This window comes from Silene latifolia, chromosome Y, assembly GCF_048544455.1.
Source record: "Silene latifolia isolate original U9 population chromosome Y, ASM4854445v1, whole genome shotgun sequence".
NCBI lineage: Eukaryota > Viridiplantae > Streptophyta > Magnoliopsida > Caryophyllales > Caryophyllaceae > Silene > Silene latifolia.
Window position 1 is genome coordinate 174874288 of NC_133538.1, and position 72089 is coordinate 174946376.

Genomic DNA, 72089 nt, shown 5'->3' on the forward strand with positions numbered 1-72089 from the left:
TCTCTACAATACACTCTTAGCCAAGTTACAACAACTTCTCTCTAAGTTTACTGACTTGAGCGTCGGAGTGAGTACGCTCGGCCAAAGCCGAGCCCTCAGTTTGTTCATCGTTTCAGGAGACCGCAAGGAGGATTCAAGCAAGGACATCATTCTACTAGCTACGAGTGGTAACAAACACCTGCTCTGGAATCACACCCGGAACAAAATTATTTACCAACATAAGAGTAGCATGTGAGAAAAAAGTTAGCTATTTTTTTATTCATTCAATTTATATTATTAAATATAGAGAACTTATTATGTCCTTTAATATCATTTTACCAAAAAACGGCTACCTTTCGGTTAGTTTGCCAAACATTTTTTTTTACTTAATCGATTAAATTATCAGCTCTTAATTTTCAGTTACCTTTTAGCCACTTCTTTTTTAGGTTTCAGTTAACTTTTCAGTTAGTATGACTAATGAAATTTAAGATATAGTATATGAATAATGTTTATGTTATAAATGAACCATAAAATTAGTTACATTGTATATTTTGAGTATCACCTACTTAGATTAGAATAATCTTATTAAAATAAATTTAATCTACTTATATTAGGATAACTTTATTAAAATATTAAGAAATTTACTTTTATTAGGATAACTTTATTAAATTTGTTTCGAAATCTACTCTTGTTAGGAATTGTAAAAAAATCTACTCTTATTATGAATTCTAAAAAAGTTGGACCTCTAATATCGCTCGAAAAGTTTCTCCTTTATATATATACTAGATTTAATGCCTGTGCGATGCACGGGCCTATTTGTAGGATTCTATAGAGTATGTGCCTATCAAAATGTGAAGCGATTTCATTGGCTATTGTTTTTGTTCCGGGTATGAATTCCGAAGCAGGTTTGTTTACCACGCTAGCTTTGTCGAATAATGCCTCTTCTAGCCTTGACTGCTCTCCTCGGCCTCTCCTGCAACAATGAGCAAACTGAGGGCTTGGCTTTGTGCCAAGCGTACTCACTCCGACGATCAAGTCAGTGAACTTATTGTGATTAAGTAGAATGTTGCTTGATGACGTGTATTGTAGAGAGATGAGAGAGATAATACCAATTTAAGTGGTTCTTAGGTTAGATTCTGGATCCCTTCCTCAATGAGGATTGAGGAGTATTTATAGACTTTCACCTTTTGTCACGTAGTGGCCAAGTGGGCCAAGTGGCATAGCAGGTGGAAAGACTGATCTACCCTCGGCCGAGGGACCTATGGCAGGCCGGCGAGCCTGGTTGACTCCATGCCGAGGGTTCTTGGATATGAGTACGCGGGTATGGGCCCCGGCTGGTAGGTTGCCATGCCGAGACCCAGGCTGGCAGGCCGAAAGGCTGCATCGGCTGGGATGTCTAAGTCATTGGCTTGCTGTGGATATCTTTGACCTCGTTCAATATGTTGACTTGGTCAGCGGGCACAGAATATGCCCCATCAATTTGCCCCCAGCGTAGTCTATGCCGTGGTATGGGCTCCGATGTATCTTTGACGTATATTCTGTGCAAGTGAAAATTTTACGCCCGGCCTTTTCTCCCTCGGCTTACTTACATGTACGGGTCGTCGTATCCCCCTCCACATGGATGTGCAATGGACATCAAAATGTGGAAGAGAAGGTGCCGCTGGCCGGCGGACCCAAGGTTGAGAGTGCCGGTGTATTTTTGATTGCCCCCGGCCGGTGCTGCCTAGCTTGGTTAGTCGTGTTGCCGGCGGAGAATAGATACTTTAGGAGTTTTGCTGAGGAAGATGAATAGGCAAAGGGATATGAAGGGGCGTGTTGAAGACGCTTGGTTACTGTTGCTTTGATTGACATTCAACTGTTGCGTCGATTGACATTCCGTGTACGCATGCCTGACATGTGTCTCTTCGTTGATTGGCTGACGCTTCATGGGCTGCGTTTTGATTGGTCCTCCTTTATGGGCCTTTGCCTATAAATACGGATCTACGAAGTGAAATTGGTTACTAATTTCATTCATTCTAAAAAATTTTCTTCTTTCCAAAATTCCAAGTCTTTCCCTCTCTTCCGATCTTCAGAATTTTTACGTCGGCGTAGCACTTTTCTTCAAGGTAAACCGAAAAACCTTTTCAACTTTTTGTTTTGTTTAAGTAATTGTTGTGAACCATGTCTTCTACGATGCTGGGTCCCGATGCCGTGCGCCGGGGTTCCCGTCGCGTTTTGATGAGGAGGAGGCGGTAGCCGCAATTCCGTTAAGGTCGAGGGCCCTAGGTCTCCTTCCCCCGAAGTTGACCGCGAGTTACGGGAGCAGTGGGAAGATGATGTTGATGATGAGGAAAGGAATCCTTCCGGTGCGGAGAGGGCGACAGTCTTGCATCATTACGATGTCTGTACCATCGGCCCCAATCGTGCTTGGACCGATGGGCTCGCCCATTTGCTCGGCTCTGAATTTTTCGAAGAGCACTTCTTTTTTGGCAAAGGGGTACAACATTGTCATCCCTGGAGAGGGTCGGGCCGTCTTTGCCCTCCCCGGGTCACATCGGCGTATATATGAGGCACTTGGAGTATGGTCTCCGGTTTCCTCTCAATGTGTACGTCTCTACCATAATTCAGGCGATGAACGTTGCAGCGGCGCAGCTTCACCCTTTGGCCGTTAGGACTATAGTCGGCTTCGTGTGGTGTGTCGCTTGGGGGGGTGATCCCAACGGTAAACTTATTCCGCCGAATTCATTTTCTTCGAATGAATGTTCAAGGTGGCGGGGTGGTATAGCGTCCAGGACCGAGCCGGGCTATCTCACCGTGCCTAAGCTCACCTCTTGCAAGGGCTGGAAGGAACGGTGGGTGTATGTCGAGGTCCCAGATGATTATCCGTTGCCTCGTTTTTTTCAGCACCACGTTAACTTGCGGTGCGAGAGCAAAGGGGAGCGTGAGAAGATGATCCCCAAGGGCAAGAATAAGATGGACGCCGCGAATGTCTATCTTAATGAGGACGAGAAGCGAGCACGAAGCTTTTCGAGGTCGATGATGATGGGGCGCCGAAGGTTTGGTTGCCCCCGACGCAAGTCATCTTGATGGACGAGCCGCTTTGCTATGTCGGCCTCATACCGGCCCTAGCACAGGGTGAGTGGGGTCGGTGTGAGGCCCATTTCTGCTTTAATGTTTTTCGTTGTTTGTTTCTTGACATGTCCCTTTGTCTAAGTTTTACTTTGTTTCTTTTACGAGCACTTTGGTCCCGTTAAATCGAGCAACTCCTCGAGAAGATGGGGCTGGACAAAGACGGAAACGTTAAGGAGAAGAATCAGAAGGTCGATGTGCATGACCGCCGTCCGTCGCCTCGACCTCTTGAAGGGCTTGGACGAGACGGCGGCCCCGGGCCAAGGTAGGCTTTGCCTTGCCTCGCCGGGTCCGAAAAGCCAAGTCTACGGCGGCGACGGTGTCAACCTCGGTTCCGCCTCCACCGAGGGTGGAGGTCGTTGACATTGTCGATGGAGAGGATTCCGATCTTGAGGATCTCCGCTTAGGCGTAAGAGGAAAAGATCTACCCATGCCACCGATGCTTCGCTTCCGCGCTCATGTTAATGCCGGCGCCGAGGAAACGGGTCAACCGGCCAAGAAGAGCAAGCCCTCCGTGCAGGGTCTAACTTGCGGCTCAGATTTAGCCGGCTCATTAGATATACCCGATGACCGGCTCTCTGGTATGTCCATGAACGTTGACGTGGACTCTTTGGTTGAATTTTTGTAGATCAACCGCGCGATCATCCCAATTGCGAGCGGCGAGTTGAGAAGAGGCCTATGCGGACGGCGGGAAAAATGCCGACTCCGTACTCGCGTCGATATCCAACGACCAGCTCACAGCGGAGGGTACAAGGCTGAGCAAGAGGATTGGGATTTGGTCCGATCTGGCCGGCTCTCGTATTAGGGAGCAAGAAAAGGCCTTGGCCGAGACGGGACCGTTGATAGAGCGGTGAGGCTCGATGTTGTTGCCGAAAGGGTGGCGGGAAGGCTAAGCTTGACCTCCTTGCCGCACAAGCGCGGGTCGAGGAAATTGAGAAGCTGCTGTCGGCCGAGAAGGCCAAGGTAGAGGCTGCGATTCTGCCGCCGCCAAGTTGAAGGAGGAACGGGACCGGTACAAGGGCGGCTACGACGTTGTTGTCGCCCAAAGGGAGGAGTCGAAAAAGGCGTATCGGCTCCAAGCGGAGTCGCATAGGGAGACTAGTGCTATCCTTGCCCAAAGGGAGAAGGATATTGAGACACTTCAAAGCACGATTCTCCCTCGCATGTGTGCTCGATATAGGGACCGACCGAAGAAGCTTTCAGGGAGGTGATAGATGAGGTCTATCCGGATGGCTCCTTTCTGTGGACAAAATTTGACGAGCTGTTCGACGATAGGCTCGAGGCTAAAGAGAAGGCTGCGGCGGATAAGGCTGCCGAGGATGCGAGGGCCAAGAAGGAGGAGGAGGCGACCGCTGCAAAGGCGGCCCTTGCAGAGAAGACGAGGGCGGCCAAGGAGGAGTCCGCTAGGCGAAGCGGTGAGGATGCTAAGGCTGCTAAGAAAGCTGCGGCGGATAAGGCAGCTGAGGATGCTAAGGCTGCCAAGAAAGCTGAGGATGCTAAGGCTGCCCAGATTGCATCTAAGTCGCTCACCGAGGGTAACGCTGCTGATGGCGGTAAGGGCAAGCGACAACGAGGCATAGGGAGACGGCGGTCGTCACCGAGCTCACCCGGCGTCTCGGATAGCTTCGCTATTCGGGGCCAACTATTAAGCCTTTTCTCCCTGCCATCCTTTTGGCGCTTCAAAGAACCAGTCCGAAACCTTTTGCTTTACTTTTCCTTGTATTTTTGTAAGACCTTGGTAGGTAGAGTCTTGGCTTATCCCAAAGGGGACGGCCGTCGTCTGTGTTTCTCCTTCTTGTAACTCGTTATCTTTTTCTTAATGAGAATTTTGCTTGCTTTGCCTACGGGGGGCCGAGGCATTTGGTCTATCCCTTCACTTGTCTTCCGGCGTTAATTAATTGAGCGCTTTTCGTTTTTACCTTTGGCTTCAGTAGAAGCGATTTAGAATGCGTATCTCAACTTGTGTTTAACGTCTTTAAACTCGGTCTTAATTTGCGAGGCGATTCGTTAATTAATTGAGCGCTTTTTCGTTTTTACCTTCGGCTTGGCGAGCGGTTAGAATGCGTATCTCAACGGTGTTTAACGTCTTTAAGCTCGGTCTTAATTTGCCGAGGCGATTGCGTTAATTAATTGAGCGCTTTTCGTTTTTACCTTCGGCTTGGCCGAGGCGGTTAGAATGCGTATCTCAACTGTGTTTAACGTCTTTAAGCTCGGTCTTAATTTGCCGAGAAGCGATCGCGTTTCACTCGTCTCTTCCCGACCGATTCGGGAACAACGGAGTTTACGTTTTGACCGCCGTTGAACATATGTTAGCATATCGGCTCGTCCCCCCGTCACTCCGTTAAAGGCCGGATGATCGAGGTTTTGGCTCTGTCTGCTGTGTACATATGTTAGTACGCCTTCTGATTGGGGTGGATTAACACTTTGATGAAAAACTTGGATGACTCCTCATTAGATATGAACATGCATTGGGGTGCCAACAATTGTTTTGGGCAACTCCGCTGTTATACAAAGTATTTTCTGAGATTGTCGGTGTTCCAATGGCTCATCAAAGGTACATCTCCCATGTCCGTCGGCCGGTATGTACCCGCCTCATTTCTTCAACTACCTTGTAGGGACCCTCCCGATTGGCGTCAACTTGCCATGGATGTTTCCTTTGTTGGTGGCAGCTGACTTCCTTAGGACCAGATCTCCTACTTTTAAGTCCCTTTTGTGGACTCTTCGGTTGTAGGCCCTTTTCATTCGGCTCGATATCTTTGCTAAGTTGAGGCGTGCCGTATCTCGGCTTTCTTCGACCAGGTCCGGGGAGGTTCTTAGGCCTTCCTCGTTTTCATCCGGTTAAAAGTGGCCGTTACGAATGTTGGCACCGTTGCTTCAATCGGCGGGACTCGCCGGACCCGTAGACTAGGTGAAAAGGACTGTACCCCGTTGCTTCTTTCTCCGTGGTCCGGAGGGACCATAGAAACGCCGGGTAGCTCATCGGCCCATCTTCCCTTGAGGTCTTCAACTGTCTTCTTCAAGCCGTTGAGGATCGTTTTATTGGCTGCCTCCGCCTGTCCGTTGCTCTGGGGGTGGCAGACGGAGGAGTATGCAAATTTGATGCCGAGTTCTTCCAACCAGCTCATTATTGTGTCACTCCAAAATTCTCGGCCATGGTCGAACACCATGACTTGGGGTAACCCAAAACGAGTTATGACATTTTCCCATATCACCTTTCTTACGGCCGCAGCGATTTTGCAGACCGCCACGGCCTCAACCCATTTGGTGAAGTAGTCGACGGCGACGATTAGGAACTTTCTTCCTCCGGATGCCGTTGGAAATGGCCCTAGTAGATCCATTCCCCACGTGCAAAGGGAAGGGGATTAAGCAGTTGCGAGTCTCGGGAAGGTGCGTGTATCACCGGAGCGTGCATCTGACAGTTGTTGCATTTTCTGGTTTTGTTTCTGGAATCTTCAAGCATGGTGGGCCAGAAGTAGCCGGCTCGGAGAGCTTTGTGGGCTAGTGTTCTTGCCCCCATGTGATGACCACGAGATGCCTTCGTGTATTTACGTCGGTATTAGCTCTGCATCGGTGGACCGACACACTTCGAGTGGCCTTGTCACGGACCTCTGTATAACTCTCCTTCGAATACCAAGTACCTTCTTTGCGATCCTCTTTATCTTTTGTGAGAGGTTGCGGTCCTCTGGTAATTCATTTGACAGTTTATACCCCTTTATCGGAGTCATCCATGTCGTCTCGGTTTCCACGTCGCACACCATGCCGATGGTTTCGTCAATGCTTTTAGCGTTCCTGATGTCCACCAAAGCACGGTTGGTGATATTCTTTATGGTTGAACCGCGGCTTTGAGAGAGCGTCGGCCGGTTGTTCTCGGACACTGGGATGTGTCGCATTTTGAATGACTTCAATTTTGAGGTCTCGGCTTTTACCTTTTCCAAGTATCTTACCATCCCATCGTCCCGAGCTTCGTACTCTCCTTCGTATTGGTTAGTCACCAAGAGAGAGTCTGTTTTCAAAATGATGTGTTACGCCGGCGGCTCGCTAACTCAACTCCGGTTATCACTGCCTCATATTCGGATTCGTTGTTTGAGGTCGAGAAGGTAAATTTCAAAGCGTACTCGAACTCGTCCCCGTTTGGGCTGATGATAAGGATGCCGGCTCCTGAGCCGTTCGTTGTGGAGGATCCATCGGTATATACCTCCCACATGCCGGGACACGATTCTTCCCGATACGTGCACTCGGCCAAGAAGTCTGCGCGCCGCCGCCCTTTTATCGAAGGCCTCGGTTTGTCTTGAATCGAAGCGGATAGCTCCACCGCCCATTTGATAAGTCTGCTGATTGTTCGAATTTTTCCAATGCTTTTTCCAATGGCTGGTCGGTTAAGACCGTCATGGGATGTGCGTCGAAGTAGGGTTTCAACTTCCTTGCGGCAACAACCACGGCAAAGGCTGCTTTTTCAATCGGGGTAGTTTCTCTCGGCGAACAACGATGTATGGTGATAAAGTATATTGGTGCTTTGCTTTGCTTGTTTTCTTCTCGACGATTACGATCGACCGTGGCCGAGGTTCTTGCTAAATATAGATATAGCGTTTCCCCAGGCGTCGGTGCAGACGGGGTCGGGAGAGTTTGCGATGGTCCTTCGATTGTTTGAAAGCCGTGCTCTGTTCCTCCCCAGGAAGTCTTTATTCCCTTTTAGCACTTTGAAGAATGGGGTGCTCTTGTCGGCTGACCGAGAGATAAAACGGGCAAGGGCCGCCATCCTCCCGGTCGATATCATAACCTCTTTGCGATTCCTCGCTCCGCAGTCTAGAATTGCTTGGACTTTCTCTGGATTGGCATCAATTCCCCTGGCGCTAACAAGAACGCCGAGGAATTTGCCGGCCCGGACACCGAAGTTGCACTTTGTAGGGTTAAGCTTCATCTTGTATTTCCTTAGTGAACAAAATGTCTCGTGTAAATCGGCTAGGTGCTCGCCGTCGGACTTGCTCTTGACAATAGCATCGTCGACGTAAGCCTCAATGTTTCGCCCTTTTTGATTTTGGAACACTTTGTCCACCAGTCTTGTGTAAGTCGCGCCGGCGTTTTTCAAACCAAACGGCATCATCTTGTACATGTAGGTGCCGTGTATGGTGATGAATGCGCATTTAGGCATGTCTTCCTCTGCCATGAATACCGATGGTATCCCGAAAAGGCGTCGGCGGCTCGGCATTGTGTAGCCTGCCGTTGCGTCTATTAAGCTATCTATCCGAGGCAAAGGGTAGCAATCTTTCGGGCATGCTTTATTAAGTTGCGTAAAATCAACACACATCCTCCACCCCCCCGATGACTTTTTAACCATTACAACATTAGCTAGCCATTCGGGGTATGTACAAGGGATGATAAAGCCTGCATCTAACAACTTATCAACCTCGGCCTTGATGGCATCTTCCTTTTCGGCCGAGGAGTTTCTCACCCTCTCGCTTCACGGGGCGGCGCGGGGAGTACGTTCAACTTGTGAACGATGACTTCTCGGCTTACACTGGCATCTCGGCGGTGAGTACGCAAAGATGTCTTTGTTCCTTCTCGGCAGTCTAGGAGATCGGCCCTGAATTTTGGTTCCAGGCCGACACCGAGCGATCACGGTGCGTCCCCGGATCAATCTCTATCTGTTCGGTCTCAGCCCCTTCGACCATGGCGACGTGGTTGGTGCTCATCGGTTCGTCCTCCTGTCTTAAGGATGGGTTCTTCCCTTTTTCCTCTTTCTTTGCCACTTTGAAGGATTGCATGTTGCATCCTCGGCCGATATTTGGACGTTGACCACCTCGTCTTTTCGTTCTTTGAGACGAGTTTATGAACCTCCCGCGGTCCGAGACATACATCGGTGTCGGGGCCGGATGGACATTACAACATCGACCTCACTCAGGGTGACACGACCGATGAGAACGTTGTATGCGGATGAGCCGTCGATGACCACGAACTCGGACATCACATTCTTGGCCGCGTCGGACCGGCCGAACATCACCGGTAACTTGATAGACCCCGGGGGACCAAGCCTGCCCCGGAGAAGGCGTCAATGGATTGGTGCATGGGCTAAGGTCCGCAATTTTCAAAGCCGAGCCCCGAAAGCACTCCCGAACATGATGTTCGTGTAAGCACCCGTGTCAATCAGGCGTCTCATGACCAGGTGGTTAGCTATGTCTAAGTGGACTACGAGTGGGTCGCTATGCGGGGCGATGACTCCTTCGTAGTCCTTCTTCCCAATAGTTATGTTCGGGATGTTGGAAGCGCGGGCGCGGCGGTGGGCACGAAGTTGACGACCCGATCTGATTCGTTCGGGTGCCTTTTGTGCCCGTGAGCGGATCCGCCGTTCTCGTTTCCCCCGATGACAACATGAATTGTTCCTATCCGTTGGAAGACGGATTTTTATCCGAGCCACCGGTGTTAGTCTTTTGCCTCCGAATATACTTGCCGAGGCTCCCTTTTCGGATCGGCTCTTCAATGGCATTCTTCAAATGCCTAGCGTTGGTTAAGTGACCGGTGTGGCCGTGGTACTCACGATGGGCTCGTGTCACCGTCCCCCTAGGTTTGGGGGCCTTTCCCACTTCTCGCCCCTCGTTTCGCTCGGGGAGAAGACCTCGGCGGCCGATACGACCGGGGGGTGTGATCCTTGTACTTCTTATGGTAGTACGGACTGAACTCCCCGGCGTCCGCCGGGTTCTCGCTTTCTGGCGGGTCTGTCGGTCCGCGACCTATTATTGTCACGGCGCCCTTCATCCGCTTGTCCTCCCGGTGGCTCTTTCTTTCGAGTGCCGGCCTCGCCGTGGCCTATCCATATTTTGTGATAGTCTTCGACCTTAATGGCCTGGTCGGCCAATTTCTGCGGACTCAAGGCTCGAGCCACCGCACTTGATGAGCTCGTTTTCAAGTCCCCTGGGGAGGCCTTTCATCGGTGCGAAGGCCGCTAGTTCGTGTTCGCTCCCTAATCCCGCCGAACCCCCGGCATCGAACCTCTTCACATAGCTTCGGAGTGACTCGCCTCCCTCCTGCCTGATGGTCAGGAGATCCGACGTCTCGACGGCTCTCCTTTTATTGGTAGAGTACTGGGCCAAAAACGCGTCTCTTAGGTCGGAATAGGAGTATACCGACCCATCGGGTAGCCCCTTGTACCGGCTTTGCGCCATTCCAACCAAGGTCGTTGGGAAAATTCGGCACCAGACCTCGTCAGGTTGCTCCCACACCGACATGTGAGACTCGAAAGCCTCGGCATGATCGGTTGGGTCGCCCTCTCCTTTGTATGATATAGACGGTAGCTTTAGCTTTGGCGGCACCTGGGTCTCTAGGACGTAGGCACTGAGGGGCTGTCTGACCACGTGTCTAATGACACGCGGCGATCGGCTCCTCGCATCCCTAGTCCGGCCCCTCTCCCCGTGGCGGGAAGGGCTTCTTCTCCGACTCTGGTGAGTCGGACTCCTTCTTCGACTCTGGTGAGTCGGACTCCTTCTCCGACTCTGGTGAGTCGGACTCCTTTCGCTCGTCTGGGGCATGCCTCGTGGGCGTCGCGGCGACATCGTCCTTCCGCGAGTGCGGGAAGGGCTTAGTTCTACCACCGACACTCGGGCTCCCCGCGTCTTGGTAGGCTCGGCCTCTCTTAGTGCTTCGTTCGGGTTTCTCGGAGTCACCTTTTGGGCCCTAGCTTCTGGACGGGTCCCGCCGCTCTTGTCGGTGTGACGGTGGCCGCGCGCGGCGACAATCGAGTCCGGGAGCTCGCCCGGCTTTCTTTGCATCAACCACACGCCCATGACGGTGACACAGTCGGCGGGCGTGGCGTATCTGGCATTATTGGCATCCCGAACTCCGGTTGAATTATCCGGCTGGTGGAGGGCGCACAACCTCGAGCACTGTGGACGGTATCCTCCGGGTGGAGGGGCTCTTGATTCGAACACCTCTTGTTCTTTTGACATCTTCTTAGCTTTTTGGGTGGTTTTTTTTTTTTTTTTTTTTTTTTTGTGTTTGGGAATGACTAGCTTCTAGTATCTCTGTTTCCCCACGTACGGCGCCAATTGTTCCGGTATGAATTCGAAGGTTTGTTTACCGCGCTAGCTTTGTCGAATAATGCCTCTTCTAGCCTTGATCGCTCTCCTCGGCCTCTCCTGCAACAATGAGCAAACTGAGGGCTTGGCTTTGTGCCAAGCGTACTCACTCCGACGATCAAGTCAGTGAACTTATTGTGATTAAGTAGAATGTTGCTTGATGACGTGTATTGTAGAGAGATGAGAGAGATAATACCAATTTAAGTGGTTCTTAGGTTAGATTCTGGATCCCTTCCTCAATGAGGATTGAGGAGTATTTATGACTTTCACCTTTTGTCACGTGGTGCCAAGTGGGCCAAGTGGCATAGCGGTGGAAAGATCGATCTACCCTCGAGGGACCTATGGCAGTAGCGAGCCTGGTTGACTCCATGCCGAGGGTTCTTGGATATGAGTGCGCGGGTATGGGCCCCGGTGGTAGGTTGCCATCCGAGACCAGTGGCGGGCAGCCGAAAAGGCCGCATCGGCTGGTATGTCTAAGTCATTGGCTTGCTGTGGATATCTTTGACCTCGTTCAATATGTTGACTTGGTCAGCGGGCACAGAATATGCCCCATCAGTTTTGTTTTAATTTCATTGGCTATTGTTTTGGCTTAATCAATAAATAAAAAAGATATTTAAAAAACAATTTTAATTTACGTATAAAAAAAATATACATTGAAATAATGTAGAAGTCTCCTAATACATAATGGTACGACAACTACAGAACAACAACAAATCAAAAGATCATATGGTAAATAATTGTTCTAGCATGTTCTAGCGTTGTATACTTCTCTAGTCCTCCGTCTCAATTATTTTTTTACATGCTTGTGTTGCAATGCACATGCCATTTAATAGAGACTCTTTATAGTATCTTGAGCTAAGTAAAAACTTTGTTACATTCTACGTCTACAAAGACACTTAAAACGGTTCACTAAGAATTAATTGTCAATCATCAATGTTTTGTTTATGAAATTATGGATTTGTGCATGGATACGATCTCATAACATATGATTCTTCGCCAATTAAGTACAGACTAGTCCACAAAGTGCTGCTAGTCTTTCTTTCCAATCTTATATGGCAAACCATCCAATATTTTTAGGTACATGTGACTATGTGAGTCACGCTATGTATATATTATAGCCTTTTAAACACAAAAAAAAAAAAAATAGTACCAGTATGATTTAACATTATAAGAATCGTTGAGCAATTCGTTAGTGTACCATACTTTCAGGTAAAAAAAAAATACCCTTATTATGTCTTTAATTTCACATAACATTTTCATATTTATATAGCTTAGTAGTCATCTTGTCAACTTTGTTTATTTTGTAACATTTGATTGGACACATCAGATAGATTAATCATCTCATATAAAATTTCAACTTTGTAAGATAAATATTAAGGAAGAATTGAGGGTAGAAATCAAGCGAAAAGTATACTATGGTGCCAATATATTTGGAAGCATGAGCTATAATATGACTGAGTATACATAGCAATTAGAACATTGAAATTTGATTGAAAGTGTGATTTCAATGGTACACGAAATTTGAGTGGAAGTATGATTCTAATGGTACACAATTTCTTTTTAGTGTTTTATTTATGAGAAATGTAGAGATTAAAATTGACTCGATTTCTACGTAAAATAAGATTCTCACTGAAAGATTTTATATTGTTTGCTTGTCATTAGTTTATCTTTTTGTTATGTAATTATCGAAAGCATTTTACAAAAGTTGGAGTCTCTTTAACTTTTTTTGAGCGATTTACAGGGAATTCATGTTTTACGAAATACTTTACTCTAACTATAAAAAATTATCTACGTAAACTTAATCTAAATATTTATGATGGTTTAATAATAATAATAATAATAATAATAAAGAAGTTCTTTTTTTTGGCAAGCTCCATAAAGTTCTTGTTCATCAATTATTAATGTGAATAGTAGGAATTTTTTTAAAATACCTTACATGATATATCTGGAAATTTTTACCAACTTTTAAAATCTCAACATATACAACCTGCAAGAAAAAAAAAAAGATTTTCAGCCAAAATCAGGATCATAACTCAAATTAGTTATAGGGGGTGTTTGGTAAACGGCGGATTGGAAAATTTTCAGCATATTCAAGGCTTTTAGCATGTTTGACTTACCAATCTACTATTTTGAATATTTGGTAAATGGCATATTGACAGAGTAGATTGAAGCTCAATCTACTGTTTTCCAATATGCTGCTCTACCTAGCATATTCACATTAGTAGATTGTGAAATATGAATCCGTCAACAATTTACACATAAATACAACAATCAATTAACCAAAATCTGCTAATTACCAAACACTTCTACTAAATCTGCTAATTGAAATATACTAGTCAAACCTGTTAATCCAATCTATCATTTATAATCTGCTTGACCAACCTGCTTCTGCTAATATCAATCTACCGATTACCAAACAGGGCCATAGATTCTTTTAAATGGCAAAACATAAAAACCGAAGTTGAAGTTCATATTACACCGACCATCCTTTAATTATCTGCACCCATCTGAAAGAATTAAAGATTAAACATGATCTCAATTGAAAAAACAAAACATACGTATGTACTAAAATACAAAGACCGAAGAGACTGTATCATGAAGGCTAAAGAACCCGATCTCGGTTCTCCACGGCAGTCGACACTCCCAAAATTGAACTCCATATTTAAATCTTCGTGTATATAATCCTGCCGCACAGACAAAGATTATTTAGTAAACATACATATTATAAGCAAACAAATTTTTAGTAAACATACATATTATAAGCAAATAAATAAAGGAATATATTTTTTTTTTTGGGATGAGAAACAGTATATATTGATGCAATATATATAGAGTAGTATAGACGTTGAAGCTAAAAGATACAACAATACAGATCTGACAGCGGATAGTCTTTGTTCCGTTTTAGAATTCATGTCATACCATGAGTCAATAATAAACCCCTAGCAAATTTGACCTTTAATATATATTCAAATTTTTAAAAAATATTTGTATGTTATTTAAGTAGTTCAAAATTATTGGACTCTCTATAATCGCTCGAAAAAAGCTTCCTTTAATAATATAGATAGATAGATAGATATATATATGTATATGTATATGTATGTATTGATTGATTGATTGATTTGTTAATTTCGAGATTTAATTACTGTTAATTATTATTTTAAATGCAAATGGGCTTATGTAGTGTGTTTTGGTATAACAGATTACAAGATAGAAGAGAATGGGCTGAATGACACACTTAATGGATCAAAAGTATGACGCGAGTATATGTAAAACGGACCAAGTAACAAAATAAGAACGAAGCATAGGAAATAAAGAAGCACGTAAGCAAGCACGTACGTAATTATTAATTAATCACCCGTTTCGCGATTTAACGTGGACTTGGACTCAGAGACCAAACAAGTCCGCAAAAGTTATAATGAAGAGAAGAATTTGGGGAAAGAGGCAGACGAAGGCCCTGAGCGGAAGGTTATCCATGGAAACGACTCTATCTCAAATTTGATTTTTATCTCTTACTTTAATTCAATCACAAACTCTATCCTATTGCTGCGTAAATTTATTCCCAAATCTGTTACAAAGACCGACTTTGATCGAGTATAAATACCCGATTCCTTAACCCTAATTCGAAAGAATTACCCACATATTTTCCATTGAGCGATAAAGTGAGACGATCTTCTACCTAAACCAGGAGACGAGAGTAGAAGGAGAAGCTACTCCGACGTAGTGTTAGTACACGACGGCCTAAGGGCGGATTCTAGTTCAATTGGAGGTGCGATATCCGAAGATTGTGCGAGGGATTCCGGGCTACAAAATAAGTTCTCTTTACTACCCTAGTTTATGGTTTGGAAATCCGTTATATAATCTTAGTTCTTTATACTGCTATTTGATATACCATTGATTTTGAGTAATTGGTATTTAAGTTTTACTCTTTTAATGTCAAAGATTCAATCTTTCTCATAATTTGTTATCTTATTGTGGTTTTGATTGTCTCGTATGCTAATTATGTAAGTTAGGCTTACTTCGACTTGCTTACTGCGAATTGGGATTAGTTTAAGTTAAGAGTAAAAATACTTAGACTATTGATCTCTAGGTAGTGACGCCACTTAGAGACTAAGGGGGTGTTTGGTTCACGCGTGGGTATGGGTTTGGAATCGGGAATCATACCTGGGTGGTATCGGGTTGGAACTTGATACCTCATACCTTGTGTTTGATTCAATTTTGGGGTATAGGGTTAGAAATCAATCAAAGCTAAAAAAATCTTCAAAATACAATTTTTTTAATAATAATTTTTATACTATTAAATCATGTAGATAAAATTTAATTAAATAAAAATATAAAAAGTTTTTTTTTACAATTTTTTTATCACTTTTTAATATTTCTAATTTGATACCATAGGTATCAATCTCATACCCACCCCCCTCCATGGGTATGAGAAACCCATACCTCATGGGTTTGAGGTATGGGTATGAAACCTTCATTTCCTCCAAACAAACACATGGTATGGGTTTGGTTCATTCCAAACCCATACCTCATACCTATATTGGGTGAACCAAACACCCCCAGGGTTAATAAAATATTCTTGGTTCAATAATGAGACTAAACCAGTCTTTAGTAGGGCGCGACAAACTTACATTGGTCGGTTAGTTAAGAATCGGTCTAGGCTTAGTTCAGGTCGGTTGTAATCTAAGAGAATATAGGGAATTTTGTTACCTTAAATTCCGCAGTACAGTATTTACTAAATTGGAATTGTGTGGAGTATTTTCTATCAGGTCTAAATATTAGCTTCTTATTATTTAGTTTAATTTCCATTAGTTTATTAGTTCGAAACTTCAAAACAAACCCCCCTTGATCGTACATATCAGTAAATAAGCTAGCAGTTAACTTACATGCGTAAATATGTAATTGTTCTTATTAACTAATAGTTGACTTTAACTTTGAATAGCCTAATCTCTCCGTGGGATCGACCCTTACTTGTTCTATACTAAATTAATTTAAAGAATAGTTGTGATAAAGGTAAGGTGAATAAATAATTAATTTGTTGCCGGGGAGATTATATTATTTTTCGTTCAATATTGTCAACTATTATTGGTGTATGATAAAATTCTGCGCAAGTCGTAAATTTCTTGTTCTTTAACTTTGTATTTTGATCAAACTTTTTAGTATATTAAAATTTTAGATAGCTAATAAAATCTTATGCTACTGAGAAGGCCTACTTGTTAAGAAGCTTAAATTGCTATACTAAGGATAGTGCAGTGATAAAAAAAAAAGTGCTGTAACCTTTTTGCTTTTATTGAGAATTAGGTTTTGCTATACACGACTGGTCTTCTAAGTTAAATCATTTTAGCATGGCGTCCTGATTTACTATGCTTAGTAATTATTGATTTACTGCTGCCTATGTTTAACGTATGTGTTGCCAGTCACTTAATTTTGCTTCAAGCTTGAATTGGAATGAACTTATGATCCGTTTACATATCTCACATGTTTAGAATGGGAGTGCATCAGGAATAATAGATTATGTGAAATTGAAACTTGGGAATAATTGTGCTTTATCTAATCTACATTTGAACCTGTCCAGACTGCCATGGATGAACCAATTGCTGACATTAACTTATACTCACTCTTATAGGTGTATGCACAACACTCTCAAAGGGACCAGTGACTTTTGATCCAGAGATCGAGCGAACAGCAAGGAGGCTGAGGAAAGAGTTCTTGGAAAAGAAAGCGGAAGAAGCCTTATACTTGGACAAGTTCTTTTGCGAAGAAGAAAATCAAATGGCTGAGAAGACATTGAAGCAGCTGGCCACGCCTGATGTGACCACAACTCCACTGAGTATCGTATTTCCTACTCTTCAAAAGCCTTTAAAATTAAATTCTAGTTTTCTTAATTTACTCCCTAAATTTTATGGTCGGTCAAATGAGTTGCCTAACATGCATTTAGTAGCATTTGACCTGGCATGTTAGGGAGAGTGAGGGAGTAAAACCTGAGGATATTAAATTACGTTCTTTCCAATTCTCATTAGAGGAGTCTGCTAAAGAATGGCTGTTTTACATGCCACCTGGTTCAATCACTAGCTGGGATAAACTTAAAATTGCTTTTCTAGAAAAATTTCAACCAGCTAGTAGAGTCGCGTCAATAAGAAAAGAGATAAGTGGTATAAAACAGGGCCGGGATGAGTCCTTATGCGAATATTGGGAACGATTTAACCGTTTATGTGCGTCTTGTCCCCAACATCAAATCAGTGAACAGCTCCTCCTGTTTTATTTCTATGAAGGTCTTTTAACTAAAGATCGCGGTTACATTGATGCTGCTAGTGGTGGGTCTTTAGCTGAAAAAACACCCATAGAAGCTAGAAATTTGATAAATAATATGGCATTAAACACCCAACAATTTGGTACTAGGAGAGATGTTGGAGAAGCTAGTGGGGTAAATAATGTTGACATTACGTCTATTAAGGATCAAATGCAAGAAAATGGCCAACAAATTGCTACTCTTACTACATTAGTTTCGAAACTTGTATCTGATCAGTCTAAACCAACTGTCTGTTCAATGAATTCTGATATTGTGTACACTGACACTGCTGGTCAGCCGTTTATTATTGCTAATCCTGAACAGGTTAATGCTTTGGGTGGGTTTAATAATTAACAAAGAAAATATGACCCTCTCTCAAACACTTATAATGAGGGTTGGAAGGATCACCCCAATTTAAGGTATGGTTCGGGACCTAGACCACAACAAAATTTTCAAAATAATTTTCAAAATAATTTTAGGCAACAGGGTTCCCAAACACCATCTTTAGAAGAGATGATGAAACAGTTAACCTCTACTGTGAGTCAAGTTCATAGTCAGGGTGTGTCTTACCAACAGAAATCTGATGCTCACCTACAGCAATTAGACACACAAATGGGTAAAATCTGCACTACTCTGAGTAATATCCAAAGTACCTTGGGGGGCAAATTACCAGCTCAACCAATTCCTAACCCTAAAGAAAGTGCTCAAGCTGTAACACTTAGGAGCGGTAAGGTCTTAAGTGAACCTGGAATAAATAAGAATGAAATTGAGAAAGAATTTGAGGTTCAACCGTTAGAAAAACCAGGGGTAGAAAAAGGTCAAGGAACTCATAAGGATAAGAGTCAAAAATCTGATTTGAATGTTCCTAACTTTAAAGATCCTCCCCCTTTCCCGACAAGGTTTGCTAAAACAAAGAAAATTGAACTTGAAAATGAAATCCTGGAAACTTTTAAGAAAGTGGAAGTGAATATACCCTTGCTTTATGCCATTAAACAAATTCCTAAGTATGCAAAATTTTTAAAGGAGCTTTGTACTAATAAGAGGAATATTAAAAGGATAAATTATCGATTACTCCCTTTTATATACCACTTTTTCAAATTTACTCCCTTTTATAAATTTCTTTCAAATTTACTACCTTAACATATCAAAACTTTAAATATTGATACCAATGCTCTTTTCCTGTAAAAAAAGAACTTAATAGACCGTTTTGTCCTTAAATTGATAATAACTCCCTTTTTTACCAAGTGATTGTAACATATCATTCATGTTTACCTCTTTCTTTTATCTAAACCTCTTAATCCCCTTTAAATTTCTGGGTTTCTTCCGTCCTCAAATCCTTAATCAATCATCCATTTTGCATTTTTACTTCAAATCCCCAATTGCTTCTTTAATCATGTTAGTTTGTCTTGTATATTAACGTATTTCTATTTATGTATCCTAAATGCATAGTTCTTTAATTTTTAGGGTTTATTTTCTTAAAATTAGGATTTACTTGATGATTGCATGTCTTAATTAACATTAATTTTTCATTATTTTTGCTTAGTTAAGTCAATGGCTGGGTTAGTTTAGTTCAATTTCTAAATCATCTAATTTATATTCCTAAATAGTTAAAAATTGATTAACTTCGAGCAGATTGTTTGCATTTTAATGCAGAGACATGGCATTCACTTCTTTTTTTAGTGTTAATTATCATGTGCAATTTTGAATTCCAGAAAGAGGAATTGAATTTGTAATTTCTGAAAAGAGTGAGGTTCAATTGGGTGTAAAGAACAATATCAATTTTACAATTAAGGATATAAATTTCAGAATACTACTTACCACATATTTATGTTTTTTAGATGCTTGATTACAATCTTCATAAAAGAATAGCACATTAAAGTGGATATGAGCAAAAGAAAAAGATATAAAGAGGGAAAATGAAAATTATGAACAAGTAAAAATGTAGAAGATGAAGATTGAATAATTGAATATAGGAGAATGTGTATAAGGGTATTTTGGTCATAAAAAACACACTTTAGGGGGAGAAATTTAAAATTGCCGGAAAATAACACTTGTAGTTGCCTGGGTTGCATTTTGTATCAAATTCTAAAGTTTTAAAATGTTAAGGTAGTAATTTTGAAAAAAATTTATAAAAGGGAGTAAGTTTGAAAAAGTGGTATATAAAAGGGAGTAATTGATAATTTACCCATATTAAAAATAAGAATGCTGAAAAAGTAAGTATGGGGGAAAATGTGTCTGCTCTCATTCAAAGAAAAGTTCCTCCGAAATGTAATGATCCAGGGATGTTCTCTATTCCCTGCACTATTGGTTCGTCTAAATTTGAAAGATGCATGCTAGACTTAGGGGCTTCCATTAATGTCATGCCTAAATCTGTATATGAGTCTTTGCATGGTGGTAAATTGGTCGGAACTGATGTCATGATTCAACTAGCTGATAGATCATATGCATACCCATTAGGTGTTCTAGAAGATGTTCTTGTTCAAGTGGGTGACTTAATTTTTCCCGCTGATTTTTATATTCTTGATATGGGTGTTTCTCGTGATTCGACTAATGTACCGTTGCTGCTAGGCAGACCTTTTCTTAAAACTTCACGAGCTAAAATTGATGTGCATAATGGTATTTTAACAATGGAATTTGATGGTGAAGTTATCACATTTAACATTTTTGATGCTATGAAGTATTCTGACACAATTGGCAGTGTGTGTGCTGTCAATTACATTGATGTTATAGATTGGATTGCACAACAAGTGTTTGACGATGACCATGCTACTAATCTCTGATATAGTGAACCTTAGCTTCGTTGACTCTGGTAAGGATTCTACTAAACTTTCCCTACCCCCATCGAGTAAAAAACTCGTTCCATCTATTATTAAAGCACCTGAACTTGAACTTAAACCTCACCTGAACTTGAACTTAAACCTCTTCCTGCTAATTTAAAATATGCTTTTCTTGGTGAAAATGAAACATTGCCTGTGATTATTTCTAGTTCATTATCAGTGCAGCAGGAAGAAAAATTGTTAAATGTGCTTAGAAAATATAAAGAAGCTATAGGATGGACTTTAGCTGACATAAAAGGAATCAGTCCCACTCTTTGTATGCATAGAATATTTTTAGAAAAGGATGCTAAACCTTCTCAAGAACCACAACGTAGATTAAATCCTTCAATGTTAGAGGTCGTTAAGAATGAAATGGTAAAATGGAGGGATGCTGGAGTTATATACCCTATTTCTGATTCTGAGTGGGTCAACCCTATTCATGTCGTCCCGAAGAAGTCAGGTATAACTGTAGTAGAAAATGATAAGGGTGAACTTGTACCTACAAGAGTATCTAACGGGTGGAGGGTTTGTATAGATTATAGGAAACTTAATAAGGCCACTAGAAAGGACCATTTCCCACTGCCTTTCATTGATCAGATGCTAGAAAAATTGGCTGGAAAATCTTATTTTTGTTTTCTAGATGATTATTCAGGTTATACCCAAGTACCCATAGCACCCGAAGACCAAGAAAAGACCACTTTCACAGGCCCCTTTGGTACTTATGCCTTTAGAAGAATGCCGTTTAACCTATGCAATGCACCTGGAACTTAACTTTTCAGAGGTGTATGATGAGTATATTTTCTGACTTAATTGATAATTGTTTGGAAGTATTTATGGATGACTTTACTGTTTTTGGCGACTCTTTTGATTTTTGTCTACATAATTTAACGCTTGTGCTGAAAAGATGCATTGAAACGAACCTTGTTTTAAACTTTGAAAAGTGTCATTTTATGGTCCAACAAGAAGTTGTCTTGGGTCATATTGTGAGTTCTAAAGGTTTAGAGTAGACAAGGCAAAAATTGATGTCATAAGTTCTCTGCCATACCCGACCTGTGTGCGAGAGATTAGATCTTTCTTAGGTCACGCGATTAGATCTTTCTTAGGTCACGCGGGGTTTTACAGACGTTTCATTAAAGATTTTTCGAAAATTTTATCCCCGTTGTGTTCTTTACTTGCTAAAGATGTTGCCTTTGTGTTTGATGATGCATGTAAAGAAGCCTTTGACACTCTAAAAGCCAAACTGACTTCTGCCCCTGTTATGCGCCCACCTGACTGGAATCTACCTTTTGAAATTATGTGTGATGCTAGCGATAAAGCAGTAGGAGCTGTCCTTGGTCAAAAATCTGATAAAGAGTCATATGCTATTCTCTATGCTTCAAAATTACTAGACCCTGCCCAATGTAACTATACAGTTACTGAGAAAGAAATGTATGCGGTAATTTATGCGCTTGAAAAGTTTAGACCATACTTGCTAGGTACTCACGTGATAGTCTATTCTGACCATTCGGCATTAAAATATCTCTTGAAAAAGAAAGAGTCTAAACCATGATTGCTACGCTGGATGCTTTTATTACAAGAGTTTGACCTAGAAATTAGAGATAAAAAGGGAGCTGAAAACCTAGTTGCTGATCATTTGAGTAGAATAGTCCCTCAACAGGACTGACCTATGGTGACTGAGTTCTTCCCTGATGAACAATTGTATTCCTTGCGTCAGGAAGCAATTCCATGGTATGCTGATATGGTAAATTACTTGGTAACTACTTCTTTTCCTTCTACATTGTCTAGAGCACAGAGAGATAAAATAAGGACTGAATCAAAACATTATATTTGGGAATTGGGATGATCCGTACCTATGGAAATGCTGTAGCGATAATAATATTAGGCGTTGTGTGAGTGATTCTGAAGTGCATTCTATTTTAACATTCTGTCACAACTTAGAAACAGGAGGGCACTTTGGTCCACAGCGCACAGCTCACAAGGTGTTGGAGTATGGTTTGTACTGGCCAACCTTGCATAAAGACGCTTACGAGTTCTGCAAATCCTGTGAGCGGTGTCAGAAAACTGGTAATTTGTCTAAAAGAGCTGAAATGCCTCAGGTTAGTATTCTGATCTGTGAGATTTTTGACATTTGGGGTATTGATTTTATGGGTCCTTTTCCACCTTCTTATGGATACCAGTACATATTACTTGCGGTGGATTATGTTTCGAAGTGGGTTGAGGTTAAAGCTACTAAGAAAGATGATAGTAAAACTGTTGTTGAATTTGTTAAGAGTCGTATCTTTAATCGATTTGGAATGCCTAAGGCACTGATCAGTGACTGTGGTACCCACTTCTGCAATAAGACTTTAGGTGCTTTACTGAGCATCATGTTATTCATAGGGTAGCCACAGCATATCACCCCCAGACCAATGGTCAGGCTGAAGTCTCCAACCGAGAGATAAAATCAATATTAGAGAAAATGGTTAAACCTGATAAGAAAGACTGGAGTTTAAGGATTGATGATGCTGTTTGGGCCTATAGAACTGCTTATAAAACACCAATTGGAATGTCTCCTTATAGACTAGTTTTTGGTAAAGCGTGTCACTTACCTGTGGAACCCTGAACACAAGTCTTTTTGGGCTGTTAATCAGTGTAATTTAGACTATGAGAAAGCTGGAACAGAGCGTAAATTGCAGTTGCTAGAGTTAGAGGAACTCAGACTAGAATCTTATGAAAATGCTAGAATATATAAAGAAAAGACCAAAGCTTTTCATGATAAGCATAGTTCTCGTAAATCTTTTCATATTGGTCAGAAAGTATTGTTGTTTAATTCTCGTTTCAAGTTGTTTCCAGGTAAGCTGCAAACTAGGTGGCTTGGTCCTTTTGTTGTGACTAACATTTCTCCTTATGGTGCTATAGAAATAAAAGATTTGCATACTGATAAAGCTTTCAAAGTTAATGGCCACAGATTGAAGCCATTTTATGAGAACGTTGAGCTCATGGGCGTGGAGGATATCATTCTGGAAGTTCCTAAGTACTAAGTTCAACCTATGTCGAGCCACGACGTAAACCAAGGCGCTTCTTGTGAGGCAACCCAAGTTTACTTATTTATTGTTTTCATGTGTGTTTATTTTATATGCTTTCATTGAGTCGGCTTACGTGCCTCCCCGAGTTTCGCTACCTTTGTAGGGGGATGTTAATAGTGTCGGTAGCAACAAAAAAATTAGAAAATATAAAAATACAAAAAGAACTATTATTACTACTGTTGGATTTTCTGGGTAATTTGCTTGTTTTCTGTTTCACTTGTCTTGGTCAAGTGCTTTATTTTGCAGGAATCGGGATACATGTATTGCTATTAGGACGCTGCGAGTTGCTGATGTGATAAAGCAGGCGCTGCTGCCTTGCTAAACGCCATGGATAGAAGTTGATCAGCCATACTTGGAGGCTAGAGGCTGACACAAACTATGGGGCGCCTTCCGTACTAGTTCGTACTTATACTGCTACTGCTGCTACTGAGAGCTTAGTTGGCCGGGACAGAACATTATCATAACCAAACCTGGAGCATATTGCCGTGAACTTCACATGAATCCGCTAAGTTCCTTCTTCCCTCTTATTTTTATATATGCTGAACATCAAGGACGATGTCGAGTTCAAGTGTGGGGGAGAGGCAAGGCCTAAAAACTGGGTTTACTTTAAAAAAAAAATTGCCGGAGTTATGATCTTGTGTGCTGAAATTGGAGTCTGGCGGATTGCCATATAAATTTTTATTGCATTTATAGGTTTTAAATTTTTTTGGATATGACCATTTTTAGGGGAGGTGGTGTCAAAATTTGGTCAGAAATAAAAAATAACCATGTTTATAAGACTAACTAGGATTAAGGGAGTCAGAATGGTTGTGCAACTATGATATAACTGCTTTTTATGCTTTTGAATTCTCACTTTAGCCTTGTATTTTCAACACCTATCTTTTGTATACTCATTTGCATATCTACGAGTGTGTGACCGATACTACTGAACGAATAAACTTGACTTAAATGTTGGAAAACTACTAAAATTTCTGAGATTTAGAGCCTTCAAAACCGATGACATTCATGATCGGTTTCCATTTATAGGATGAGATTAGTACTCCTTATGTGGCATGTAACATCAAATTGCATAAGCATGAAATTTGTCTCTTAACCTGTATGCATTCGGGTTTGTAGCGGTGACACACGTGGAGAGGCAACCTTTCCCTTTTGTTTTACCATTGAACTTCACTTAGCCAAATTGACTTGTTCTGACCCATTCGATCAACTACATTCCTAAATAGCCTACCCTAGTCAAGCTAGTCTAGTTGATGTGTTTGGCACGCTCTTTGTGGTCATTTTTGGTATCGTGCTATTTATCTTGAAAAGGGAGTTGGACAAAAAATGGAAGGAAAAAGAAAAAGGAAAAAAATTGTTGGAGGAAAACAAGAAAAAAAAAAGAAAAAAATCCCTTATAATTAAACTCCTATTCTTGAGAGTATATCCTACATATGAGGAGTTATCTTTGTTGTGCGCGAGTTTAGTCATGTATGGCAACGTTTATCACTTTGTAAGTTGAGTTGCTAAGCGGAATACGTGTAATCTTGGTTACGGTCGATACTAGCTTGACTTTTACCTCCACAGATCCAAAAATACTTGCCCCTTTTCACCCAATTACCTTATCTCGCACCTCTTGTAAGTCCTCGGCATGTGTCTCGGCCCTCGTTTGGTTGCAATGCGTATGTATGGTTGTAGAGATTGATTTCATGTTAGATTGCATGCATGTTCTTATAAGTTGAGTTAGGTGAGTGACTTATATTTTCTCTCTTTCACATTATACTCACCTATTCTTATAACGACTGATGAGCGAACCGTGAGAGTCCAACATGTATAAGTCTGGCAAGGTCGACGGTTCAGTAGTAGTGTCATTGTCCTATTCGTTTGCATCTGAGTTCGTATTTTTCCCGCTCTGGAATTTGTTTCCTTAGCATTGGTGTTGATTTGTTGCATAAATGCTATTTAAGTGAGTCAATAGTATGGATAGCTATGAGTTGTATACCATGCCATTTATCCCTATATTCTATCTTATGTCTAGAATCTTCGAGGTGGATAATTTACTTATAGCTTATGATTTGTTATTGTCGAGGGAGACAATAAGCTAAGTGTGGGGGAATTTGATAAGCCCATAATTATAAATATTTTTATCCCATATCCGTACATTGTTAGTGTCGTCATTCGCATTATTTGAGCTAAATTATTATATATTTGTTAATTTCGAGATTTAATTACTGTTAATTATTATTTTAAATGCAAATGGGCTTATGTAGTGTGTTTTGGTATAACAGATTACAAGACAGAAGAGAATGGGCTGAATGACGCGCTTAATGGATCAAAAGTATGACGCGAGTATGTCTAAAACGGACCAATCAAAATAAGAACGAAGCATAGGAAATAAAGAAGCACGTAAGCAAGCACGTACGTACTTATTAATTAATCACCCGTTTCGCGATTTCACGTGGACTTGGACTCAAAAGACCAAACAAGTCCGCAAAAGTTATAATGAAGAGAAGAATTTGGGGAAAGAGGCAGACGAAGGCCCTGAGCGGAAGGTTATCCATGGAAATGACTCTATCTCAAATTTGATTTTTTTCTCTTACTTTAATTCAATCACAAACTCTATCCTATTGCTGCGTAAATTTATTCCCAAATCTGTTACAAAGACCGAATTTGATGGAGTATAAATACCCGATTCCTTAACCCTAATTCGAAAGAATTACCCACATATATTCCAGAAATTGAGCGATAAAGTGAGATGATCTTCTACCTAAACCAGGAGACGAGAGTAGGAGAAGCTACTCCGACGTAGTGTTAGTACACGACGGCCTAAGGGCGGATTCTAGTTCAATTGGAGGTGCGATATCCGAAGATTGTGCGAGGGATTCCGGGCTACAAAATAAGTTCTCTTTACTACCCTAGTTTATGGTTTGGAAATCCGTTATATAATCTTAGTTCTTTATACTGCTATTTGATATAAGATTGATTTTGAGTAATTGGTATTTAAGTTTTACTGTTTTAATGTCAAGATTCAATCTTTCTCATAATTTGTTATCTTATTGTGGTTTTGATTGTCTCGTATGCTAATTATGTAAGTTAGGCTTAGTTCGACTTGCTTAATACCATTAGCGACTAACTTGAATTAGTCCGTGCGAATTGGGATTAGTTTAAGTTAAGAGTAAAAATTGGGATTAGTTTTAAGTTAAGAGTAAAAACTTAGACTATTGCTAAAAGATAGGTTAATCCTACTAACTTGAATTAGTGACGCCACTTAGAGACTAATAGGGTTAATAAAATATTCTTGGTTCAATAATGCGACTAAACCGGTCTTTAGTAGGGCGCGACAAACTTACATTGGTCGGTTAGTTAAGAATCGGTCTAGGCTTAGTTCAGGTCGGTTGTAATCTAAGAGAATATAGGGAATTTTGTTACCTTAAATTCCGCAGTTAACCTATTAATTATCAAGATTATACGATAAAGTAGATTTGGACTAGATTTACTAAATTTGAATTGTGTGGAGTATTTTCTATCACGTCTAAATATTACCTTCTTATTATTTAGTTTAATTTCCATTAGTTTATTAGTTCGAAACTTCAAAACAAACCTCTCCTTATCGTACATATCAGTAAATAAGCTAGCAGTTAGCTTACATGCGTAAATATGTAATTGTTCTTACTAACTAATAGTTGACTTTAACTTTGAATAGCTAATCTCTCCGTGGGATCGACCCTTGTTCTATACTAAATTAATTTAAAGAATAATTGTGATAAAGGTAAGGTGAATAAATAATTAATTTGTATGCGCAAACGACACGTATCACAATGCCGGGACTCACTTAACCATGTAAACATATTGAAACTGAGTAGGATTAACCTATCTTTTAGCAAATCCGCATAAGCAATGCGTCACACAAGCTAGGTCCGTCTTGTAAAACCGTCTCATAAAACACATTTCCTAAAATACGATAGTAATACAAATACGTATAAATTTACTCATCCAATCATACAACCGCATAAATAAACTAATCCAATACCTATTCAAATACGTATAATTATACGAATCCAAGTATACCAATACGTATAATTATACGAATTAATACGTATACGACTAATTAAAATAAATAAAATCAGTCTTAATTATACAAAAACTCGACTTAACCCAAAACCCCCACGACCACCGCTGCCACCATGGACCACCACCACTGGCCACGGTCAGCCGCATCACCCACGGCCACCACCAAAGGCAGACACCACCAACACAACAACAAACACCAACAACACTAACAACACCACCCTCCACACGCACAACTCAGCACCACCATGGCGCCGCCCTGACCACGGTGGGTCCAAGGGTGGCCACCATGTCGGCAGCCACCATCCACCACGACCGCAACAAACAACAACAACAACCGCAACAAAACAACAACCGCAACAAAACAACAACCAACACCCCGTCCGTACACCCTCCTTCTACCCCATATTCCGGCCACCCATCCACCCTCACGGCCACCCACCACCACCACTCGACACCTCTCACCACCCTCGACCTAGATCTGCCCATACCCATACCCAGGCCCAAACCAACCCGCAACCCCTTCAAAATGCACGCCCTAACCCGCGACACACAAGCCCCCAAAACCCATATTTCAACTTGGTCAAACGTCCATATACACGGTCAACGGTGGTCAAGACACGGGTCAAAGATGGGGTCAAGGCGGGTCAATGGTCTTAATTAAATAATATAAAGGTTAGTATAAGACGGTTTACCTTAAGATCTTGAGGCGAGGTAACGGAATCTCCTTTTCCTCTCTTTCTCTCTTCTCTCTTTAGTTTGTGGATTTTGTTGAGATTTTGTGTGGATAAGGGTAGGGTGGATAAGAGGAGGTAGTTTATGTATAATGGTTGGAGTAAGTATATACATATACATACATGTATCGTATTATTATTATTATATTATTATTATTCCGTCTCAAGCCTAACTCGCTAAATATAATAAAATATTATTACTATATAATTATTAAATACGGAGTATTACAAACTTCCCCCCTTAAAAAGAACTTCGTCCCCGAAATTCACCTCACTTTCTCGTTTCCTCAAATCTCATGCATTCTCTCGCACCTCACATGTTTATCAACCGTATACGCTCTTTCTAAACATTACACTTATCCCAAAGTTCTTCACTCAATTCTCACTACTTTCTGGCATTCTGTACTTTCTCTTTCCTAAATTTCCGAATTGTTACATTCACTCCCCCTAAAAGAGAACTTCGTTCCGAAGTTCAACTATCATGCTCAAAAATATACACTCGTTCCTAAGTTCCACAAATGACTATGTTCCAGGTTCCACATTCTTTCCTATTTATTGCAATTCAATAAATAAATCAGATATGGTCCCAATGCCTTTGATGTAACCAGACGGTACGAGCCTCCCAAACGTCAAGGTATAAGGTCCCGCCCACGGTTCGAAACCGTAATCCCATAACAACTCCCAACTCAATTGGTTCTAAGTCTACGCATAAGTCTCGCGGTATAACTCGATTATTACTACACATATATAACACGTTTAATCTCATGCATGCACACGTATGCAAATCAATCACGAACATACAAACTCTAAGAAACAAAAAAATGATGCAATGTCACTCATCATGTGACTCAATCATGCTCAGCATTCCCATTTTCCGGATACCATGCCACGCATATTCTGCGTCAAATCCACCACATGATCACACATGTGTTTTCAACATCCATTCCCATCTATCACCAACATCTCCGCTCATACGGAGGACCATGATATACAAGTACGCAAATGACCACTATGTCATACACAATTTGTAACCACAACAATTAACATGCATCACACAAGATTATTACATCATTAATGTCGTAAATCCACCCATGCCGAATCAACAATTTCCAATACTTGCAAAATTTTACACCATACGATCAAGCGTAAACTGACAGACTAGTCGTGTACCTACCAAAAATAACCAACTGCCACTAAATAATATAGCTAGGGAAGTCGGGTCGATCTCCACAGGGAGGCAAGATATCTGTTAAAGGTCCGTGAATTTGGTCACAAATGGGGGTTTGAATTTGATTTTCTAAACTAAAAAGGCTTAAGGGAAAGTTTAGTAAAGAAAGAGCAGTAAAAGCAAGAAAATATGAATAAGAGTGATCAATAAAGAGGGAACATGTAATACTACGGTTTTATGAGTCTCTGGGTACTCTATCGAGTAGGCCTTACTCTGTCGAGTAAGGGTGTGTTGCGTTTTAAAATAGTTTCTGACCTGTTGGGTACTCGATCGAGTATCTACATAGCTACTCGCTCGAGTAGCCGGTTTACGGGGAATGATTTGAAGGGTTTTGCTAATAACGCGAGTTTGATATAAAAGGTTTCCGTCAGTTTATTTAATCACTTTTAACCTTTATAAACCCTTCAAAAGAAAAAGGAGTTACGTAGTTCTCTCTCATCGCGTTGTTGGCAAATCCCCAAGGCTAGGAGTGTCGGATCATCTTGTTCTTTGCATCATAGTGTTCCTTGCGTCAAGGGTAAGATCTACATACCAATTTTATACTGTTTCTTTGAGTTTGTTTAAAACCCTAATTGGGTAGATTTGGGGGTTTTGGGAGGGTTATGTTGATTAGGTGATAATTGTATGATTATGTGTATAAGAGAAGGTTTCGTAGAGGAAAGGTTTTGAGACAGCTGCTAGATCGTCTGATGTTTGTGTTGCATTCCAGGTAGGGTTTCCCTACTCAGTATTAATTACATAAGGTGTGGTGATTGTGCTGTAATTAGTGCTTGTTGATTGGTTTCGTGACGGTTGTTGATTGATTGTTGTTGATGGATGTGATTGTTTGTCTCTGGTTCTCGAGATGCGTTCTCGGCTGAGTGGAGTCACTTGCGGGAGTGGCTTCACGTCCTAGTTTCGCCCTTCGTGGAACCCGCCACGGAAGGGGATGTGCACATTAATGGGACAGGGTTATCGCTCGGTATGATGAGCGGGGCTTAGGTGGGAACGGCTGCGGTCCCCCACTGGTAGGGCTGGTCCAGTGGACAGTCGGTGACGGAGATTGGTTGGAGTGGGTGTGATTGTGTGTGTGACTGTTTGAGCTATGTTGTTTGTTGTGTTGTTGGATCATATAAATTGTGTGATTAGTACTGACCCCGTTTCAATGTTTTAAACACTGTGGTGATCCATTCGGGGGTGGTGAGCAGTTATTGAGCAGGTATGAGACGATGCGTATGGGATAACTGGGATGAGTCACCACGTTGCGGTTTAGAAGTCTTCATTGCGTCCGACGCTTGATAGTATTTTGAAAGTAGATAGTTTTGAGAACTTGTATTTCCTTTTATCAGTTTTGGTTTTGAACATGTAATCACTTAAACTATAATTACTTTTAAAGTACGTTTCTTTATTGTCTTATGATATTCATTGCCTCGGGCAACCGAGATGGTAGCATCCTTATAACTGAGTGGTCCTGGTAAGGCACTTGGAGTATGGGGGTGTTACAAATGGTATCAGAGCGACGATCCTGAAACCCGTAACCAATGAACCCAATAAACATAGGGAGTCAAATAAAATGAACCCGGGGTAAAAGTTATAGGAGCTAATGCAAAGACTTGGGAGACGTCCTAAAGTCGCGAACTCGCCCTACAATTTTGAACCGGTCACTATGGGATATGTGTCGGGATCGCTATGTGTTTACCTTGTGTATTGTGTACCTATGTAGTGATGTGTGGCATGAATCAGTGGATGTATGTATGTTGAGAATGGGGAATGTGTAGAAAAGATGGTGATGATGTGATTTCGTAAGTTATTGATTGAAAGCATGATAGTTGTTTTACGATATGGGATTATAGAAATACGGAAAGAAAATTTGTTTGATTTGAGTTATACATAGAGTTATGTATACATTTATGTTGTTGGTAGTGTTGTACGAGTTTATATAGCTGAAAGTTTGAGTAAGAGCATGAATAATTGGTGGAAAAGATGATAATTGTTGCATGATAATATGATATTTTTTTTATAACGCATGTTGTATGATGGAAGAGATTTTATAAGGTTGTTATGCTAGTAACATGTGAATATGATACTTGATGTCATATAATTGTGATTTTGTTTACGTAAAGTTATATAATAAAAATATGTGGGTAATATGTGATTGGTAAGTTGAATGATATATGTGCATCGAGTTATTTGTTGCTTGGCTTTTGAAGTTAGTAACATGTGGTTAGGGATACTGGTTTTATGAGCATCGAGTTGTTTTTGTTTACCATGTTGTCGTTTAAGTTGTTGGGAAGTAAAATCAAGTAGTTGTGTTTTCGATTATAGGGAGGTTGTATTTAAACTGTTATAACTTGAGATTCATAAATGATTTTAATGTTATTCCAATTGGAGGTGATAGCTTGTCCTTTTACGATTCTAACGATAAGTCGAACGCCCAAAACGACCAAGAAATGAGTGAGTTATGACTGTTTTATGAAAACTGGACAGTGCTGAGAAATGCGTAGGTACTCGATCGAGTAGCCTTGGTACTCGATCGAGTAGGGGGGACTCGATCGAGTACGTCAGTTACTCGATCGAGTGGCCCTGGTAATTTGTTTTACGTGCTTCTGATCTTCACCTACTCGATCGAGTAAGTCACTTACTCGATCGAGTGGCCTGTACTCGATCTAGTGACCCCTGTTTTGGGTCATATGCTTATCTTTTGAATTCATTGCATATTATGTCTAATTCAAAGATGTTATTTTACTTCTTTATGCATTGTTTTACATGTATGTTGGTCTTGATACGTAAGTTACCCAATCTTATGGTGAAGTGAGTGGCACCTGTGGTGAGTAGGAGTTCGGTGGGAGGACATGAGTTATATGTGTTGTGATAGATAGTGGAAAAAGAAAAGACAGATTGGTATGGTTTATTGAGACATAGAGCATGTTTTGTGAGATGAGATGAGCGATATGTTTGTATGTTGAGTAATGCAAGAGTAATTGAAGGTGGGCAAGGGATGATGTGAGTTTATGGAACGTGAGAATGAAAAGATTGAAATGAGGGACGCAAATGGTGGCAGCTTGAGATGTGTAAAGAATCATGGAGGGGGATGGTTAGGAGTCGTGTGGGTTAAGAATATACATAGTGAAAGTTCGTTTTAAAGGGGTTGAGAAGAGTAGTATATAGTGAACTTTGTGGAGACATGTCGCGAGGTGGATTTGTAGACAGTGAGTGAGTTTGGGAGATTTGGTTTACTAAGAGATGAAACTACTGTGTGATTTCCTTGGGCAATTAGCGGTATGATAGGTGGGAGATGCAATTGTTGAACAGTAAACGTTGATTCTATGGATGGATTAGTGGCAAGGGTGATTGATGACATAATAAGAGAATATTTGTGGTAAGAAAGAGTGAGATGATATCGATATGAAATAATTAGATATGAGTTTTGGAGCCGTGAGAAAGTAACCGAAACACTAAAGAGTTAGGTAGAAGTGATAAGGAGTTGAATGGTTAATTGATTTTGTAGAGTGTAAAAGAAAAGAATGAGGGGAATAAAACTAAGAAAATGTTGACCGGAGTTATGTGATATAGAGGTAAGGAGTCGTCGAGATGTGTGCTACCAACCATGAGGATGTTAGTCAATGGTTATAGAGGAGTTTCGGGACAACATGATTAGTCTTGAGTTTTGAGGAATTCAGGAAAGTAAGAAATTGGTAGAATATCTGCATGATATGAGATTTTGGTGGAGATTTAGATGATGATACAGTTAAGAATGGTATTGGGAAGAATGTTGAAGTAATTTTGTTGATGGATTTGATGTTCATTATTTGGGATGTTAACCAAAGATAGGAAAGAAATCGTGATATTTAGAGATGAGTGTAAGAGGTTTGATGCCCGGACAGCGGTAATGTTATGGTTTGTGACTAGTGGTTAAGGGTAATGATATATTAGAAAGGTAACAATTCTGAAGCGGTTGATTTTGCAGAGACCAGGTTGATATGTATGGTTGTGAGAGAGTGTAAGATGTGGTTATATGAGACGGTTGTTAGTAGTTGAGTATTAATAGTATGGTTACATTTGGCAGGGGGTGATGGATATGCGAATGGGAGAATATGTTATGAGGGACATATGAGTTAAGCTCGGGCGACAGGTAACCTTTGTTGAGTGGTAACTTACGTGATCAGGATTGACTAGGTGGATGTGATTACGGGTATATGATGTGTATAAATGTTTGTGTGAGGTTCTGACCTCACGGGAAGTGGTACGGTGTGATAGTTATAAAGTCATGATCTCAATGTTACGTAATATATGTTAGACACGGTAATTTAATTGAATGATATTCAAGAAGGTAATAATTTGATGGATCTGCATGACCGGTTATACTTGTATGTATTCATGATATACGTTATTCCGTGATATGGTAAGGGGATGATATTCATGAGGTCATTATCTGTTTAATTCATAAAATATGTTGAGTTGTGATTTAGTAAAGTGGATTTGAGTAAGTTTTTCTTGTCTAAGAAGTTATTCTGAGTCAGTGTGTATGGGGATTGTATGTAGTTGTGATGTCTATCGATGTGGTTGTTGTGCCTCGGGTGGTGATCCGGGCACGGTACATAGTGTTGTGATGCGGGTATTTTCGCACTGCGGTGTGGCTGTTGGTGGCGGTGTTGCGATGCCGTCATCGGTTGTGGTGGAGTAGGCGGGATGATTATGATTCGAGTTTTCAAAAGTACATACCAGTCATACATAGATTGTTGTTTTGTTTATTTGTTGCCTCCTGTGAGTTTCGGTTTGTACGGATAGACGATTGTTTTGTTTATTGATGTTTCTTACCAATTAAGTTTTGGTATGAGGGTAGAGTATGATATGAAAGAGAGTTGTATATGTTTTCGTTGTTGTCATGGTATAGTGAGATTTTGTTGATGGGACACACGGTGTGAGAAGTTATTCTGATAATTTTGATCTTGTTTTAAGTTGAGGCATCAGTAGTCATAGTCATGATCTGATATATGCAGGTGGTTCATAATCCTTTGTTGAGACAGTGAGTGTAGGGTGTTGAGTAATTAGTGTCGTGTTAAGTTATGTATGACTCTGGCGGTAATGAAAGAAAGGAACTTGAGGATCTAGTGTGAGTGTACGTAACAAGTGTGGATCGTGAGTTATGCTTTTGGCGATAAGAGTTGTATGTAGTTTATATAGAGAGGTGTGTCATGTGGCGGTAATAGGGAACAAGTGAAGTTTTGGGTTAAGTTAAGGATTTTGTGGTATAGGTTAGGTGGTGTGACGAGTGAAGTGAAGTATGAGAATTGGTTAAGTAAGAGAGCCTTGGATATGTGCACGGCGAGTGTTTAGGTTCTAGGTGGTTATCTTTGACATGCGGTGGTGATGAGGATAATGAAAAGATATATCTAGGATTTAGTATTAGTGAGTTACAAGGACGTAACATTTATCTTAAGAGGAGTAGGATGCGATAAAAGAGATTTTGATGGTTGTACATATGGTAGTATATTTGGAAGTAGAGTGTTGGTGTAGCATAAGGTATGGATTTGTATATGTTGTGGTTGATAGTGTTAAAAGGTCATGGACGTGCTTGTAGTAGTTCGATGTTAGGAATGCGAGAATACTTCGATAGTGTTGACAGTTGGATGATGAGGTTATGAGTGTGAGTAAACTTCGAGGACGAAGTTCCTTTTAAGGGTGGTAGAATGTAACATTCCGTTTGATGTTTATGTAGTTGGTTATGTATGGAGTTAGTATCGGGAGAGTTTATGATGTAGTTGATACGACATCGTGAGCGAGGTGTGGAGGTAGGAATAGTTGGTAGAGTTGGTGTTAAGAGTTCATGGTTTCATGTTTTGTAAGTTGGGGTTTTGTTTTGAGTTCTTAGTAGCTTTGTTGCGTCTTGACCGAGTTAGTATGTTTGTTTTTATGTATGGGTTGAACTTCGGGGACGAAGTTCTTTTTAAGGAGGGAAGACTGTAATACTACGGTTTTATGAGTCTCTGGGTACTCTATCGAGTAGGCCTTACTCTGTCGAGTAAGGGTGTGTTGCGTTTTAAAATAGTTTCGACTGTTGGGTACTCGATCGAGTAACGTAGATACTCGATCGAGTAAGGGGGCACTCGATCGAGTACCTTAGCTACTCGATCGAGTAGCTATTTACTGGGAATGATTTGACGGGTTTTGCTAATAACGCGAGTTTGATATAAAAGGTTTCCGTCAGTTTATTTAATCACTTTTAACCTTTCTAAACCCTTCAAAAGAAAAAAGGAGTTACGTAGTTCTCTCTCGTCGCGTTGTTGGCAAATCCCCAAGGCTAGGAGTGTCGGATCATCTTGTTCTTCGCATCATAGTGTTCCTTGCGTCAAGGGTAAGATCTACATACCAATTTTATACTGTTTCTTTGAGTTTGTTTAAAACCCTAATTGGGTAGATTTGAGGGTTTTTGGAGGGTTATGTTGATTAGGTGATAATTGTATGATTATGTGTATAGGAGAAGGGTTCGTAGAGGAAAGGTTTTGAGACAGCTGCTAGATCGTCTGATGTTTGTGTTGCATTCCAGGCAGGGTTTCCCTACTCAGTATTAATTACATAATGTGTGGTGATTGTGCTGTAATTAGTGCTTGTTGATTGGTTTTGTGACGGTTGTTGATTGATTGTAGTTGATGGATGTGATTGTTTGTCTCTGGTTCTCGAGATGCGTTCTCGGCTGAGTGGAGTCACTTGCGGGAGTGGCTTCACGTCCTAGTTTCGCCCTTCGTGGAACCCGCCACGGAAGGGGATGCGCACATTAATGGGACAGGGTTATCGCTCGGTATGATGAGCGGGGCTTAGGTGGGAACGGCTGCGGTCCCCCACTGGCGGGCGATCCGGTGGACGATCGGTGACGGAGATTGGTTGGAGTGGGTGTGATTGTGTGTGTGATTGTTTGAGCTATGTTGTTTGTTGTGTTGTTGGATCATATAAATTGTGTGATTAGTAATCGACCCGTTTCAATGTTTTAAACACTGTGGTGATCCATTCGGGGGTGGTGAGCAGTTATTGAGCAGGTATGAGACGATGCGTATGGGATAGCTGGGATGAGTCACCACGTTGCAGTTTAGAAGTCTTCCGCTGTGTCTGACGCTTGATAGTATTTTGAAAGTAGATAGTTTTGAGAACTTGTATTTCCTTTTATCAGTTTTGGTTTTGAACATGTAATCACTTAAACTATAATTACTTTTAAAGTACGTTTTTTTATTGTCTTATGATATTCATTGCCTCGGGCAACCGAGATGGTAGCATCCTTATAACTGAGTGGTCCTGGTAAGGCACTTGGAGTATGTGGGTGTTACAGAACATGTCGGGATTTTGGTTCACTATGGTAGTCTAATGACTCAACTTCAAAAAGTCTAGATAATTTACTGTGAGACGGATGTTGAAAGGTCTTTCCGTCCCACTTTCTATCATAGATTTCCACTAACTTAACTTCCGTCCTCATTAGGGTAGTCTACTGTTCATAGCAGGTCTATTAGTCCAATCTTCCTATCCAGGAATAAATTTAACCAGATTAATGGGTAACTTAGAAGCATGCACTCAACTAAGTTGGTATTATAATTATATTGCCATGGGTACAGATTCTCACAAACAAGTCATCTAGCCTATTCGCTACATCGTCACATTTCTACCATAGATCCCCTAATCCCAACATAAATGAATTTAGCTACTCATGCTATTAATGTTGTCAAGATTAATAATAATGAAATAACTAATAGTAAATATGATGAAATAATAATGAAATTGCATAAATAAAACTTGGGGCAGAAATTAAGAGAATAAAACAAGAGAATTAAAGCAAACAAAGGAAAGATTAAGATTAAAAGGAGGAAAAGATTACAATAGCAAGAATTCCGGCGTAAAGAACAACAAGATCCGAGCAAAAATAATCCCAAAAGCAAAGTTACAGTGAAGAGTTTAAGGGAAAGATTAAGAGAAGAGATAGTGGCGTAATACCAATGTTAAGCAGTGTAAAACGTAATTAAAACTTAATTATTGAAAGCTTAAATAGAAAAACTAAGTCCATTAACTAAATAAGCAACACGGACTAATTAAAGCCCGTAAAGACTCAAAACCTCTCGATCGAGTGGTATGAGACAACTCGATCGAGGATTTCAGCAAGTATAACCACTCGATCGACCAAAAATGTTACTTGATCGAGTAAACCTGATTTCCAGCATTTCGATCGAGTAAAATAAATTACTCGATCGACCTCCTCAGCATGTGAAACCACTCGATTGACCAAGACAAGCATTCGATCGAGTGTTCTTCCTCCAAAACAGCTTCAACTCGTTGCCGACGGCTTTGTTGACCATTCCTTCACGCATCCCATGCAGTGCTCTCGCTCTAAAGTTTCCGTCTCCTCAAAATGCATGCAAAACAGGACGAAAGGGGTACGATTCCACTACTTTCAGGTTCATTCCTACAAAACGGACGAAAAAAACCAAAGTAGGCATTTCGGGGCAAAATGCAATATAAAACAGTACAAAAGTACATGGAAATACGTGCAAAAATAGGCTAAAAAGACTATATAAAATGCACGTATCAAATCTCCCCAAACCGAACCTTTACTCGTCCTCGAATAAATTAAATGCAAACTAATGGAACGGAAATGAAAACTCAGAGCTAGATATAACTTGTCTACTTGAACCAATTTAAGTCAACATAAATCAACAGTTACAGCTACAACAGTCATTACGCAAACGAGTTATAAGATGTCCAGAAGTAAAGCTGACCTATCGACCTTGCAAGACCAACAAAATCGGACTCTCACGTGGTCACTCTTCTCTCATGAAGCAAAGGGTGAATTATTATGTAAAAGAGAGAAAGAGAAACAGTCACTCACCTAAACTGCGACCTACATAGCATGCATGCAACAAAAATGAAAGACGATTCGAGTACTAATGCACACATTCCAACCGACAATGTCCGTCAGAGCCGAGGGCTTACAAATAGTATAGGAAAGTGATGTTCAGGTGAGAAAAGGAAAAACAGATTATGGAAATGTGGAGGTAAAAGCGCCAAGCTAGTTCCTAAACAGGACCATATAAGACCGTCTGAATCTCAACTGACTGAAAAAGTACAAGCGCCCTTCATTTGACACACAACTCACCATCCAAATACACTATCTCCTCAAAAATATATGAATAAGAACAAGGAGTGAGACGGTCATAAACTTCCCTTTTTTAAAACCGTCTTAATTAAACAAACAATATAAATCAAATAAATTCTCCAAACTTTTTCTTTCTTTTTCTCTGATCACACGTGAATCACTACTCTTTCTTTTTTTCATTTTTTTTCTTTCTTCACGTTTTTCTTTCTTTTTCTTTTCAATTTTTTTTCTCCCTTCCTTCATTTTCACCAACTCCAATCAATATATACGGGCCAAAATCGCAGACGAAAAAACATACCACAAAAGACATACTAAACTAGTTTGACTAGGAAGGCTCAGTTTTGGATGTAGCTAATGGGTCAAAAAGGCTAAATTTGGCTTAAGTGGAGCTAAATGGGTGAAAAAAGGTAAGAAAAGGGAAAATTTGCAAGCACCTCCCTGCATGTGACACCGACCACAAACCCGAATGTATGCATTTGACAAGAAATCGAATGTCATAAAAGTGCAAAAATGATGAACATGTTATGCAAGGAGTACTACTCTCAATTTCTATCTAAACCGGTCATGAATGTCACCAGTTATAAGGCTCTAAATCTCAGAAATTGTAAGTAGGTTGCCAATTTATCAGCTCAAGTCTAAACAGTCAGCTATATTTGAACAAAACTCGTAGATTATGCGTAAGACTCAGCTAATAACCGTCAATGAAAGTGCAAGGCTCAAGTAAAATGACAAGTTAAAGTGCAGTGTCATCACGAAAATCAACCGTTCCGACTCAACCTATATGCAAAAATAAACGTGAATATTTTATTAATTTTTCTGAAATTTCCTATTTTTTTGGATTTTATGATTTTATGATTTAAATAAATGCAATGCAAGCTGAAATAGAAACGTGAATGCAAAACAAATGCAGACTCAAAGGATGCATTACCCTCCCCAAACCAAAACGGACAACGCCCTCGTTGTCCTCCAGCATACACCAGCAGATATATACAGGGGAATGAGGATATACAACCAATAAATGAATGAAAGCAATAAAATAAAAAGGAGACAAAAGAAAATAAAAGAGCAAGAATATACATACAAAGCACGAACTTCCCCAAACCAGCCTGAAAACTGGGTAAGTGAGTAGACTAGTAGCTACTCGTCAGCCTCCTCTGTCACGTCCTCCACCGTCACCATGAAGTCCGAGTCCTCCTCCTCCTCTGCTCACCCTGAGCTCTCGCTGCCGCCGCTGCTACGTCCTCCTCCTCCTCCTCACTAGCTGACTCAAGGTACCCCTCAGCTGGGTACCGGTAGAAGGACGGGTGTGGCCAACCCTATGGAATGGGACGGTGTCGCCTCATGTGATACTCGTACAAAGGGAACAAAGTAAGAGCTATGTCCCTATGCATACGAGCCTGTCTCTCTGCAATCTCAAGCAACAAACCGTCACGGTGCCCTTGGTCCATGACCGCAGACGCCTCAAAGGATGGAGGAGAAACAAAATTATCCGGAAGAACCGGCTGTGCCTGGTCGGGCGCAGGAGTAGGAGTAGGAGTAGGGATCGAGCTAGGAGTGGCCATGGAAGTCTGGCCACCCGTAGGAGGTGTGAATCCCTCTCCGGTCTCAGGTCGACGCCGCTTCCTAGAAGCGGGCAAGGTAGTAGGTGGTCAGAGTGATATATGGTACATGGGTAACGGTGGTGGTAAAATGCCCCGTGCGACAGTGGGCAAGGGGACGAGACGAGGAAGGGTGGTGCAAGGAAGGTCGACGGACAAGGAATCACTAATATTCCAAGTCCGGTAGTCAGAAGTCAGCCAAGTCATGGACAACATAGATGCTCGGTCCAGGAACCTATCTCCCGGTATATACGGTAATTCACGAGGTAAAGCAGGGAGGAGAGAACGAGCAAGGAAGGTGGCTATGCCACCACAGACAATGGTGCCCGTGGTCTTCTCCCCCAGAGACTGGAAGTACTAGGCGGTCAGGTAAGCAATGTTGAGGGCAAAGGGACCCTCGCTGTCAATGTTCAAGTACCCGCCCAGAATAGAAAGCTCGGTGTTAGTCACGTTGTTTGGCTCCTTACGGCCAAAAATAGTACTTCCCATCAGTCGCAGGAAGTAACGGGCAAGGGGAAGGTGGACCCGAGCGAGCCGTCGCTCCTCGTAGGTAGTCTGTGCCAAAGTCCGCCAAAGCTGACGGGTGACCTTCCTAGGGGCAGCAGTGGCTCCCGTAAAGGAAAGGTCAAGTCTAGTACCAAACTCCTCCAAAGTCAAAGAAAAAGTCCGGTTTTACAACCGGAAAGACACAGAAGCACAAGTAGGGGCAGCGTCGTGTACCCCGGAGGAGAAGGTAAAGGAGCTGAAAAACTCAAGGGTCAGCTCCCTGAAGGTGTAGGCACTCATGGTCACAAGTGCAGCCATCCCCGTACCCCTCAAAATCTCACACACCGGTTCGTATATACCAAGCCTTTCAAGTGACGAACGGCACAAAAAGCGAGTTGGGAGAAAGTCACAGTCTACTAAAGCATAAAATCTAGTGCGATGAATACCGTTAACAAAAATTACCTTGGGGTAGTCGGGGTGCGAGTCGAGAGAGTCGTCCCCTCGGATGGTAACACGACCAGCAGAACGGCCAGCAGCAGGTGTGGCTCGTGCACGACCCCGACGTCTAGAACCTCAAGTTGAAGCCCGTCCTCCAACGGGACGAGGAACTAGAGCCGCCGTGCAGCACATGACTGCGGGTGACCACGCACTGGGTTGTCATCGTACTGGCACTAGGCCCTAGTAGCCAATGAAGAAAAGCAGAGACCGACAGAGGAAGAAGAGCTAGCAAGCGGTGCTAAAAAAGGCAGAGGGCTGTGACAGAGGTGGAAGGCGAGAGGCTAACAGCGAGCTAGCAAAGAATAACAACGATACCAAATGCCACGTAACAAGGAACACAGGGAGAAGCGTGGCAAGTGGTACTAACGGAAGTGGAGACGGTGGTGACAAAGAGGACCACCGTCTCGATCAAGGACAGACTAATGCATTTAACCGGAATAGGGCATAGAGCTACTGTCCATCCTAATCAAGTAAGTAAGGGGAAACAATAATCAATTAACAATAAACAGCAGTAATTCCCCAAATCAGTCGAAATTGTCGACTGAACAAACCCTAATTCCCAATTTTTACCCCAAAAATTCGAAGCACACATGTAAACAACAATGAGGTAAAGGGAAAACAATCATCAAATGAAGCAATTTAAACAGAAAACCCCAATTTCAGTCGAAAATTTCGACTAGCATAAACCCTAATTCATCATTACCCTAATTGATTAAAGCAATTAAACAACAAGAGGGTAGAAGGGATGCTTACTTGATGATTGAAACCTACAATAGAAGCACTTAATCGACAAAAACGATGCAAAGAAGGCGATTTTTCGAACCCAAAAACCGCAAACCCTAACTCCTCAATTGACCGCAAAAATGAACAATAATCAAAGGGAAAATAAGGGGGAAATGTCGAGTAATCAGCAAAGAACAAATTATAGGTGATTGATTTGGCAGTGGTCAAGAAATTAGAGAGGATTTGGGGGATTTGATATGAGAAAGACAAAAAATGAAGAAATAAGGAATAAAGGATGAAAATAGGGAGTTTAAGAGTGCTCCCTGCGCGGGATTTTCAATTTCACTCGATCGAGTGATTTAAAATCAGTCGATCGAGGAGTTTCAACATCAGTTCGCTCGATCGAGTAAAAAGTTACTCGATCAAGAACTCCCTCTTTTTGCCTTTTCGATCGAACATCTGTAAAGTCCTCGATCGAACCTTTCCCTGCAAATTCCTCTTGATCGAGTACAAAAAGTACTCGATCGAGTGCTTTTCCTCGTATAAGTCCTTAAGATGCGTTAAAACTTCCCCAAACCTGCATAAAAACAATCGCAAACATATCCTAATATACCAAATCACAAAAATAATAGTCTATAGTCTTTCTAACTATACTAAAAATGTCTAAATTCTAATTGTCCTAAAAAACGCAATAAAGAAATTCAACGGAAATTTAAAATTAGTTTTTACAAATTGTTACACGGCGAATTTCCCCGCTCATTTCTCAAGACAATTCAGTAGCCCCACGGAGGGTTTCTAACTGGAGGACGTCCCTTCGGCATCATTAACCGTCCTCTTCACTCTCCATGAGCTTGAATTTGAACCAGTAGGAGGAGAATAGTTGACGTCTACGTACGCACGAACCTTTCTCATCCCTTTTTTGTTCTCACCAGCCTTGACGTTGTCATCCCCAATTTGATTGATTTTAATTGTACAATGACCCTTGACAGCTCCTACATCTTTTTCATCTGTACCTGCACCAAGGAAAACAGACGAATTCTCCTCCTTTTTGCTCTCAATCTGAGGCGGAGGGGTCACAATAGCAGCACACAATTCCAAATTTTCATCTGGAGTGTCAATATGAGGGTCAGTAGAGGAAAGGGCATTGCAAGGTTGGACTTGCATGGGAGCCCTGCGAGACTTAGACTGATGGAAAATTAATTCCTCGTCTCCTATCTGAAATTTTAGTGTCTTTCCCCTGACATCTATCACTGCACGAGCAGTGAATAAAAATGGTCTCCCTAAAATAATAGGGGTGTGAGTGTCCTCGAGTATGTCAAGCACTACAAAGTCAACGGGAATAAAGAATCTCCCGATTTTAACAGGTATGTCCTCAATGACACCTAACGGCCGTGATATACTACGGTCGGCCATCTGTACAGTCATGTTCATGCAATTAAATTTAGTCAAACCAAGTTTCTTAGCAAGAGACAAAGGTAAGACGCTCACGCTAGCACCAAGATCGCATAGCGCGTTATCTATCAAATAGGTACCTATGTGACATGGAAATGAGAAACTACTCGGGTCTGACTGTTTAGGAGGTAACTTATTTTGAACTAGGGTAGTCCCTACCTCGGTCAAAGCTACCGTCTCATGATCATTAATATGCCTCTTACGTGATAAAATTTCTTTCATAAATTTTAAATAAGAGGGTACCTGTGTCAGCAATTCGGCGAATGGAACAGTCACCTGCAAGCTTTTCAGGAGCTCGGCAAATTTACCGAATTGTTGATTGGCCTTCGTGTCCTGTAATCGCCTCAGGAAGGGCACGGTAATAGGTATCTCGAGCCCTTTGTTTCTTTCTTCCAACGTATCAGCTGGATCAAGCTCCTTATCACTCGATCGAGACTTTTTACCTCTCGATCGAGTCCTTCCTGGTGAAATATCACTCGATCGAGCACTAGCAGGCTCTCGATCGAGGACTCCAATATCAGCAGTGTTCGATCGAGCAAAATTACCACTCGATCGAACAGTTTCCTCAGCAATATCACTCGATTGAGTGGTTTGCACCTCTCGATCGACCTCTTCTTTATCCTGTTCACTCGATCGAGTAAGAATTCCCTTCGATCGAGTCCTTTCGTCATCAATTTTACTCGATCGACCTCCAGAAACCAGTCGATCGAGTATCTTCTTCGTGGCCAGCTCGTTTTCAGCAACAAATGACTTTATATCGTCATTTACTTCCTTCCTCGGGTCTGAAATATCCCTGTCATCAGATAATTTTGGTCCTTCATAGGAACGACCGATCCTCAAATTAATCAAATTCACCGTCTCATGTGGATTCTTCTCAGATTGAGACGGCAAGTGACCCTGTTTCCTCGTGGACTGGTTCGCGGCTAACTAAGCAACTTGAGTTTCAAGTGACTTGATGGATGCTTCTTTCTGTTGGTCACTTAGTTGCCATTGCTTTGTCAACAACTGCAACATCGACTTAAGCTCACCTAGCTCACTTACCCCACCTGAAGATAATGCACCTTGATTTGGAGGAGGAAAGGAAGGAGGCTTTTGAAAGCCTTGTTGAGCCTTATGAGGGGGGACATATGGTTGCTGCTGTTGTGGTGGAGGAGTGGGATTGAGCACATTTTGACTTGTCCACCTCAAATTGGGATGGACTGCCCCTTGATTGTTGTAATAAGAACCCCCTCCTTGCCTGTATTGTTGGAAAGCAAGGACATGTTCTTTCTCAGTAAGACAGTCAATAGCAGTATGACCGTCATCTCCTCCACATCTCTCACAAATGACAGTTTTCTGTCTAGTCAGCAAATGAACTGTCTGTGGCTCCCCAGCATTTTGCAGCTCAAATCTATCAAACCTAGCATTCATGGCTTCCAGCTGGGCCACAACTGCCTTGTCAACTGAATGGACTGTTCGAATACCGTCCCGTGGGTTCCCATATTCAGCATAATGGGTCGCCATTTCCTCAATAATGGCCTATCCCTTATCATCATCAGTATTCTTTTGAAATCTTCCGTTGGATGAGGCGTCAAGTATAGCTCTGTGGTCATCGTACAACCCATTATAGAACTGATTGGACAGAAACCACGGATCAAAACCATGGTGAGGAAGAGACCTCACCAACCTCTTGAACTGACACCAAGCTTCATAGAAAGTCTCATCAGGTGTCTGCTTGAAACTGGTAATCTTTGCCCTCAGCTGATTAGTGCGCTGTGGAGGGAAGTATCTTTTGTAGAAGGCAAGTGCGAGAGTTTCCCAGTTGGTGATACCAGCAGCTTCACGATCCAAATCGGTCAACGACTCACGGGCTGAGTGTAATACTCCGTATTTATAAGTCTTGGGGTACTCTATCGAGTAGGCCTTACTCTGTCGAGTAAGGGTAAGTTGCGTTTTAGAAAAGTTTCTGACCTGTAGGGTACTCTATCAAGTAGCCTTAGGTACTCGATAGAGTAAGGGGGTACTCTATCAAGTAGCCTTAGGTACTCGATAGAGTAAGGGGGTACTCGATCAAGTAGTGTTGGGTACTCGATCGAGTAAGGGGGTACTCGATCGAGTACCTTGGGTACTCGATCGAGTGTCCGGTTTTACGGGGAGTTTTTTCGAGTTTTGTTAATTATGCGATTAAGGTATTTAAACATAGCCGTCATTGTTTTAAATCACTTTTACAAAACCTAAAACCCTGTTTAAGAGAGAAAGCAACAAGTCCATCTTCTTAATCGCATTCTTAGCAATTCCCGGAGTTCAGACGGTCAGTTCTTGTCGTTGTTCGTACCGTTGAGTTCCTTACGTCGAGGGTAAGATCTATGTACCCTTTTTATTGTATTTCCTTTGATTTGGTTAAACCCTAATTTAGGGATTTGGGGGTTTTTGTGTAGATTGTGATTCGGTAGTGTTTGTATGTTTGTATGATAGGAGGAGGTTTTGTAGAAGAGCCTTTTTGATACAGCTGTAGATACCGTCTGCTTGTTGTGCTTTCCAGGTAGGATTTCCTACTCAGTATTAGTCCCATAATGGGATATTGGTGATGTGCTGTAGTTAGTTGTTTGATATGATGATTGTATTGTGTTTGTGGTTGTGATTCTTTGTTGATGGTTCTCGAGATGCGTTCTCGCTGAGTGGGGTCACTTGCGGGAGTGACTTCACGCCTAGTTTCGCCCTTCGTGGAACCCGCCACGGAAGGGGATGTGCACATTAATGGGACAGGGTTATCGCTCGGTATGATGAGCGGGGCTTAGGTGGGAACGGGCATGCGGTCCCCTCGCGCGGTGGTCCAAAGGATGGACGGTCGATATTGAGATGATGGGGATTGGTTGGTGGTGTGTGTGTGTGTGTGTGACACGGTTCAATTTGTCTGTTTGTCTTACTGTTGATATATATATATAAGTTGTGTGATTAGTATTGACCCCGTTTAAATGTTTTAAAAACTGTGGTGATCCATTCGGGGTGGTGAGCAGTTGATTGCTTAGGGTATATCTTGGATACGCGTGGGATCTAGTCGGGATGGAGTCATCACATATCGAGTCTTTAGTCTTCCATTTGTGTTTATTAGAACAGTTCCTTTCGGTTGGTTTATAGTTTGAGAAAAGTTGTATTTTGCTTACGCTTGGTTTTGTAATGTAATCACTTAAACTTATTTAATAAAGTATGTTTCTTCATTGTCATATGATTATCATGCCTCGGGTAACCGAGATGGTAGCATCCTTATACCCGAGTGGTCCTGGTAAGGCACTTGGAGTATGGGGTGTTACAAATGGTATCGAGAGCGACGATCCTGAAACTCAGTAACCAATGAATCTAATGAATCTAGGGAGTCAATTAAAATGAAACCGGGGTAAAGGTTGTAGGAGCTAATGCAAAGACTTGGGAGACGTCCTAAAGTCGCGAACTCGCCCTACAATTTTGAACCGGTCACCATGGGATATGTGTCGGGATCGTTATGTGCTTATTGTGTCTTTGTGTGTATTTATGTAGTAGTATGTTGTATGAATTGATGGATGAAAGATGATAATAACGTGAATTGTATGTTGGTTGATTGTAAAGCATGAAAGTATAATTATTGATACATGTAATTTGACATGTTATAATTACGCAAGGAAAAGTGTTTTGTCTATATATATATATAAAGCGATGTGTAAGTATACATGTTGTTGTTGTCGTGTTGAGTAAAAGTACGAAGGTTAGGAGTATGAATTGAACATGTCTTTGGGTGAATATGTTGAACGTATATGGTGGATAAATATGTGGTATGATGGATGAATTAGTGGAAAAGATGAATCATCGTGGTAGTAACATTTGAATAGGGGACTTGATGTCATGTATTTGTGATTTTGTTTACTTAAAAGTGATAGAATAAAAACATGTGGGTAAGTCATAATTGGCAAGTTAGATAAGCTAAGTGCATGATGAATGTTGTTGTTTGGCTTTTGAAAATAGTAACATATGATTATGAATACTGGTTTTATGAGTTTTGGGTTGTTTTCGTTTAACTTGGTTGTTGTTTGGAAGTAAAAATCAAATAATTATGTCGTCCGATTACAAAAAGTTGTTTTTAAACTGTTATAACTTGAGATGCGTAAATGATTTTAATGTGATTCCAATTGGAGGTGATAGCTTGTTCTTTTACGATTCTAACGATAGGTCACACGTCCAAAACGACCAAGAAATGAGTGAGTTATGACTTTTTCTTCTGACTGGACAGTGCTGAGAATTGGGGTACTCGATCGAGTAACTAGGATACTCGATCGAGTAAGGGGGCACTCGATCGAGTACCTTAGCTACTCGATCGAGTAGCCCTGGTGATTTGTTTTACGTGCTTCTGATCTTCACCTACTCGATCGAGTAAGTCCCTTACTCGATCGAGTGGCCTGTACTCGATCTAGTGACCCCTATTTTGGGTCATATGTTTATCTTTTGACTTCGTTGCATATTATGTTTAATTCAAAGGCGTTATTTTGCTTCTTTATGCATTGTTTTACATGTATGTTGGTCTTGACGCGTAAGTTACCCAATTTTGTGGTGTAAAGAGTGGCACCTATGATGAGTATGAGTTCGGTGGGGAGGACATGATTTATATGTGTTGGGATTAGTAAGACTTAATTGAGGCATAGAGCATGTTGTGTGAGACGATATGAGTGACATGATTGTATGTTGAGTAATGAAAATGTAAGTGAATGTGGGCAAGGCATGATGTAAGTTTAAGGAACGTGAGAATGAAAAGATTGAAAGAAAGGATGTGGATAGTAGCAACCTGAGATGTATAATAAATTATGGAGGGAGATGGTTAGAAATAGTGTTGAGTAAGAACATATGTAATGAAAGGTCGTTTGGAAATAGTGGTATATAGCGAACTTAATGGGACATGTCGTGACGTGGATTTGCAGGTAGTGACTGAGTTTGGAAATTTGTGTTATCGAGAGACGAAATTACTGTGTGATTTCCTTGGGTAATTAACGGTATTAAATGAATTATGATTTCTAGAGATGTAAAAAGGGAGATGCAATTGTTTGAACATTAAACGTTGATTCTATGGATAGATTAGTGGCAAGTGTGAGTGATAGCATAATAAGAAAAGATCCATGGTAAGAAAGAGTGGGATGATGTCGATAGAAAATAATGGAATTTGAGTTTTGGAGCAACGAAAGGGTAACTGGATTTCTAAAGAGTTAGCTAGAAAGAATAAGGAGTTGAACTATTAATTGGTATTATTGAGTGTAAAGAGAAAAGAAGGATAAAAGTAAGTCGAGGAAAATATTCACCTGGAGTTATGTGATATAAAGGTAAGGAATCATCGAAATGTGTGATATTATCATGAGGATGTTAGCTAATGGTTATATGGGAGCTTCAGGACAACATGTTTAATAATGAGTTTCGAGAAATTAAGGAAAGTAAGAAGTTAGTAGAATATCTGCATGATATGAGATTTTGGTGGAAAAATGGATGATGATTCAATTAAGGAAAATATTGGAAAGAATGTTGAGGTAATTTTGTTCATGGATTCGATGTTCGTTGTTTGGGATGTTAACCAAAGATAGAAAAGAAATCATGATGTTTAGAGATGAGTGAAGAGGTTTGATGTCCTGGACAAAGGTAGTGTTATGGTCTTTGACTAGTGGTTAAGGTTAAGGGTATATTAGAAAAGTGGCAATTCTAAAGAGGTCGATTTTGTAAAGACCGAATTGATAAAAGTATGGTTGTCAGGAAGTATAAGACATAGTCTTAGGAGGTGCTTTCTCATAATGAGTGTTAGTTGTATGGTTATGTATGGCGAAGAAGGTCTTTGGTGATGCGAATGGAAGAATGTGATGAGGGCCATGCGAGTTAAGCTCGGACAACAGGTAACCTTTGTTGAGTGGTAACTTACGTGGTCAGGATTGACTAGTTGGTTGTTATTACGGGTCTATGATATGTGTAAATGTTTGTGTGAGGTTCTGACCTCACAAGAAGTGGTATGGTGTGATAATTATAAAGTCATTTTTATGAATGTTACGAATATATATGTTGGACACGGTAGTTTAATTGAATGATATCCAAAAAGATAATAATTTGATTAATTTGACATGGCTAGTTATAATTTTATGTGTATTAATAACACATGTGTATTCCGTGAAATGGTAGAGATGATGTTCATGAGATGCTTATCTGTTTATTCAAATAATATGTTGCGTTGTGATTGAGTAAAGTGGATTTGAGTAAGTTTTCTTGTCCGAAAGGTTATTTCCGAGTCAGTATTTATGGAATTGTATGTAGTTGTGATGTCTATCGATGTGGTTGGGGTGCCTCGGGTGGTGATCCGGGCTCGATATTTAGTGATGTGATGCGGGTATTTTCACACTACGGTGTGGCTGTTGGTGACGGTGTTGTGATGCCGTCACCAGTTGTGGTGGAGTAGGCGGGATGATTATGATACGAGTTTTCGAAAGTGCATACCAGTTATACATAGATTGTTGTTTTGTTTGCTGTTGTTCTTTGTGAGTTTTGGTTGAACATGTAGACAGTTGTCTTGCTTATTGATGTTTTCTTTACCAGGTTAAGTTAAGAATGAGGTAGAGTATGATATGAAATAGAGTTGAATATGTTTTCGTTGTTGTCATGGTACAGTGATGTTCTATTGATGGGACACGGTTGTGAGAGGTTATTCTGATAATTTTGATCTTGTTCTAGATAAGGCTTTAGTAGACATGGTAATGGAAAATGATTCGTGGAACATTAGTTGTAATGATCTGAAAGCGGCAGGTAGTTCATACTCTTTTGTTGGGACAGTGAGTGTAGGGTGTTGGGGGAGTTAGTGTCATATTAAGTTATGTATGAGTTTTGCGGTAATGAAGGAAAGAACTTGAGGATCTAGTGTGAGTATAAGTAACGAGTGTGGATCGGGAGTTATGCTTCTGGAAGATAAGTGCTTTACATAGCGAGGTATGTTGGTTTGCAGTGATAATGGAGAGTTAGTATGGTGATTTTGCTACGAGCCTTATGGTATAGGTTAGGGGTGTGCAGATTGATTTGAAGTATGAGAACTGTTGAAGTAAGAGAGCCTTGAGAAATAGGAGTGATTATGGAAATGAAGTTATAGGCAGTTATCTTTGACATATGGTGGTGATGAGGATAATGAGATAATATAGCTAAGGGTTTAGTATTAGTGAGTTACGAGGACGTAACATTTGTCTTAAGAGGAGTAGGATGCAATAAAAGAGAGTTTCATGGTGGTGCATGCGGTAATATAATTGGAAGTAGAGTGTTAGTGTAGCGTAAAGGAGGGATTTGTTTTGTGGACAATACTTATAAAAGGCCATGGTCGTGCTTGTAGTAGTGTGATGCTTCAGAGTGTGGGAATATTTTATATAATGTTGACAGTTGGAGGATGATGTTATGAGTCTGAGTAAACTTCGAGGACGAAGTTCCTTTTAAGGGTGGTAGAATGTAACATTCCGTTTGATGTCTAGGAGTGTCTTGATTTTGGATTTGATAGTGGATGATATTATGGAGCTAGCAGTGTTAGTGGATGGTGGTTGGTTATGTATGAAGTTGGTGTCGTGAGAGATATATATGTGGTGGATACGATATCGTGAGTCATGTTAAGGAAGTAAACATAGTTGGTGGAGTGGGTGTTAAGAGTTCATGTTTTATGTTTGGTCGAGTTGTTGAGTTCTTAGTTATGTTGTTGTGTCTGGGTCGAGTTAGTATGGTTGTTTTTAGAGTATGGGTTGAACTTCGGGGGACGAAGTTCTTTTAAGGAGGAAGACCGTAATACTCCGTATTTATAAGTCTTGGGGTACTCTATCGAGTAGGCCTTACTCTGTCGAGTAAGGGTAAGTTGCGTTTTAGAAAAGTTTCTGACCTGTAGGGTACTCTATCAAGTAGCCTTAGGTACTCGATAGAGTAAGGGGGTACTCTATCAAGTAGCCTTAGGTACTCGATAGAGTAAGGGGGTACTCTATCAAGTAGCCTTGGGTACTCGATCGAGTAAGGGGGTACTCGATCGAGTACCTTGGGTACTGATCGAGTGTCCTGCTTTTACGGGGAGTTTTCTCGAGTTTTGTTAATTATGCGATTAAGGTATTTAAACATAGCCGTCATTGTTTTAAATCACTTTTACAAAACCTAAAACCCTGTTTAAGAGAGAAAGCAACAAGTCCATCTTCTTAATCGCATTCTTAGCAATTCCGGAGTTCGGACGGTCGGTTCTTGTCGTTGTTCGTGCACGTTGAGTTCCTTGCGTCGAGGGTAAGATCTATGTACCCTTTTTATTGTATTTCCTTTGATTTGGTTAAACCCTAATTTAGGGATTTGGGGGTTTTTGTGTAGATTGTGATTCGGTAGTGTTTGTATGTTTGTATGATAGGAGGAGGTTTTGTAGAAGAGCCTTTTTGATACAGCTGTAGATACCGTCTGCTTGTTGTGCTTTCCAGGTAGGATTTCCTACTCAGTATTAGTCCCATAATGGGATATTGGTGATGTGCTGTAGTTAGTTGTTTGATATGATGATTGTATTGTGTTTGTGGTTGTGATTGCTGTTGATGGTTCTCGAGATGCGTTCTCGGCTGAGTGGGGTCACTTGCGGGAGTGACTTCACGCCCTAGTTTCGCCCTTCGTGGAACCCGCCACGGAAGGGGATGTGCACATTAATGGGACAGGGTTATCGCTCGGTATGATGAGCGGGGCTTAGGTGGGAACGGCTGCGGTCCCCCATCGGTAATGGGTCCAAAGGGACGGTCGATATTGAGATGATGGGGATTGGTTGGTTGTGTGTGTGTGTGTGTGTGTGTGTGTGTGTGACACAGTTCAGCTGTCTGTTTGTCTTATTATTGATATATATATAAGTTGTGTGATTAATCGACCCGTTTAAATGTTTTAAAAACGTGGTGATCCATTCGGGGTGGTGAGCGATTGCTTAGCGGTATATCTTGGATACGCGTGGGATCTAGCTGGGATGGAGTCATCACATATCAGAGTCTTTAGTCTTCCGCTGTGTTTATTAGAACAGTTCCTTTCAGTTGGTTTATAGTTTGAGAACAGTTGTATTTTTCTTACAGTTGGTTTTGTAATGTAATCACTTAAACTTATTTAATAAAGTATGTTTCTTCATTGTCATATGATTATCATGCCTCGGGTAACCGAGATGGTAGCATCCTTATACCTGAGTGGTCCTGGTAAGGCACTTGGAGTATGGGGGTGTTACACTGAGTCAGTCCGAGAAAAAGGAAAGAGCACCTCCTTAATCTTGTCTTGAGTTACTCCCTTTGTAGCGGGAATAGTAGAGCAGTAATCAGTAAAGACCTCCATATGCTTCCTCGGGTCTTCATCCGCCACACCCCTATACAGATTTCTCTCCACCAGATTTATGTAAGACGGTCTGATATCAAAGGTGTTGCCGTCCTCAGTCTGGAGGTTGAAACCCTTGGGAATAGAAGATGCTTTAGGCTCCGAATGACTTGCAATGTTCGGCATCTTTACTGGTTGGTTAGCAAAAATGAGATTGTCTTCTTCTAAAGACTGGTCTTGTGCAAATAGAAAATGTTGTAGCTCGGGCTCGAAAGTACTCAAGTCTTCCTTTCGAAGTTCTCTTTGCAGACGGAGTCTATGCTTAAACAGTCTCTCTGGCTCAGAATCAGCTGAAACTAACTTCGATATGTTTGACCTGGGCATACACAACAGTGAAGGACATAAATGAGAGCTGTCTCAAGGAATAAAAATTCCCTGAGACGGATAAAAATAAACGAAAACAAAAACAGATAGGGCTATTGCCTCCCCGGCAATGGCGCCAAAATTTAACAGGCTAGTCGTGTACCTACCAAAAATAACCAACTGGCACTAACTAATATAGCTAGGGAAGTCGGGTCGATCTCCACAGGGAGGCAAGATATCTGTAAAAGGTCCGTCTATTTGGTCACAAATGGGGTTCTGAATTTGGTTTTCTAAACTAAAAAGGCTTAAGGGAAAGAGTAGTAAAGAAAGAGCAGTACAAGCAAGAAAATATGAATAAGAGTGATCAATAAAGAGGGAACATGTCGGGATTTTGGTTGACTATGGTAGTGTAATGACTCAACTGCAAATAGTCTAGATAATTTACTGTGAGACGGATGTTGAAAGGTCCTTCCGGTCCACTTTCTATCCTAGATTTTCACTAACTTAACTTCCGTCCTCATTAGGGTAGTCTGTTGTTCATAGCAGGTCTATTTAGTCCAATCTTCCGATCCAGGAATAAATTTAACCAGATGAAAGGGTAACTTAGAAGCGTGCACTCAACTAAGTCGGTATTATAATTAAATTGCCATGGGTACAGATTCTCACAAATAAGTCATCTAGCCTATTCGCTACATCGTCACATTTCTACCATAGATCCCCTAATCCCAACATGAATGAATTTAGCTACTCATGCTATTAATGTTGTCAAGATTAATAATAATGAAATAACTAATAGTAAACATGATGAAATAATAATGAAATTGCATAAATAAAACTTAGGGCAGAAATTAAGAGAATAAAACAAGAGAATTAAAGCAAACAAAGGAAAGATTAAGATTAAAAGGAGGAAAAGATTACAATAGCAAGAATTCCGGCGTAAAGAACAACAAGATCCGAGCAAAAATAATCCCAAAAGCAAAGTTACAGTGAATAGTTTAAGGGAAAGATTAAGAGAAGAGAAAGTGGCGTAATACCAATGTTAAGCAGTGTAAAACGTAATTAAAACCTAATTATTGAAAGCTTAAATAGAAAAACTAAGTCCATTAACTAAATAAGCAACACGGACTAATTAAATCCCTTAAAGACTCAAAACCTCCCGATCGAGTGGTTTGAGACAACTCGATCGAGGACTTCAGCAAGTAAACCACTCGATCGACCAAAAATGTTACTTGATCGAGTAAACCTGATTTCCAGCATTTTGATCGAGTAAAATAAATTACTCGATCGACCTCCTCAGCATGTGAAACCACTCGATCGACCAAGAAAAGCATTCGATCGAGTGTTCTTCCTCCAAAACAGCTTCAACTCGTTGCCGACGGCTTTGTTGACCATTCCTTCACGCATCCCAATGTAGTGCTCTCGCTCTAAAGTTTCCGTCTCCTCAAAATGCATGCAAAACAGGACGAAAGGGGTACGATTCCACTACTTTCAGGTTCATTCCTACAAAACGGACGAAACAAACCAAAGTAGCCATTTCGGGGCAAAATGCAATATAAAACAATACAAAAGTACATGGAAATACGTGCAAAAATAGGCTAAAAAGACTATATAAAATGCACGTATCATAAACAATTCACACATATCACACATGTAAGGTCAATCATGGTCAACAAACACAAGTCAACTAATATCAACCGCGAAACAAGGGTACATGCTCGATATTTGGTCAAATATCCACCAAAAAAAGGGTCAACGCAGTCCACTTGGTCGAGTGTAGGGGGGCACTCGGCCGAGTAGGCAACCACTCGGTCGAGTGTATGGTACACTCGGCCGAGTGTCACCTGGGGCAGAATGTTTTCATTCTCAACTCGGTTCCAAGCTTCCTATTTCATCACACAAACGATGATAAATCCCGATGGTGAATCATATACCCTTAAACAACCGAATCAAACACAATTATTGGCCTTATGGCCACCATTAGTACACAATTTAGATAAAGCATCCAAGGCATTCTACCAACACAAACCGACTATTTCATTACCGACAACTGCACCGTAGTGCGACACCCTAGTCACAACGGTAAACACAACACATTACTCTATCTCATGGACACGGTCTAGTCACTCATCACTCTCCAGAAATAGTAACAACATTGCCACTCACTTAAACACTATAACACAATCACGATGTACACAGTGGGCATTTTCATAATAACGTTTGGGAGGCAACTTTACAAATAAAGTCTATACTACCACTCTCAGGGTCGGAGTCCAACACAACCACCTTCACATATCATGCTTATGTACTTAGGTTAACGGTTACACTATGTATCACAAATGATCAAGTTTATCAACCATAAGACTGAATCCTTAAGTATCAAATGCCCACTCTTACTCTCATGACCCCAAATTAAAACTTGGTATTACCAATTTCACAATTATGTATACCCCGATTATTATAACTCAATTACTCCATATTTAGGTCACCTCACACGGATTCACTCGAAAATTACAACAATTCCTCATTGAATGTCGGTTACCACTTACTAAATGTCCAACTTATCTGTCATTCTAGTATTCTCTCGCTCTCGTATTCCAGATTCCTAAATTTTATCACCATTTATCCCAAATTTACACCATCCCTCAAGGCACATTTCACGTTCTCTACAGCTTTTACCAGCTCATGTCATCGTTCTCTCTCTTACCCTTGGTTCCTCAATTATTCCCTCATCATTCTACCAATCCAAATTCAGTCATATGATAGCTAAAATATTTGAGTCGTGCTCACAAGGTCACTCTCACATGTTCTCGATTGGTTTTTACTACCTATCAGTCTACACAACAACTAAATATCCTATTTTATTTGCCATACTCAAAACTTTACGTGGGCCAATCACCGTCCTAGTGTTCCCATATTCTTAAACTTGATGACTATGTCCAAAATCACTCGTCTTGCCGGAACATATGCCTAAAGCTAGGGTAAGAAAATACTATTTTGGGTCACACGCAAATCTATGCCCGGATATCCTGGGTTAACTCAACGGATAAGGATGATGAGAATTAAAACAATTCAGAACAGATATAAAAATATAGGAAATCAAACAACTTGGAGGGGATGGAAAGTCTATGGTCAAACAACAAGCGTTTGCATTTTTGTATGGAGTCGCCACCAATTTTTATGGGAAATTGGAACCGTTCGAATACCTCGTGTCATGTCCAGACACAAAGTAGAGACATGAACACTAAGCAATCGTTACCCTTAGCATTCTATGTCTAGAATGACTCTCGTGGATGCCAATGAACACGGGTGTTCACAGAGATCTGGAGTAAGGGGTGAGGGTACGTATTAGGAAGCTCTTTTGATCGAACACCTAATCCCGCCCGCCTCGATAGCGGCCTCTACTAATGATTAGGGAAGTTATTCGTACTTAATATATCGTCGATTATATGCATGCAATGCAACATCCAAGTTTTAATCCTAGCATGTGAGAATTAGGCTAAGTCGGTCGACATGTAATTAGCACACAATTGGGTCGAAGTAGGATTTAATGCTCATTTACATGTGAAAACATACAAGCAATAAAAGAAACACAATAATTATAAATTACAATAATGAAAATTACAATAATTACATTGGAATAGGCGATTTATGTCGAAAATACCTTTAAAACGGATAATTTGAGAAAAAGGATAAAAGAGAACGAATTACGACAAAACAGAAGGTGATAATACGGATAATAGTTAGTTAATATGTAAACTAATTACACTAGGTCAAGGCAGAAACGGAGTTCAGGGACAGAACTCAGCCAGGAATAGGCGCAGCAGAGCTGCGTCCTTTGGAATAGGCGCAGCAGACACTGCGTCTGTTCCTTGGCTCAGTTCTGGCTGTGAAGCCGTAATTGCAAGCCGTTAATGTTAATTGGTGAATTTAATGATTGATTGATGATATTTACTCGGATGAAAGTGATTAATAGGTTATTTAACATATGAATGGGTCATTAAAACAGTAAAACATGAGTAAGACGGAATTAAGCGAATTAATATAAGATGGATTAATTACAGGAGTGAAAAATATTAACAAACTAAACAAATTAAATCAATTAAGTTAAATATGACGGATTAATGATGAATATATGATGAATACGACAAATAACAGATGAAAACTATATCAAAGACAAATTCCAGAAACCCAATATTGAAGGAATTGAATCTCTATAACCCGGAATTGAATTTAATGACGAAAACCCGCAAATATTGGATTATAAGGGATTTAAGTCGGATTTGTGACGATTAAAACATGCTAATGATGATGATTAAATATACATGTGAATTATATGCTATCATGGTGAAGAATTAACAAACAAACGCAACCAAAGAAAGAAACTTGACGAGTAACAGAGGACGAACGAAGAAGAAAGGAAGCAGGAACTGCGGCAGCCTCACGAAGAGGCGCAGCAGGAACTGCGCTCCTTCGAAGAGGCGCAGCAGTTGCTGCGTCCTTTCTTGACGGTTATCTACTGGAAATCCGTAAAAAAGAGGTTTTAAAGCATGGTTTTAGAAATCGGTTTTAATGGTATTTTCGACATAAACCTTACATTTGATGATGATACAATAAATAAATACAATAAATAAAAGAGAGATTACACCCTCAGACTTACATGTTGACGAAACGAGAAGGACTAAGATATCGATTAGTGATGCTCGACGCGAATGCAAAGAAAGTGCCCTCGTAAGAGGAAAACAATTAAGTTAATTAAGTTGATTGGTGTGTAGTTGGTCAAATTGGTCGGTCATGCAAACGGGGAGGCTGGTACTCAGAAGGATCCGAGCTTACGTGGTCGAATGTTCAAGCACGTAGACGCCAAAAATTAAGAACAAAGGTCTAGAATGCAAAGGGAGAAGAGAAGGGCGGACACTCGCGTGAGAAATATGAGGAGCGAAGGCTCCTATTTATACTAATCACGTGGAGGAATTAGGGTTTCAGAGACTCTTTGGAAGTGAATCTCGGAAAGATATGAAAAAGATATGATAAATACGCAGAAAAGGACCTGGGAAGAGGCGCAGCTGCCACTGCGTCTCTTAGAAGAGGAGCAGCACCTGTTGCGTCTATTCCCAAGGGGTTTCCTCCTGCGGAAGAAAGATTTCCGTGTTTGAGTTATGGTAGGACGAAAATAATTCGGTTTTCCTTAATATCTTATGTGAATATTACGGGAAATTGTTTACTAAAAGATAAAATTTATGAAATATGGAATAGAAATATCCGGAACATTCCGAACATTCTCGACTCGGATTTAACTTATGAGAAAATGGAGACGGTTTTAGGCCCTGGACTCGAATGTACTCTAATTATCACAAACGACCGTATCGGCACGTAGATGACAACTAAGAGGTAGACATTAATATTTGAGCAATCACTTGACGATAATCTTACGAATTGTCACAAATCGTTCCGCGTACCAAACATGCGGCCCAATCATCACCGGGTGTTTGGCGAGGGGTGCAGAAACGAGGTGTCTACAAGTAGCACATTTGAAATATAATGAACTTTGAAAGACGATGCAATTTCAAGATTGAACTTTAGCACTTTACTAGCTTGTAAAATATTCTTTCTCATTATGCAATTTTACTCAAATTCACTTAAATGCGAAGTGTTATATTAAAACTTTAGTATAAAAGTCGTTTGTCTAAAATTTCTCGAAAACTTTAATACAAAAATAATCCGTCATAGGATGGTACATGTCACTATAGGCCAAATTCAAAGCATTATGAATTGATTAGTGCAAAACATAACTCAGAAAAATCCAAATATCCGGGTGGGTAGATCATTCATTCTCGAAAATAAAATTTTAAGACGGAAAATTTCTCATATATGACTTCACAAAATGTCAAAATCAAAGATTAGAGCAATAAGGAATAAAAGAAGTACGTCACGAGCGAAAAATCAAAGCTTATTTATATTTTTCACATTATTTTCGTGATTATTTGTCAACTTCAAGACGGAAAATTTTGATTCATACCATTTTATTACAAAATTCCAAGAATAATATTAGAGTCTACAACACTATTAAACCATACATGGGTAAAATCAAAAATTGTTCCCGTTTGTTCAAAATTTTAACCAAAACTGCAATGGAATATTCGTTTCTAAAACAATGTGCCGCACTACTAGGGATGATAGTAGTCTTTGTAAGATGATTAAGAACTAGTTCCAACTATGAAAATCAGAGATTGAGGCAACTTTTAAGATGGAATTTTCATATACAAGACAAAATCCGATATTAACATGAAGGTTAAGCCTTTCTTGTTAAATTTGACCCAACAACAAACATGAAAATCAGGTTATCGACTCAAAAGTACAAGTTCTAAGCTCATCCATGGCGGGGAAAAAAATTTATCGTAAAAATCTGATTTTTAACCACTCTATTGATATAGAAAATCAACCATTACTATTAAATTGAACAAAGTCATGCCATTAGTTGATAAAACTTAAATAAACACACACACACACACACACACACACACACATATATATATATATATATATATATATATATATATATATATATATATATATATATATATATATATATATATATAGAGATAGGTTCAGATGAGTCCCTAATTTTGGTTGAGTCCCTAAGTCTTATTCTTAGCCAATCATTTTCTGAGTGTAACTTTACTAGTTTATGAATGTAACTTTAGTCATTTATTGAGTTGTGAGTGTAATTTTAGTCTTTATGAGTGTAATTTTCACCTTTTAAGGTCATTGTGTATATGAAAATTTGAATTTATAAATTTGAATTTAGGTAATTTTAACAAAATTATATGTAACTTTATTGTTTTACGAATATAACTTTAGTGGTTTTAAGTGTAACTTTAGTCGTTTTAGGTGTAACTTTAGTCATATAGTGGTTTCTATGTATAAATTTGAATTTTTATACTTTTACAAGTATAACTGTACCCCTTTAAAGTGTAATTTTAGTCGTTGGAGTCGTAACTTTAGTCGTATAGTGGTATGATGTAAAAATTTGAATTAATATACTTTTTTTTATTGTAACTTAAGTCCTCTCAAATGTAACTTCTATCCTTCAAGTGTGTAACTTTAGTCTGAAGGTATAAATTTAGTCAATAAAGGTGTAATTTTATTGTCTTACGAGTGTAACTCTAGTCTTTGAATTTGTAACTTTAGTCCTCGAAAGTGTAACTTTTTACTAATAACTGTTCTTTCATCTACCACCACCATCTTACCACCTCCTACCCCAACCACCATTGCACCAACACCCTAGTCCCCCTACTACCTCCAAACCGTAACAATCAACAACACCACCAACCACTTATAATCTCAGATCTCAAAAAAAAAAGGGAGGCGGCAGACCCACGGCACCAACCACCGCCCCTCCATCTCATTTCTCGCACTCCCTTGCTCTTCGCCATACTGCCTTTGTCTCCAACACCCACACCACCTCCACGGGATCACCACCAATAGCACGACATCACCACCCCCAACAATAACATCAACACCAACACAAAAAAAAACCCAAATCTGAAAAAAGCTCACCATAAAAACGAGTTGATGTCGGAAAGGGTAGCATGGACTATGAGGGAGGCGGCATACGATGAGGACATGCGGTAGAGGAAGAGGAGGGAGAGGCGGCGGATGAGATAGGCGGCAGATCTGTGAAAAAAAAAAGAGAAGAAATGACGGTTGTGGGTTGGCTGTCGGTGAGTGGTGGTTCAAGGAGGGTGGTCGGCGTCATCTAGAGCGTTAGTGGTGGGTGGTGGCGGCACCAACAGGTGGGAGGTGGTGGCGGGTAAGATGGGAGAGAGGTTGAGGGAGAGTTTTTTTTTTGTTTTTTTTGGGTCAGAGAAAGTGGGTGAGTGAATGTGAGGGAGAGTTAGGGTTTGTCTAATTTAATCTTAGCCTTCCATTTTGTTTTAATCTTAGCCCTTCATCTTTCCCATCTAAGGGCCTAGATTAAGACTTATGGACTCAACCTAAAATGGTGGACTTACATGGTCGAAAGTTGGGAAAACGGGTCAAGAAGAGGCGGAATAGCAAAGTTTAATTCAAACAATCAGTCACAATATTAAAATTTTGAATATTTTTGAGACAAATCAATGTCGAAGTCACGAAGTTCGAGATAGACATGAAAAGATAAGGTAGAAAAAGCAAATTTTATGCGGAGTTATCAGCTACACAGGCCCACTCGGTCGAGTGCTCAGGACACTCGGTCGAGTGCAACTCCACTCGGTATAGTGACAGGTTACTCGATCGAGTGGAAACTTTCCAGAAGTTTTCCAATTTCTTAAATTTGCTCACTCGGTCGAGTGACAGGTCCACTCGGTCGAGTGAACTGTCCACTCGGTCGAGTGACTGGTCAACACGCTCGAGTACTACTCTACTCGATTGGGTTCTGGTCTCACACTCACTATCTATGGTATATCACTCCCAAAATCATTGATATTCTACCAACAATCATCACCATTCATGCATTAACAATGACAATTGCAAGCTCAATTAAGTATATGATGCTTACATGCCAAGATTTGGGACTATCGTCCCTCATATCAACACACATTAATCATATCTACGATATACTACTCACATAAGTCCATTTATCCATCCATCACATGTTATCATATTCTACATGAACGATACTATCATACGATAAACCTATTACGAGTCACAAAACATATGCGTTCATGCCACTTTGACTAATGATCATATGCCATGCCATATTCAAACATACATTAATACCATAACACATATGCATTCCTATTACGATTCACATAGCGATTCCCATACTCCTAACCACCCGCGTAGTGACCAACTGAGACGATAGGCACTAGCTTTGGCATGAGGGCGCCTACCTCCAAAACCAATCTCTTATGGTACTCATGCCGGGTTCATTTTACTCAGACTCTCCTAGATTCATTTTTGGGTTCATTGGTTTTAGATTCCAAAATCGTCGCTCTAATACCACTTTGTAACACCCCAACTATCCGACCAAGATAATTGGAACGTTACCATCTCGGTTTCCCGAGGTAGGGTTTCAAAACTCCAATCAAAGAACATTTTATTAATGTAAATGTTTAGTGAATTACATAAACGTAAACAAATGAATAAATAAAATACACCTCGTGACATATATACTTTTCTAGTCAACTAAACTCGTCTCGTGATATCATCAAGCTCGTCCCGTCTCCCACGTACTATCCAAACAACCTGAACATAACCTGCTCCCCATATGACCAAAAGGATATCATATGGATCGCACAGGCCACCCAAAAAGAGATAGGTGACAAAGATACAGACACAACAAACGTCAGTTTCAACAGATAAATAAAGTGTGACACGACTTGAGTGTGTGAACATACAACATGACTATGATATGAATAACATGATATCCAACAACCGCCACCACTGTACCGGGACACGCCTAGACATACCGACAATATCACTTGTACCGGGACACGCCCAGACATACCGTCAACCACACTGGTACCGGGACACGCCCAGATATACCGATAACCACAAACAGGTACCGGGACACGCCCAGACGTACCGGGTCTAGAAGCCAACCGGATCCCCTGCCAGACGTCGTATCTCAACCACACGAGTCCCTACAAACTCAAGTCATTAATGTGGACACCCCTATTGGAGTGGGAAAGCTCCAAGAGGTGACCCAAGCGGAAGATGGTCTTCCAACCGCCTTCCGTCTCCTCAACAACAACCAGCAGTCACAACCATCACACTATCCAATATACATGACAAGTATAATAAATGTAGATACCACACAATATGGTAATTACCGATTCACCCAATCATCTTAACCAATATCATGTTATAATGCAAATGACTAATCAATGCCGACTCACTTAACCATGTAAACATATTGAAACTGAGTAGGATTAACCTACCTTTTAGCAAATCCGCATAAGCAATCCGTCACACAAGCTAGGTCCGTCTCGTAAAACCGTCTCACAAAACACATTTCCTAAAATATGATAATAATACAAATACGTATAAATATACTCATCCAATCATACAAATACGTATACAAATAAGTATAAATAAACTAATCCAATACGTATTCAAATACATATAATTATACAAATCCAATATACCAACACGTATAATTATACGAATTAATACGTATACGACTCATAATTAAAATAAATAAAACATGTCTTAATTATACAAAAACTCGACTTAACCCAAAACCCCCACGACCACCGCTGCCACCGTGGACCACCACCATTGGCCACGGTGGCCACGGCCAGCCGTATCACCCACGGCCACCACCAAAGGCCGACACCACCAACACAACAATAAACACCAACAACACTAACAACACCGCCCTCCACACGAACAACTCAGCACCACCATGGCTGCCACCACCACCATGGTATTGCCCTTAACACGGTGGGTCAAAGGGTGGCCACCATGCCGACATCCACCACCCACCACGACCGCAACAAACAACAACAACAACCGCAACAAAACAATTACCAACACCCAGTCCGTACACCCTCCTTCTACCCCATATTCCGGCCACCACAGCCACCCTCACGGCCATCCACCACCACCACTCAACACCTATTGTAACACCCAGGATATTTAAGAACATTGTTGACCGTTAATGTTGACCAAATAGACCTTAGGGATGAATGGGTGAGGGATCAGACTCGTTTCATGAGGTTTATAGGATTACTTGCTCGACCTAGCTGAGGCTACTCGGCCGAGTATCACCCATACTCGACCGAGTAGAGCCTACTCGGCTGAGTACTCTTGTACTCGACCGAGTATGGCTGCTGTCGACACGTTAATATAAACGCAAGTTCGCGAGATTCATTTCATTTTCTCATTTCTTCGACAGTTCCTCTTTCTCTAACCCTAGCCTATCTCTACCGTATCACCCCACATCTTCACACTTTAATGAAATTAGCCTAAACCTCTACCATGGGAATGACGGGATTCGTTGAGAAAGGATGACGGAAGGGGTGGTCGTCTATGTCACCGTCGATGCGTAATGTAGGTAAGTTCCTGCTTTGTGTTTTTTTGAGTGATTCTTTGAGTATAGTTGCGTAATAGGAGATGGTTATCATTGTTAGGATGCTTATTGGAGTCGTGCGTGGCTGTAATTGGAAGTCTTGCATGCTTTGCGATGAGGTAGGGTTTCCCTACTCAGGTCACTGTTAATTGATTTAAGATTGTGATTGTATTGTGTATGATTGTTATCTGCTGATCATCGGAGTATTGGTGTAGTGGTGATGGTGGTGTTGTTGTGGTGTTATGATAGCTGTAAGGCTGTGTGTGTTGTGATGGTGATGGAGTCACTTACGGGAGTGACTTCACACCCTAGTTCGCCCTCCGTGGAACCCGCCACGGGAGGGGATGTGCACATTAAGGGACAGGAATTATTAGTCGCTCGTTGATGAGCTGGACTAGGTGGGATGGGCTGCGGTCACCCACTGGCGGCGAGGATTACCTGTTGCGATGGGTAATCTGGCAGGGCTATACCCCTCAGGGTGTAGTCGGTTACTGTGCGAGGTTATGAGACTGGGATAGAGGATGATCAGCTGTTTATATTGTTATACTGTCTTACATTTGATTAGTCAGTACTGACCTCGTTGTTGTTGTTTTGTGAAACCTGCGGTGATCCATTCGGGGATGGTGAGCAGTTGGCTTAGCAGGTATTGTTGATGATGGCGGCTAGGATTAGAGGGATCGAGTCATCACGCTACCAGTCTAGAGAGGCAGAGTCATGAGTGTTATAGTTGTACCTTTTATTATGAAGACGTTGTAATGAGTCGTACTAAATAAGATATATTAATGTTTACAATAGTTCTTTTATTGTCTAATTTGAGCTACCTCCTCGGGAAACCGAGATGGTGACACCGTCATACACTGGGATGGTCTTTGGTAAGGCATCCTGGCGTACGGGGGTGTTACAAAGTGGTATCAGAGCCGACGATTTTGGAACCTGAACCAATGAATCTAATGAATATAGGGTGTCAATTAAAATGAACCTGGTGTATGTACGTTGGGAGCCCCAGCCGATGCTAGATTTTGGGTGAGTAGGCGCCCTCATTTCAAAATCATGGCCCCATCGGACTTAAGCCAGACACGGGAAAAGGGTAGCTAGTGAGAGTCGTTGATTTCTTGGTGATGATTTGTTGTGTGTATCTACTATTAGGGTGATATGTGTTTGATGTATGTGCGGAAAAGTTGAAGTGATCGATGGAATTGTTGCAATGTGCGATCGGTGATAAGTTAGCCTATTTGTTTCACGATGAATGTGTTGTGTGTTGAATTGCTACGTTGCAAATGTGATTATGGTGTATATCTGGTGATTTAATGGAATTAGAGATTATGTGACATAAGAGTTAAACCTTGCAGGTACTGTCATTAGATTGTTGAGTATGCTATAAGGATAGAATATAATAGTTTCATGGCAAAGTGAGGAATGAAGGTAGGAGTGATGATTATTCCGATGATGGATGTGATGTTGTTATGTGTTTATGTGGTAGAAATCAGCTTTAATAGTGACGAGCCGGATGCACGGAACTTCGAACGATATTATTTGATTTTGCAGGAACAATGAAAAGTTACGACTTCTTCTTTATTTTCGGAAAAATCGACCGAGTAGATGAGTGTACTCGACCGAGTAGACCATACTCGGCCGAGTATCAAGCTACACAACCGAGTGCCCGGTTTGTGAGAATAATAATCGCTTCTGTTCTTCAAAACTCGATCGAGTAAGAAAGGTACTCGACCGAGTAGTGTACACTCGGCCGAGTATCCTAAATACTCGACCGCGTAGTCGACACTCGGCCGAGTATTCACAATACCCGACCGAGTAATGCTGTAGCAGGTCGTATGCGGGTTATACAAAAACCCTATTTTCGTTCCTTTCTTCCTTATTTCCGCCTCCCATCTTTCTTTTCCTTCTCTCTAAAAACTCCATATCCTACCTCCCTCAAGCTTTTGGGTAAAACTTGGGTATTCTACTTGTTCTTGCTTGCCTTAAAACAGTTTAAGGTAAGGTTTTAACTCAATTTTCTCACTTGTTTTCAAAGTTATGGTATAATAACATGCTATATTTCGATTTCCTTGCTAAAACAATTGAAATTTAGTCTTTAATTTGTTGATTCTTGGATTCAACTGTATACCAATCTTGTGTATGCCTTGATTGATTAAGTTCATGGTTTAAAACTCAATTTCTGAAATCTAGGGTTAGTAAAAACGAATTGTTTCTGAAATCTTCTGGTTGTTGATTATTATTCCTTAATTTGAAACAAATTAAAGCTTGTAACCATATAAATTGTAAGATAATTAGTGATTTTCTGATAATTTGTCTTAAAAGAATGGTTCTAAAATCAATATACAACTGAAAACAGTCCGTCTTTTGCGCTAAGAAATTTTGTGTCAATCCCCTGTTAAAGAATTGTTCTCTTGCAGTATGGTGAAAACCAGAGGCTTACCCAACAAAAGAATTCGTGCTAATGTTCAGCTTGAGACTGGTCGGTCCCAAAGATCAACCGTAGTTCCGGTGGAGGCACATCCAACGGTAATATTCTCTGATTTCAATCATCGTAAGGCTTTTGTGGCTCTTATGCGTCGTCCTTTTCGCCCCACCCGTTGTGTTAACCCTGGTATCCTTGAGACTTTGGGGATCAAGGAGGACATATTTCATATTTTCAAGATTTTGGGCATGGAGGGGTTGTATCATCTGAGAAAGAAATCCTACCCCCACTTGACCTTAGAGTTTTTGAGCTCTTTTGTTTATGATAAGAAGGAAAAGACTGTCTCTTTTCGTCTCATGAATGAGGATCATGAGCTTACCCTGGACGAGTTGGCTGACCATTTTGGTTTAGAGGCCGAGGAGGATGATTACCTTAGTGATGTGGCCAAGAATAGTGGTGCACCCCTTTACCTTCCATATTTGATCGGTAGACCGCCCCTAGTGCCGATGCCATGCATATTAATGATGTTCAAACGTTTCCCTTCGTATGTTTATGAGGATGTTGACCTGTTTGTTATACTCGAGAGATGATGTGAGCAAGCTTAATTCTCATGAGGTCATGTTACTTATGTCTTACCTCAACCTACACCGTCAGAAACCATTCTACTACAGTGCCCCTGGTGTAGTGTGCTCTAGTCTTGAGCGCATGGCACAGTCCGACACATTGCCTGCGGGGCCATAGTGACCCGCCTAGCTCAGCGCCTGACAGATTTTGAGGCCCCACCTCCTGAGAGGAATGAGTATGTAGAGATTGTGCCTACCATGGACGCTCAGTACTGGTGTCAGAACCGATGGTTGAGGAAGATGGATGACGGGTCGTATGCCTGGAGAGTGAGGGGAACTATGTGGATGGTGCTTCCGGACCCAGCTCATCTCCTTGTTGTTGATCATTTGGCTGAGTGGGAGACTTGTGGCGTTCCTAGACCTGAGCCCCAGTCCTACCTGATTGACCCGCGGATTCTCTTAGACTTACCTGAGCCGGTCACCGTGCCTGAGGGACAGCAGCAGGCACCTCCCCCACCTCGGGAGCGTCGCGGAGTGAGGCAGTCTAGAGCAGACCCGGTTGTACCTGAGCCTTCTTACTCTACTCCTGACTCCTATCCTTGCTACCCTTACCAGTATTCGCCCTACCCCACAGTGCATGACCCCAGGATGCAGCCGCATGAATTGGTTGAGCGGATCTCCTCTACTTTGGTGCTCCGCAACCTACATGAGATGACCCTTAACCAGGGCATAGGGACACAGTTAGCACAGCCTGTCTGGTGGAGGGGACCGGGGGTGGATACGGGAGTATTTCACAGCTATGGGGTTGACCGAGTTCTTCGGAGACCTCCGGAGGAGACCGAGTTTGGCTACCTCGCGGGACCGTGGGGAGCCAACTCGGCATCGATTAGGAGGGGACTACTCAGCAGCAGCAACAGGCTTTCCAGGAGCAGGGAGTTCAGGTGCAGGTACTTCTGGCGCAGGTGGTGATGATGACATGGAGGAGGGTCCTCGTTATTGATCTTATGTTGTTAGATTATTTAGTTTGATTTCTTTGATGTTGGACTTACTTGGTTGTGATGGATTTGTTTGGATTGTGTCGGATTTATTACTTCTTCTTTGGATGTTGCTTTCGGAATTTGGTTTTTTCCGTTGGATGACTGTATTTGGCCATAAGGCCGTTATTTACTTAATTATCGTATGGATATGTGTTGAATGTCGTTTAGGTTAGGAATTAGTTGTGCTTAATATTGCTGCGAAGAATTTTATGCAGGTTGATTGTGAATGCTCTAGGTAATGTCGTTAAAACGCCCTCTGGTTGTGATAACTCGACCGAGCATAGTCACTACTCGACCGAGTAGAGCTTACTCGGCCGAGTATACAAATATACTCGACCGAGTAGAGCTTACTCGACCGAGTAGCCTTTCATACTCGGCCGAATATTGCGGAAACAGGGAGCTAATGGGAATTAGCTAGGTGAACTACACAGGTTATATGATAATTGTATGAAAGAGTTGTTAGTACCTTATTTTGTTATTTTATACTATAACATGCTCCACAGATGGATTATGATCGTATCACGGATACGTGATTGTTGGAATAAGCTACGAATTGGTGAATGTTTCGTTATATAACATTGCTTGGTTACCAGAAACTTAAGTGGTTTAGGGGAGGAAGACCCGAATCACTAAATTATATGAAAGGTAGCACCATACACAGCCAGCGTGGTAATTGTAATAAGTTTTATACGGATATATGTTTTGATTACAGTGATAATGGCCTCAACAAGTTACGCATAAGACTGCTATTCTTCATTAATTATATTTATATTGTTATACATTACTTGGTTGCTGAAATATTTTTGTCTTTATAAGTCACAAGTGTGTAATGTCATAAAGTGAGATATGCTACAAGAGTCTATGAGTAATGTCACCGTCATGAGGTACATATTAGCTTTGGGCACGGGAAGTGGTTAGTGGTGAACTTCGGGGACGAAGTTCCTTTAAGAGGGGAAGAGTAATGTCGTGGAATTACGTATTTAATTATGTGAAATATGTATTTAGTTATACCTATGATTTTGGAATCACATGTATGTTAGGCATGTTAGCATTCGGAATTTACGTTCATGTTTCCTTTAAGCTGTAGCCATGTTGTATTCAAGTAATATGAAGGTTATACTGTGCACGGGTGTCTCAACTCAATTTTTATGATAATTGATATAAGTGTACAGATCGTGGTGGTTCACATTTGTGTGTGGTTTGCATTTGTATATTGCTATGTTTGTATGGTTGAGTGATGTTTAGAGTATTGCTTCGCATTTGTGTATGGTTGATAGTAGTTGTGTTGTGTTTGGCAAAAGAATGCATGTGAGTTCATTAATTTCCGTAAGAGTATGTTAAGGTTGGTGATTAGTATTGTTTGGAGGAATAGCTGTGATAGGTGATTATTTGTTTGAGTAAGATGGTAGGATGGTAATGTCAGGATGATGTAAATTTGTACACCTTGGTGTGGGTGGTTATGTCACGGTGCGTAAACCTGAGGAGAGGGTCATGCGGGCTGAACTTCGGGGACGAAGTTCTTTTTAAGGGGGGAAGATTGTAACACCCAGGATATTTAAGAACATTGTTGACCGTTAATGTTGACCAAACAGACCTTAGGGATGAATGGATGAGGGATCAGACTCGTTTCATGAGGTTTATAGGATTACTTGCTCGAACTAGCTGAGGCTACTCGGCCGAGTATCACCCATACTCGACCGAGTAGAGCCTACTCGGCCGAGTACTCTTGTACTCGACCGAGTATGGCTGCTGTCGACACGAAACGCAAGTTCGCGAGATTCATTTCATTTTCTCATTTCTTCGACAGTTCCTCTTTCTCTAACCCTAGCCTATCTCTACCCTATCACCCCACATCTTCACACTTTAATGAAATTAGCCTAAACCTCTACCATGGGAATGACGGGATTCGCCGAGAAAGGATGACGGAAGGGGTGGTCGTCTATGTCACCGTCGATGCGTAATGTAGGTAAGTTCCTGCTTTGTGTTCTTTTGAGTGATTATTTGAGTATAGTTGCGTAATAGAAGATGGTTATCATTGTTAGGATGCTTATTGGAGTCGTGTGTGGCTGTAATTGGAAGTCTTGCATGCTTTGTGATGAGGTAGGATTTCCCTACTCAGTTCACTGTTAATTGATTTAAGATTGTGATTGTATTGTGTATGATTGTTATCTGCTGATCATCGGAGTATTGGTGTAGTGGTGATGGTAGTGTTGTTGTGGTGTTGTGACAGCTGTAAGGCTGTGTGTGTTGTGATGGTGGTGGAGTCACTTGCGGGAGTGACTTCACACCCTAGTTCGCCCTCCGTGGAACCCGCCACGGGAGGGGATGTGCACATTAAGTTATAAGGATTATTAGTCGCTCGTTGATGAGCTGGACTAGGTGGGATGGGCTGCGGTCACCCACTGGCGGCGAGGATTACCTGTTGCGATGGGTAATCTGGCAGGGCTATACCCCTCAGGGTGTAGTCGGTTACTGTGCGAGGTCATGAGACTGGGATAGAGGATGATCAGCTGTTTATATTGTTATACTGTCTTACATTTGATTAGTCAGTACTGACCCCGTTGTTGTTGTTTTGTGAAACCTGCGGTGATCCATTCGGGGATGGTGAGCAGTTGGCTTAGCAGGTATTGTTGATGATGGCGGCTAGGATTGGAGGGATCGAGTCATCACGCTACCAGTCTAGAGAGGCAGAGTCATGAGTGTTATAGTTGTACCTTTTATTATAAAGACGTTGTAATGAGTCGTACTGTATAAGATATATTAATGTTTACAATAGTTCTTTTATTGTCTAATTTGAGCTACCTCCTCGGAAAACCGAGATGGTGACACCGTCATACACTGGGATGGTCCTTGGTAAGGCATCCTGGCGTACGGGGGTGTTACACCTATCACCACCCTTGACCTAGATCTGCCCATACCCAGACCCAAACCAATCCGCAACCCCTTCAAAACCCACGCCCTAACCCGCGACACACAAGCCCCCAAAACCCATATTTCATCTCGGTCAAACGTCCATATACACGGTCAACGGTGGTCAAGACACGGGTCAAAGATGAGTCAGGGTCAAGGCGGGTCAATGGTCTTAATTAAATAATATAAAGGCTAGTATACGACGGTTTACCTTAAGATCTTGAGGCGAGGTGACGGAATCTCCTTTTTCTCTCTTTCTCTCTTCTCTCTTTAGTTTGTGGATTTTGTTGAGATTTTGTGTGGATAAGGGTAGGGTGGATAAGATGAGGGAGTATATGTATAATGGTAGGAGTAAGTATATACATATACATACATGTATATTATTATTATTATTATTATTATTATTATATTATTATTATTATTATTCCGTCTCAAGCCTAACTCGCTAAATATAATAAAATATTATTACTATATAATTATTAAATACGGAGTATTACACTTTTTGTTGTAGGAACTCGCTTCAGCCAACAAAAGCACAACTGTATGTGATCTCTAAAGGGTTGTCTTTCCCCAAACACCTTCCCCGTACCAAGGTACTGCTCAACTCTTTTCTAATCATTCCAATAATGCTCTTTTTGGTTTTAAGAATGATGAAGTAAAGCAAATGGCATGCTAAAATTTGTGCACTTCTGGTATTGTGGAGTACGAGTCCGTTAATGCAATATGCGAGTCTGTGATACATTTTTAAATTTTAGTTATGGGTCATCCGGAATAAATTTCTCCGTGTGTATCCAAACCTCCTTACCTTGTCATTAGCTAAGCTCCTATGTTTTGAGACTACGTAGTCTTATAAAAAACTTTGGTTTCAGTGATGCGACGTCGTGTGATATCAGATAGTGTTAATCTCATTGGCGATAGTTTGACCAAGGAACTCGAGAGGTTTCTTTCCTCCTTGCTAAGAATCTACTAAAAGGCTATGTAGAATGTGGAAGAGATGAAACTATATGGCAAGACTGTATGAGTAATATAGTTTATTTTTTGCAGCGTATGGTTGTAATTATTTTGAATTGTTTGGTGAGTACGATACCATGAAAATTTTTTTGTACACCTTCCTCATTGCCATGAAACAGAAACAGAGGGGCTTGTGTGGCAATTGGGTATCAAGAGTGTTTGAGAAATATTTTGATGATCCGTCTCTTAATCATTTGTTTACCTTTCTAATTCTTTGTAGGGAGTATTTTTAATAAAAGGT

At 41.0% G+C, this 72089-nt stretch overlaps 1 protein-coding gene and 1 non-coding gene across 3 annotated transcripts; both read left to right on the forward strand.

The window, feature by feature from the left end:
- Window positions 1-14561: 14561 nt before the first annotated feature.
- On the forward strand, window positions 14562-26307 carry LOC141633803 (uncharacterized). Of its 2 annotated transcripts, XR_012538559.1 has the most exons (3): window positions 14562-14965; window positions 16777-22351; window positions 25585-26307. XR_012538559.1 is itself a non-coding variant. In XM_074446204.1 (2 exons), exon 2 carries the CDS (start codon window positions 19659-19661, stop codon window positions 20217-20219), a length of 561 nt encoding a protein of 186 aa, XP_074302305.1. In that variant the 5' UTR covers window positions 14562-14965; window positions 16777-19658; the 3' UTR covers window positions 20220-24892. The 2 variants fall into 2 exon arrangements, 1 of the variants encoding a protein (XP_074302305.1); XM_074446204.1 differs by lacking the exon at window positions 25585-26307 and having other exon boundaries at window positions 16777-24892.
- Window positions 26308-44831: 18524 nt separating this feature from the next.
- LOC141636721 (small nucleolar RNA R71) lies at window positions 44832-44937 on the forward strand. Its single transcript, XR_012541312.1, has one exon. It is a non-coding gene; the product is annotated as a small nucleolar RNA R71 (small nucleolar RNA).
- Window positions 44938-72089: the final 27152 nt, after the last annotated feature.

Bases quoted from the DNA above. Each gene is read 5' to 3' on its own strand.
- LOC141633803 (XM_074446204.1), top strand. From the start codon at position 19,659: ATGGGGGAAAATGTGTCTGCTCTCATTCAAAGAAAAGTTCCTCCGAAA.